At 35.3% G+C, this 70854-nt stretch overlaps 6 protein-coding genes and 2 pseudogenes across 9 annotated transcripts; 3 read left to right on the top strand and 5 right to left on the bottom strand.

The window, feature by feature from the left end:
- LOC114728528 (protein BIG GRAIN 1-like C) overlaps nt 1–213 on the bottom strand; it is a 1211-nt pseudogene extending 998 nt beyond the window's left edge.
- Nucleotides 214–3856: 3643 nt separating this feature from the next.
- Nucleotides 3857–10553, bottom strand: LOC114728529 (protein Brevis radix-like 4). Its single transcript, XM_028915440.1, has 6 exons — nt 10385–10553; nt 10133–10286; nt 9644–10023; nt 6030–6165; nt 4932–5332; nt 3857–4314 (listed from the first exon to the last, which is right to left on the bottom strand). Exons 2-6 carry the CDS (start codon nt 10235–10237, stop codon nt 4236–4238), a joined length of 1101 nt encoding a protein of 366 aa, XP_028771273.1. The 5' UTR covers nt 10238–10286; nt 10385–10553; the 3' UTR covers nt 3857–4235.
- A 9865-nt stretch (nt 10554–20418) lies between these two features.
- On the top strand, nt 20419–25872 carry LOC114728527 (phospholipid:diacylglycerol acyltransferase 1-like). The gene is made up of 7 exons (XM_028915438.1): nt 20419–20950; nt 22033–22255; nt 22390–22673; nt 23221–23545; nt 24389–24648; nt 24742–25227; nt 25543–25872. Exons 1-6 carry the CDS (start codon nt 20511–20513, stop codon nt 25217–25219), a joined length of 2010 nt encoding a protein of 669 aa, XP_028771271.1. The 5' UTR covers nt 20419–20510; the 3' UTR covers nt 25220–25227; nt 25543–25872.
- Nucleotides 25873–28444: 2572 nt separating this feature from the next.
- On the top strand, nt 28445–34166 carry LOC114728526 (mitogen-activated protein kinase kinase 2). The gene is made up of 9 exons (XM_028915437.1): nt 28445–28616; nt 28715–28799; nt 30250–30384; nt 31679–31903; nt 32016–32198; nt 32292–32521; nt 32922–32967; nt 33057–33157; nt 33834–34166. Coding segments are annotated over exons 1-9 (1083 nt in total). The 5' UTR covers nt 28445–28539; the 3' UTR covers nt 33835–34166.
- An 896-nt stretch (nt 34167–35062) lies between these two features.
- Nucleotides 35063–38213, bottom strand: LOC114728530 (protein phosphatase 2C 53-like). 2 transcript variants are annotated; one of them, XM_028915441.1, is made up of 5 exons: nt 38116–38213; nt 36981–37979; nt 36548–36892; nt 36343–36448; nt 35063–35734 (listed from the first exon to the last, which is right to left on the bottom strand). In XM_028915441.1, the coding sequence occupies exons 2-5, from the start codon at nt 37833–37835 to the stop codon at nt 35400–35402; spliced, it is 1641 nt and encodes a 546-aa protein (XP_028771274.1). In that variant the 5' UTR covers nt 37836–37979; nt 38116–38213; the 3' UTR covers nt 35063–35399. The 2 variants fall into 2 exon arrangements, with proteins under 2 accessions (XP_028771274.1, XP_028771275.1); XM_028915442.1 differs by having other exon boundaries at nt 36981–38213.
- A 6342-nt stretch (nt 38214–44555) lies between these two features.
- On the bottom strand, nt 44556–51372 carry LOC114728535 (lycopene epsilon cyclase, chloroplastic-like). Its single transcript, XM_028915446.1, has 11 exons — nt 51067–51372; nt 50253–50424; nt 49680–49815; nt 49447–49557; nt 49249–49351; nt 48678–48821; nt 48481–48588; nt 46250–46346; nt 46050–46178; nt 45548–45680; nt 44556–44726 (listed from the first exon to the last, which is right to left on the bottom strand). The coding sequence occupies exons 1-11, from the start codon at nt 51358–51360 to the stop codon at nt 44561–44563; spliced, it is 1593 nt and encodes a 530-aa protein (XP_028771279.1). The 5' UTR covers nt 51361–51372; the 3' UTR covers nt 44556–44560.
- A 7953-nt stretch (nt 51373–59325) lies between these two features.
- On the top strand, nt 59326–62924 carry LOC114728533 (MOB kinase activator-like 1A). 3 transcript variants are annotated; one of them, XM_028915445.1, is made up of 8 exons: nt 59326–59421; nt 59549–59602; nt 60929–60977; nt 61103–61211; nt 61325–61418; nt 62232–62365; nt 62460–62623; nt 62700–62924. In XM_028915445.1, the coding sequence occupies exons 2-8, from the start codon at nt 59577–59579 to the stop codon at nt 62769–62771; spliced, it is 648 nt and encodes a 215-aa protein (XP_028771278.1). In that variant the 5' UTR covers nt 59326–59421; nt 59549–59576; the 3' UTR covers nt 62772–62924. The 3 variants fall into 3 exon arrangements, with proteins under 3 accessions (XP_028771278.1, XP_028771277.1, XP_028771276.1); XM_028915444.1 differs by having other exon boundaries at nt 59326–59602; XM_028915443.1 differs by lacking the exons at nt 59326–59421; nt 59549–59602 and adding an exon at nt 60617–60697.
- An 851-nt stretch (nt 62925–63775) lies between these two features.
- LOC114728532 (O-fucosyltransferase 35-like) lies at nt 63776–69692 on the bottom strand (annotated as a pseudogene).
- Nucleotides 69693–70854: the final 1162 nt, after the last annotated feature.

The raw sequence follows: 70854 nt of genomic DNA, 5'->3' as shown, positions 1-70854 counted from the left end.
TTGATTGGTCGGTGGAACGGTAAATGGCGTCAAGGAGAGATGAAGAGAAGGAGGGGGTCCTTCTGCTTCGTGGGTACGAGCCATCTCGCATCGATCTCTCCCTTCTGTGCATCTTTGAGGCATGCAGATTCCGCAGGAAAAGACCAAATCTACAGAGAAAAAATGAAAGAAATATGCGCAGGACAATTTAGTTTAAGGAAGGAAAAGAGCGATGGTCAGTGAGGAGGCAGGCAGGGAATGTCAAACGCTGAGAGGAGCACCACTATACATGTGTGGATATATATATAGAAAGCAAGTAGAGATAGAACAAACGTGTGCAAAAGAAAAAGAAAAACAGAGGACATTGCGTGCGAGGTTGGAAAAAAGAGAGTATGGGGTTTTCGTTGAACGTGTGAGGAACGAGATAGCGTTATTAAGTGTTCTGAGTAGAAAAGCAAGCATGTTTGGGTGTTGCAGTAGTGCACTGTACAGCTTTAGGTGAACATAAATGAGAAATGTCATACCGCACACTTTGTGACTGAGCACTGAGTAGAGAGAGAGAGAGAGAGAGAGAGAGGGGGGGAATGTTAAAAAGAAAGAGTTGAAACTGATTAAAAGTGAACACCGCGCGTGCGGGCAATCTTTTTGAGGAGACCACACTCACACGACTTGAAGATTCATTATTCATTTGCTTGTGCATTGCTTCTTTCTTTCTTTCTTTTTAGTTTTTACCAGTTGAAATTGAGTTAAATTCAGTTGTATCATTTGATGACTTGGCTGTTTGCTTGTTTGGTTGGTTGTTTGTTTGTTTCTTTTCAAGTTTCCACATGCATTCACTTGAGTCCTTTGGTAGAGATAACACAGAGCATAGGATTCTGATCAAGGGCTAACCCAACTGCATTTATTTCAGTCCTATTCATCTATCAGATCCAAGCTCACAAGCCTATCTTGTTGCAATCACTAATGCAAGCCGAATCTCTGTGCTCTGTTTTCTCTTTTTTAGCCCTTTTATGAACACTCACATACGTTCCCTGCGAGTCTTGATTTTCCAAAGGGCACAATCTCTTCAGTCAGAAAAGCCACAGGCTTTGGTCCCTTCCAAGTCTCACTTCTTCAACCAGAAATGAAGAAGTGGTTGAACAAAATAAGAGAGTTCATTGTGAGGAATTGAACAATCACTTTTAGGGTGTGTTTGGGTGACACCCCAAACCATGGTTTAGGAATAATCTACCAAACACCCCCTCCAAAACCAAAACTATGGTTTTGGGTCAAAACCATGGTTTTGAAAAAAGAAAATTTTTTTGCTTTTAGAGAAAAAAGGGAGAGTGTGAGGGCCTATATGATATGTATCTTGTTATTTTTTTTATAAACATATTTTTTTATAATATATTTAATCTTATATTTTATAAATATATACACATTATTATTTTTAATTAATTATCTTTATGTATTATTAATTATGTTGGTAGAAACATATTATTAACAATTTTATTCTTCAATTAAAATATATCATAAAATCTATTTTTTCTGTAATTATCATATTAACTTATGTCTTTTTTTTAATAATTTGTATATATAAAAAGTGCTTCTGATAACAACTATCCAAACACTCTCATTTCTCAGAATCACTTTTTTACAAAATCTATTCTTCACAGAATCTATTTTTCCCAGAATCTATTCTCCAGAATCACTTTTTCAAACCACGGTTTGGTTTCATCCAAACACACCCTTAATCGTATTTCAAGAAAGTCAATTGACTCACTATACTCGTAATATAGATAGTTTGAGATAATGCGTTATTGAAACATTAATGCAAGCATGTTTGAAAATGAGCATGTTACTCATTGGGGTTAAACTTTAGCCTCACTCGAGGTGGAATCCCCTTTATTAAAAATGTGATTTTCACATTATGAGATTTTGGCAAATTTATGCAAAATTAAAGAAGAATGGATGAACTGATAGGGGTTAGGTAATAGGTCTGATAATTCCTCACAATGCAGTGAATCGAAGTTTAAATTTTTATTAAAAAAGTCATTTTTAACACTTAGTATAACCTTAAATATACTTTTAACAAGAAAATATATATGTTTAATCAAAAAGGAAAATGGGCGAAGACTGCAAGCACTCGCTGTCCAGGATTTTATGCTCTGCCCTTATTCCAGCTTGATGGCTTTCTGACATCTTTGGATATTTCTTAGGATGTTTTGCCTTGTTTTAGTTTTTGTCCGTTTCCTTTGTGTATCACAAGAAGATGATGATGATGAATGGATAATTAGTTAATGCCTAATGGGTTCTGATGTGTTCCTCCGTCCTCGCTGATGGGTCTTGACCCACTTTTGAAACTTGGGTTGCCACAGACTCACAGTGCTTCTTCAGGGTCTGTTTGCATGACACTGGGCTTTAAAAATTTCAACAAAATGATAAGTATCCAAATCCTTTTTAACGAAAAATAAGTATCCAACTCAATCTCTGTTTTTTTTTGTCAACATTGGATTCGAGACTCACAAGTGTTAGTGTATGTCTCTAAATTAAAAAAAAATGTTTATAAAAATATTTATAGATTACCTACTAACAAGGTTCTTACATTATCAGTAAGATTCAAATTCACAACTTTATGAATTATGAGTCGACTCCTAATTGATTTGATTAATTCTTGTTGGCTTCAACTCAATTTCTTCTAGACTTTATTGAACGATGCTTAATTTTTGCATGGTAATGAAATAATTAATAAGTTGGTTTTATTTTTTTTATGTGTTTTAATTAAGCAGAAATGACTCTTTTGGACCAAAATTTTAATTTAATTTAAAATAACAAATAAATCATCTTAGTGTAATTTTATCTTTTTTTTTCTTTTGTTTCTTATTTTTTTTGAATATTCCAGCTTTTGTTCCTCGTGCCATTTTTTATTTCTTTTCTTTTGTAATTTCACTAATTTCTCAACTTGCAAGAGATTATTCTTGCCCAAAAAAACCTTACAAAGATTTTACTGTTCCATTCTCATTTTATTTAGCTTGCAAAGATTCTACAGACCTATTCCCATCTCATTTATGGGAGTTCATATTTTCATGGGAGTTTATGTTTGTGTTTTTCTGTTTCACCTTTTTACCCAAAAAAAAAAAGTGAGCTTTGTGCACGCATATTTAGTATACTAGTAAATATCAGTGTGACCTTCCAATTTTTTTTTTTTTGCTAAAGTACAGGTATCCTCAATCATATTCGAGGCACTGTCAGGCATCTCTTTTAATAGGATTTAAACCTTAGTTTATCATATTGTGAGGGACTAACTTTTTCTGTTAGACTTAATCCCTATGAAACACACAGGATACTAAACTAGGTTTTGCTGCCCGTTCGTAAAAACATGGGGGATCAAGATAAGACATGAACAATGGACCTCCACGAAATTATATGTGATAAAAAATTTTAATAAAAATTCTTGTGTGTTGGCAAGAATAAGAAAAGGACGCCTATGTGGGATAAAAAGGTGAGCACATAAGAGAGAAGATAAAATCTCAATGTCGGGGAAAGAAGGATACAACGCAAAAGACGATACATAAATTAAAATATATTATCTCTAGTTTTAATTATAAAACCTCATTTGTAGACTGTAAGCGGGGTTTTATAATTAGAACTAGGATAGTATTTGAAAAGGCTGTAGGCAGTGAAAAATGGAGAAAATTCTTAAAGATTGCCATGAATTATCACGAAGGGAAAAAATGAAGAGAGGATTATCATAATTTGAAAGAGAGCATATATTCCCGCACGGACCTGGTGAAGCAGCTTCTGGAAACATCTTAGTTTATGTTATTTGGTTACTTGGTGAAAACAAAGAAGCATGCCGCAACTAGAAAATGGATATATGAAAGGGCACAAAAGAAAATGACAGTAGATTCATTCTTTGAATCCCAATTTGAATAGCTATATAGAATTTACACCCACCACACTTCTAAAGTATGCTCTTTTGATCCGCCAATATCTGAAAGAAGTAACTAATATAAGTTAACTTCCCCACCCTCATCCCACAGAATAACCTGACCCGATCACACAATTAAAAGCGTGATCCCATCGGATTAATATTTAGATAGATAGAGAGAGAGAAAGAGAGCCCAAAACGGAGAGGTGCCAGTGGCACCTCTTTCTGATATGTGATTCCCTATAGTGAGACTTAGTAGTATCGCAAAACAGATATGAAACAATTTGATATGCAGAGCCACCTCCACAATTTGGATAGCATCAGCAGCCACCAATTCCGTTCAATCTTACAAATATTGTTCATGTATTCTGGCGCGGTTCTCTTCCCACCATAATCTAGCATGCATCTCCCCAAATTTTTCTCGGCTGCACATCACATGGAAAAACAACCAGAATTATCAATTTCGATTCAATTCCATGTCAAAATGTAATCAAGACAATGAGCACAAATGTACATCTCAAATATGCCTCTGTTTAAGCGCATGCACACTTACCTTAATGGTTACCAAGAAAAAAAATTACAAACCTTGAGACTGGAATTAATTGGACACCATTACTGACTATTGACAGTGATAGATAAATCAGAATTTATGCAGAAACAGACCAGAGCAGCAATTGTAGAGTTTGTTTAAAATTTTGGAAATAGTTATAGGTTTGTCCGGTCAAATCTACGAAGCATTCATATTTCAACAACAGGGCTTCGTTATGTCTAATGAATATCCGGCTCATCAAAATATGTGACAAGATAATTCAAGATACATTTGAAAATTATATCTTGAGGTTTCTTGCCATTTGTATAATATCATGTTCTTGTTCTGTATCTCGTAAGTGCTTCTTAGTATCAAACTCAACCAACTGCAAGTGCAGTTGCTGCTAGCATGGATGTCATTATAATGACCTATCAAGTAGCAATTATATGTCTACCCACAACAGCATAGCCACGAAGGGAATACGTCTGGCCATACAATTGAGCGTAAGCTTACCTGAATCTTACTCTTCTGAGCTCCCTTTTACCGGCCGGTAATGCTCTAATGGTAATATAAACCCCAGGTTCATCCTGCTCAACCCATTCAGTCTCCAGATCGCTGGCATTGCTGATTGAAAGATCCCCGGAGCGATCAGCTTCTCTGGATGAGCTACTTCTCATGGAGGCGTCCATTGATGATATTTCTGTCTTGGCTGCGCTAATGGTGGAAACTTTAGGAGTTGAGTTCATACCATTAGAGTCATAGTGATGCCGGGATTGCATTGATTGATGATCAAAGGAATCAGAGGATGAGTATCCCATTCCCAGTCCTGGAGGACGGTACAAATTACGAGGTAAACGTTCCCTAGTTAGTGGAGGTGTCACTGGGCTGTCTTCCGCTGATTCAATCTTTGAGCTCTGTTTTTGACGCAGGGAAATAGACCATATTAAACAAGCATCATGGGGGATAGACAAATCCGTTACCCCCTTTCCTTTAAAGATCAGGTAATGAATAAACAACTGATGACAGTGGCAAACTATTGACAATTTCAAGATGATGGCTAAAACTAGCCTCGCTAAAATACATTAGAGCAAATGTAAATATTATATGTGTTATGCCCAAAAAAAGGGAACAAATACTACATCTAATCTCCAGAAAAAGTCAGTTAACTCTAATTAAAAATTAATATAAATAATTTATGTTGTTGATTTCTAAGTGAAATTTTCATTTCTGAAATGATTTTTGATTAAACAAAATATCTGTGAAGAATAAAAAGAGCCCAGTTGAATAAAATTTTTAGAATATAAATTTGACATGTCAATATTTCAATTTTTAATATTTAAATTAAATTACTTTATTTCATTATTTGTTAATTTTAGAATATAAATTTACAATCATATTTGTACATATATTATTGAACAATTAATCATTTTTATATAGTCATATAACTTTCCGTTTTCTTGCCCATTAAGCTACTCTGCTTTCACATGTCAAAAGGAGCCCCCCGGGGGGGGGGGGGAATAATTTGCTTTCAATCTTCCATACATGCATGCGCCTTCTTGTTACTAAGTTGGCCATGATAATGCCCAAGAGGTATTGAAATTCAGAGCTTACCTCATCTTCGGATCTTGGTGGCGTTGGAAGAGGGAAAGCTTGGCGGTTAAACCTTCGAACGTTGTAAAGTTCCATAACTTTGTCGTAGTTCTCTGCCCACCATCTTTGAGCTTGCCATTTGTTAAACATCTCGCGACTGTACATCGAAAATAAAGCTAAATTCAGTCCCAGTTCCTTAGTCCTGACGACTGTATAAATCATACATGAGAATACTTCGCCAATGCGCATAACAACTGTGGGACCGTTGGTGATCAATTCATCATGAGTAGAACTGCGCGTTTGATTATTGCTAATTTTTTTAAGGATTGAAACCAAAATTGAACAAAACTTTATGTAAAATAAATTCAAATTTAGATACACGAAGTGATTTTAGACGAAATGAGGGGATAAATAATCACATAATAATGGACCCCCTCTCTGACATATGGTTTCCATAAAAGAACCTTGCCTACTTAAAAAAAATCAGGATTTTTCCACACCCAAATTAAATAAATTCTGAAATAAGCAATCAAGTGTTTTGAGAATTGAGTGGTTTCCTACTCGTCCTTGCCATCCCTATTTATCTATGTTTGGTAGGGCGGTGGAACAATAATTGTTTCATGTTAAAGTTAATCAAGCATTTTAGCGTGACTAAAGCTTGAAACCTTCTACCCAAACCCAATTACCCTATTATTATTATTGTTATTGTTATTATTGTCATGTTTTTTAATTAGGCTTGACCAAACAGTTAGTTTCTAATGGTTTGTGACACTGTTTTCAATCATGCGAAGTCACTCAATCGATACTTTTTGACAAAGAATGCTCGAAATATAATTAAAGGCATACCCGGTCATTCGGTGGACGGAATAAAGCAGATCCCAGGCCAACATTGACCTTACACTGGGGTTTGTCTCCGCGATTGAAAACAAGTGGGTCCAGGTTTAATGTGTCAACGACATCTCTAGACGCACCTAAACATGAAATGATATGGCTGGTTGAAGTAGTTCTAGTTTTATCCTTATTATATCATTCCACACCTTAAATTTCCGAACTAAATTGAGGGAGAAAAATTAAATGATGAATACGAATGCACAGACTCCACTAACCCCATAGGTGTTGAGATTGCATCACAGGTCACTAAGTAGGGCCAGCACAACATGATGCACCCTATTTCTCTGTGCTTTTAATATTCTATACGATAACAAAAGAAAATTAAGAAGGGGCCAAAACCCTATAACCTATGTTATCTCTATCTTTTGTGGCTGGCCGTCTTGTAGAGTTTCATATTTTGTCCTGTATAAAGATCTTTGGAGAAAATGGGGGCTTTCCGCAGCATATTGCAGATTGAAAGACAAAATGCTAGCAGAGGAAAACAAAGTCACCAAGAATGAGGCACGGAAAAATTTTAAAAAAGGGAGGGGTTTCATCCGACCAAACGACATGCTCGGGTTAAAAGTTTGCCAACACAATCACCACTGACCCACCTCCACTAACAAAGCCTCAATAGGTTCTCCTTTTGGGACCTCTTTTGGATTGCTTTTGGCAATGGCGTGAAAATACTGGGGAATGTGGTCCCCGCAGCCAAACTCTTTCAATTTCATATTTCCGGAGAAGGAGTCATATCACTGATGAAGGGATTCGTATTTGGACTATGGATACTTCACCAGATTAGGCGTGGCGAGCAATGAGAATCATGGTCGTGATAAGATATTATAAATGAGCAAGCTCAAATGCACATAAAAAAACAAAAAATCATTAAGTTCTGCACTTGGTGCAATGCTCTAGCAGTCCCCTACTAGGGGGGTGTGGTTGGTTTGATCCCACAAAGCCTTTTGCGACCCTTCCAAACAATAATAACAACAATAAAAAAAGCTCAAGTTCTGAGAATTTTATTTTATTTTACCAGAGACAAGTTCTGAGAATTTGGAATATTTCAAACAAGAATTATAAGATTTATTTGGTGGATTATCACAACTTGCATTCATCAGATCAAAAAACATGCAAATGATTCATTTGCCCTAACTCTTCACAACCCAATTTAAATCACCTGTGTACTTTACTCTTTCTACATATAAGATCTACTTTATAGTTTAATTTATATCATAATGTGAATCTTATATTTAAAACCGGAAATAGTATTTAAATTTGACCTCTACAAAGACTATTAGATATATTAATAAAGGACTACTATAAATTAAGGAGTATTATTACTATAAAAGTCATGGCTTTATTATTATTATTTGATTTTGTGCATACATAAAGTGTACAATAAGTTGTTCACAAAAAAAAGTGTAAAATAACTTATATTATATTATACATTATTTTCTGGCCAAAAAAATAAATTATTTATGAATTAAAAACAATATGGCTTTTTAAGTGGGGGCAGAATTCCGTAAGAGGGCACTAACGTAAAGGACATCTAGATTATTGGGTTTTTAATTTTTTTGTCGTTAAATTAATCAACCCCTCACTTTTAAAACCATTAGACAGGGATAGCATTTCATTAGAGGGCACTAATGTGGGAAACACCTGGATTATTTTGCAAACATGGACTCCCACTCAGATTAGAAGTGCCACGTAAGAGAAAAACTGAAGACCCCTCCCCCTCGCATCACCCGCTGCCACCACTACCACGGCACTATCATTTTCATCTGCTCCCTCTACAACTCATGGATTCCGCAATCACAGTCCCACTCTCTTTTGTGGCTTCCCCTCTGCCTCAATCTCGCTCTTTGGTCCCTCTCTTTCTCTGCCCCTCCCTGAAACCCCTTCCTAATCTTCATATTTCAACTCCTTATATATGGAGGGCATCGCCGAACGTAATGGGCGGCAATAGTCCCTAAAATTTTCAGATTCATCGCTGCAACTGTGGCCATTGCAACTGGTCACTCGTTGCAACATGGTGTAACTGATGATGTTCAGTTAACCTTCTCAACGTCTCCATGAGCAGAAGACTCCACCTTGTTCCCCCTATGTGGCACTTTTAATCTGAGTTGATAGTTTTAAGACAAGTATCCGCCACATCAATGCCCTCCAACGAAATTCTTAATATCATTAACGGTTCAAAATTAAGAGACTCATGAATCTAATGACTCAATAAAAATAGCCCAAGAATCTGGTTAAAAATTTAGAAAAAGTATAAGTAATTAATTTCCCATATATACATATGGTATGATTTAAAAAGAATATCTAAACACACAATTTCTTAGTATCTATCATCATATGCCTTTGTTAAAAATTATATAAGCATCTGTTGTACATTTAATTATTATATAATTCATTTACAATTAAAAATTTACATTCCGCTTTTCATTAAAATATAATGATAAATACTCAGATAATTTTATCTCAATGTTAACCTAAAAATTTCCAATATGTAATATAAAAACCAAGAATGCAAAGCGCGCGAAAAATTGACGGGGGACAAATTGACAGTCCACCGTAGCAAAAAGCACACAATGTCATGATCACGATCCAGATGCTTTAGGGTCCCATCTTGACCAACACTGTAAACGCAGGGCACAGTCGCCGTCTGATCAGACCACGGCGACATAGAAAAGAACCACCACACGACGGTTCATGCCTGCCTGATTCTAAACAGGAACAGAGAAAAGAAGAATTGGAGGCCTACGTACCTGAACCGTATTCGCTTCAGATCATTCCCACCACGCGGAAGTGAAACAAATGTGATCAGAACGCCAGGCTCCACCTGCGCCACCCACTCTTTGGGTTCGTTCTCTTCCACGAACAACACCACCGGGTCCACCCGCCGTCCACTGGACGAATTCGGCGTCCCTTCTCCGCTCGAAATCCCTTTGAGCCTCGCTTCCATCTCCTTCCCCCATGTCCTCGTCGTCGTCGAGCTTGAGCTCCCTGTTCTCCGGTACGACCACCGGAAACGATCCGAATCCGTGTCTGACTCGATATTGCTCCGGAGTCCAGTCTGCGTGGGCGGCCCCGTGCAGGGACTACAATGCTTGTACGCTCCCGATGCTTTCAACGCCATATCCTTGATCTAAAAAATGTCCATTCAACAACAGTTAAATTGAAGCAGATATTTAACGAATAAGACAAATAGATTTGGACTTTAGCGTTCGCATACAGTTATGGTTACGGGTCCGTACCTGAGACGTAAGGGATTTGATGGCTTGGTTCTTAGAATCGGGATCATCGGGCTGACTCAGCGAGTCACTCCCGGGTTTCTTGGGACGAGCTATGCACGTAAGCATTTTCCGGTTTTGTACACCTGAGCCAATTCGCCAATCTTTGCAGAATAAACTACCAAAAGAGAGAAGAACTGAAAATCAATTCATATTCGATTCCGCAACTAAAAGAATCGATCAACATTGCAAAATTAGAGAGAACAAGCTAAGTACCTGGATTCGTGAAACCTGATGGAGATTGAAAGGCAGATGAAGGTGAAGCCGAAGGTGGTTCGATGTTAAAGCGCGAGAATCAAGGCAGTAACCAGACGTGATTGTGTAAATTTGGTAGGTGTGAGCGTGCTCTGCTTTGCTTGGTAAGGGCTATAATGGAATGGGGGAAGGAGGAGTGACACTTTCATTTCAGTGTCCGGGACAGTGCCTTCACGCTTTATTCTTCTCTTACCTGTTACCGGATGCTAACCGGCAAATTGGCCCTGCGCGCTCAATTTTTATTTCTTCAAGCTTCACATACTTGTTTTCCAAGGAGCGGATCGTCATGAACAATCATAAATCCAGCTAAAGTTAGCCTGTCTATTACGGCCTGATATCAAACAAGCCGGGCCTGCCCAAATCTTACACAGGCTTTTTCTCGGCCTCCCAATTATGACCTTTCAAGTCGATCCCAAAAAGATGGCTTCAAAACTTATCTATTACATTTTGAATTTTTTGTTTACCAAAAACCTTTTTTCCATTACACTACTTCCGATTCTTAATATAAAAACTAATTTGACTTTTAATTTAGTTCTAAATATAATATTTTAATCTATTTTATTTCTCATATTTATCTATTTTTTTTAAAGTGATCCTTGTAAAAGTTGCAAATATTAAAGGTTTCATTAAATGGTAATTCAAACTAATACACATAATTAGCAAGAGTATTTTAGGAAAAACAATACCTATTATTATAAATAACTAACTTAATAAAATTTTTAATATATTCAAATTAGTCAACTAGTTTTTATAATAAGAATCAGAGGTAATATATGAAAGAGGCGTCACATTTAGTGTCCCGACAAGGTTGTTTTCCATTAAAAAGATACATGTGCATAGGAAAAAAAAATCAGGGGAACACTCATGTACGCACAGATTTTAAATTATCATTGATATGGATTTTAAGATAAAATTTATTCATTGACCAAGAATAGCAAAACAGATAATCTTTTTTACATGGCTAGAGAAACAGAAACACATGCCACTGCAGAAACAGCAAGGCAGAACTAAGATGCAACATAAAACTTGGGTTTATCAACCCATGCCACTCCAGTCTTGTAAATAATTCACTGGAATATCCTAAGTTAAGACACAAACTAGGGAGAGAAATGTGGAGGTGAGGACATCCAATGATCCAATTCAAAAGGCACAACCCTTTCACTATACTCCTCGCTACTCGACGTTCATCAGCATTTCATTGGCATCGGTAAAGCCTAGAGACGAGGAAGCATCACTTAAGGAAGATCCAAGGAAACATAGTCTAAGGATAGTCTTAGATTCATTGAAATATCAGTAACATGCTAAATCACACAGTAGGAAAACGATAGGGAAAAACCCATTTAAATCACTTGAAATAAGAATATGTATCGTAATTTAGATTAGTAACTAACTAAACTAAACAACAAGCCTTATCCCACTAGGTGGGATCGGCTACATGAATCACACGACGCCATCGTGCTCTGTCAACAACCCAGTCCTTAGATATGTTGTTGACTAGGAGATCTTATTCAATGACCTCATAAAGCGTTCTTCTTGGTCTTCCTCTGTTCCTTTTTATTGGACTCTATCTTGTCTGATCCACCCTCCTCACAGGGGCCTCCAATGGCCTTCTCTGCACATGCTCAAACCATCTTAAGCGATTTTCAACCATTTTCTCTTGGATAGGTGCCACACCGACTCTTGCTCTGATATTTTCATTTCAAATCCTATCTTTTCTTGTATGACCACACATCCATCTCAACATCCTCATTTCTGTTACCCCAACTTTGTGCTCTTGTTTTTCCTTTATTGTCTAACATTCACTACCATACAACATAGCCGGTCTTATAGCAGTCCGATAAAATTTTCCTTTAAGTTTCTCAGGTACCTTCTTATCGCAAATAACTCCGGTAGCTTTCCTCCACTTTAACCAACCAGTTTGTATTCTATGAGAAACGTCTCCATCAATTTCCCCATTCTCCTGTATAATGCATCCTAGGTATTTAAACTTTGATACTTGAGGAATGATTTGCTCCCCCATCTTCACCTCCAAATCCTCATTGCCTTGCCTCCCCCCAAAAGCACAATGCATATATTTTGTTTTGTTCCTGTTCAAGCGGAAACCGTTTGACTCCAATGTCCTTCTCCATAACTCCAATCTAGTGTTAATCTCTTCTTTTGATTCCACCATGAGAACTATATCATCCGCGAAAAGCATGGACTTAGGGATTCTTTCTTGAATAGGTTCAGTTAGAACATCCAGAACAATGTTGAACAAGTACGGACTCAAAGAGGATCCCTGATGTAGGCTAATCTGAAGAGGGAAGTCCTTTGTCTCACCTCCAGGCGTCCTTACACTGGTAGTTACCCCCTCATACATATCTTGTATGGCCCTGATATAAGCAACCCGTACACCTTTTTTTCCCAAAGCCTTCCACATTACTTCTCTTGGCACATGATCGTAAGCCTTTTCCAAGTCAATAAAGACCATATGTAAATTCCTTCTTTTACTTCTATATCTTTCCATTAACCCTCTTAATAAATAGATTGCTTCCGAAGTGGATCTCCCTGGCATAAATCCAAATTGGTTTTCTGAAATAGAAGTTTCCAGCCTCAACCTATATTCCATCACTTTTTCCCACAATGTAACATCCAAAAATATATATATATTTAGATTTTAGTTTATTAAAATGAGATTAATTAATTATCATTGAAGCTAATCTTAATTACGAGTTAGACTACTAATTACTAAATAATAGTTAAATAATAATTAATATATATTTAAAATATATATAGATAAATATAATATAAAAACATATATATATTTTAATAGTGGGTGGCACTCGGCCACCCACTGTTTGTTTTGGGGGACTGGAATTAAATCCCCGGTGGGCCGTGACCCACCTGTTAAAAAAAAAAAAAAACAAACAAACTAAGAGTTTGACTAAGGGGTCACGTGACCCCTTACATTTGAATCATTTTTTCCCCTTCTTCTTCCGCCTCCCGTCCTGTAGCCTCCCCTTTCTCCTTCGTGTCGTATTTCCTCTGGTCCGTGTCCTCCCTGCAGCCGCGACAGTGAGTGGGCATGAGAGGTAGTTTGAGTGTGTGAGAAAGGAAGGGCTCTACTTGGGTACATATAAGATATTTAGGTAAGCTATTTTCATCCTACTATTTTTATTTAACTTTTTCTTTTATTTTTGTAAGTTTATGGCTGAAAATAAAGCCTATTAGGGCTTGTTAGATTTTTAATTTTTAAGGTTTCTAACTTATTTTGATGATATTATTGGAGCTTATGGGGTCAGAATAAAAGCCTTATGACTTAGATTTTTAGTTGGATGATTGATTTGAGACAACATAAGTTAGGGTTTGATTGGGAAATTGTGATTTGTATTAATGATGATATTAATTTCGAAATTTATCTCTTAGTTGAGTTTATTTGAGGTTATATTGAGGATCCAATGCTTAAACTTTGAGGATTGTTGTTGAAATAGTAATGTTAATGATTCTTGGAGAGACTTTAAGTAGTGGAAGTTGGGTGTTTGGAGTAAATTGAGGAAAATATTATAAGTTATTGATTCTAATGAATGGGAAATGATTAATGGAAGAAGGGAACAGGATTGTAATAATGATTGGAGGCATATATGGTACATGATTATTTTTCTAAGAGTTAAAGTAAGCACTTTTTGGAGATTTTTAGATGATTTGAAGGGATTATTCTTATTAATAATGTGAATGAGAAAAATAGAGTTGGGAAGTACTAGAAATTGTCACTTGGAAGAATAGATGAATTATTATTTTTCCCAAAGATAATTTTTTTTAAAGTAAGCCAATTATGGGGATTTAGTTAATAAACTACTTTTATGCTATATTAATTAGTCTTTTTTTATTAATATATGTTTATAAACTTATTGTTGTAGAGTGAGCTTGGTTTGGGCTCTTGGGTCTTAAATCCTCCTACTTTTAGTTCTTGTGTCAAGAACTTGAGGTAACCACTTTTTAATTTACCTTGTATGCTTGTTGATGTGATTATAAGCATGTGTTGATATTATAAATGTTATCAATATATGTTATGGTGATTTTTGTATGAAAAGTAATTTATATATCTATATCAAGATTTATGTTTCGTTAAATTTATTAGTTAAGTAGGCATGAATTGTTTCATCTTATGAATATCTTGTTGATGTTGAACAAATTTGATTATTGAATCTGAGAATACTTTATGGATATGAAATTGTGTGGAATTGGATGGTTGGATTGGGCTGTGTTGGTTGTGCTGAAATGTAGTTGTGGGAGGTCTGATTATTTATACCACGTGGTATAGCCGCCACTTGGCGCCCAGTGGTTGGCATTAACATTCTTAGAGCCCTTGGTATTACGCTTCCTTTGGCCGGGTCAAGGATCAGCCCAAGGGACACGACACCTTTCCATATTCCAAGGAAAGGAAACCCATGGTCCGATATGAACTCTGTAACTTTTGGCTGAGTTACACCTCATTATTGGAGAGCTTGGTGCAGTCTTGTAAAAGAGACGAATCCTGTTATGTGTGAATAGCCCATGGGTTCTGTTAGAGGTTACAAGGAGGTTATAAGGATGGTTGATGAAGTTCTATGCATGCAAGTTACTTGTTGAATTATTATATATTGTTTTCTGTAAAGATGTTTAACTTATATGTTATTTGAAATTGTACTTTGCCCGCTTAGCTATCTTGTAATCACTCTCTGGATACTTGTTGAATTGGAATTGTGGTTACTGGGTCAATTTGACTAACCCCGTGGTTATTTAACATTTTTCAGGCGATGGTTCAGGTGTTGGTCGCAAGGGGAAGGTGTCCAAGGCTTGAGTTTTTCTTTCCACTCTGTATAGTCTCTATTTTGATATACATGATCTGACTGATGTATATTGCCAAACTTTAGGGCCTTTTTGTTTTAGTTAACATTATCATAGCCTTTCCGCTACATTCTAGACTTGTACTATTGGGCTTTTTGGATATATGTGATTGTTATTTTGATTGCACTTGATAATGGGTAGCAGTGGTAGTTGTTTTGGTGGACTTTAAATGCCCTAGCCCATTTACAATTGGTCTTAATTGTATTTGAGATTCCAGAGTATTGTTGATGGATTTGATATATACATGAAAAATCAAATGTTGATCATTTCTTATTTGATTAACTATCCTTACTATTTTAGAACAGTGGCTACTACTCTGTTAAAGATTTGGATTATTATTGACTATGGTAGATTTCTATTTGATTAGGTTTGTCCTTCCTACCATGGTTAGCCTTTTTAAAGTAATTATCGTTTTGAAATTGTTTATTTACCATGAATTACGGGGGTTGTTGCACACAACTTCATTGTATGACTCATAAGTTTTATCCCTCTATAGCTTGCACAGTTTTGAATGTCTCCTTTATTCTTGTAAATAGGAACTAAGATGCTTCTCCTCCACTCATCCAGCATATTCTTAGAGCGTAAAATTTCATTAAAAAGCTTGGTTAGCCACACCTCACCCTCATCTCCCAGACATTTCCAAACTTCAATAGGGATACCATCAGGCCTAACGGCTTTTCCATTGTCCCTTTCTTGAGAGCTGCCTTAACCTCTCTGATACGAATCCTGCGGTAGAAAGCCAAATTCTGATCATCTTCGTTAATTAACAAGTCTTGTAAGTCCTGAGTCGCATAATTGCTTCCCTCGTTAAACAACTTGTAAAAATAAGCCTCCCATCTGTCCTTAATATCACAATCAGTAACTAACACTTTACCATCTTCATCCTTCATACACTTTACTTGGTCCAAATCTCTCTTTTTCCTCTCCCTTTGTTTCGCAATCTTGTAAATATTTCTTTCTCCCGTCTTTGTTCCTAACTCCTGATAAAACCCTTCATAAGCTTTAGTATGTGCTTCGCTCACTGCTTTCTTCGTCTCTTTTTTAGCCAACTGATACTTTTCTCGATTTTCTACACTATTGCACGAGTGTATGGCCTTAAAACAATCTCTTTTCTGTTTGACTTTCTCTTGCACACTCTTATCCCACCACCAAGTCTCCTTATCTCTCTGACCAGGACCTTTGGATTCTCCCAAAATTTCTTTACCTACCAAACAAACCCTTGTAGCTATCTCTTCCCACATTATGTTTGCATTTCCCTGTGACTCCCAAATCCCTTCCTCCACAAGGGTCCTTTTGAATAACTCTCGTTTCTCACCCTTTAACTGCCACCACCTAACCCTGGGTTTTACCACTTGATGGTACTTTTGCCTGGTACTCTTAAAACGTACATCAAGAATAAGTACTTTATGTTGGGCAGTCACCCCATCTCCTGGAATCACCTTGCAATTAGTACACAATCTTCTGTCTAGATTCTTAACCAAAAAGAAATCAATCTGTGATTTTGAGACAGTATTTTTGTACGTGATTAAATGCTCCTCTCGCTTCTTAAAACAAGTGTTGACAATCTTAAGATTATATGCAAGAGAAAAGTCGAGAATAGATTGTCCTCCACTATTAAGCTCCCCAAAACCAAAACCACCATGGGCCCCGCTGAATTGTCCTGCTTCCTTACCGACATGTCCATTAAGGCCCCCACCAATAAAATTTTTTTCTTCGAGTGGTATGCTTTGAACCAACCCCTCCATATCTTCTCAGAACTTATCTTTAAGGTGTGTCTCTGTCCCAACCTGAGGTGCATAGGTACTAATGATATTGATAGTATCTTTTTCAACAATTACTCTTAACGATATTATTCTGTCATCAAACCTTTTAACCTCTACCACGTTTCTTTTCCATGTTCCATCAACGATGATACCAACCCCATTCCTTGCACTCACCTTTCCTGTATACCAAAGTTTATACTCTCCAAGTTCCTTGGCAGCTTCTCCAGTCCATTTGGTTTCTTGGAGGCACAAGATATTAATCCTTCTATCCCTCATAACTCATGCTACTTCCATAGATTTCTCATTCAGCGTCCCAATATTCCAAGTGCCAAATCTAATCTCAGTCTCATGAACTAACTTCTTTAGCCGCCTCTGTCCAAGAGAGTGCGGTAGCCCTCACTCATTTAACACTACATCCGGGCGACGATGCAGCAGCTCTAGCTCATTTCTCACTGTACTCGAGCCATACAGCGCGTCACTTCTGGGCAACGACCTAGCATTAGCGTAATTACTTCGTTGATCCATGCTCATGAGATTCGATAGGTTTTTACGTTGGCTGTCGAGGGCCTAACACAACTCTCCTCCTTTATCCGGACTTGGGACTGGCTATACAATATAGGCGGAGTTAGATTAGTAAATTTAACAAATTTCTAATTGGTTCATGGATCCGATTTGAGATTTGTGTATGTTGGGAATTTGAGAGGGGGGGGAAGCGAAGGATAATTCAGTAAAATCCTCAACATTAACAAATCCCAACTTATGTTAATGGGCCAATTAGATCATTTCTTGTTGGACTTAGCATGATCCACCTTTGATTGATTAGGCCCTGACCCATAAAGTTTGGGGTCTATAATATGATAAATTAAAAAGTAAGGACTGTTATCTGTAAAAAAACCCTTTTTATCTTTTTGGAGGCAACGGTTTTAAGGTTTATATTCAGTTTTTTTAAAAAAAAAACTGAATAAGAGAGTGAGGCATACATGGAGTGAAAACATCCAACTCAAAAGAACTGTCTACACTCTCTTCTCTCTCTGTTCTCTCATTTTTTCTTTAAAACGTACTTGCTGTATAACAAAATTTAACTCCGTCTATGTGATCGGACTCCGTGTCCACATTGGGAATACTGATCTACAGTCCAGGTGCCTCAGAAACTCACATTTATTAAATTTGCCGATATTGGTACGAACGCTTTGATTTTTTTTTCCTTTAAAGGGCACAGTGCCTCCAAGCCACGAACACATCAAGGCTGTTTGACAGCCACCCGCAGGATCAAACAAGCCATCGTCATCAATTTCAGAGTCTGGTGGCGCACTTACGTGGCCTTTTTATCCATACTCCGCAGAATTGTGCCCTTGCTTTTTTAATTTCACAGTGAATTTTTTTTTTTTTGCCACAATTTCATGGTGAATTGTTAGGGCATCGTATTCTTATTCGTTATCAATTGGTTGAGATCCATCTAGCCTGCATAAAAATAGTTGTTTAAGAACAAAAGCTGTTGGAAAACGAGTTATTTTTCTGCTGCTATTTCAGTGAGAATCATACTAGCATAAATTTGTATGGCTGAAATATTTGTTTTAATATTTTTCTTCTTCATATCATTTTTCATTAATTTGACAGTTTTTTCCCATTTATTTAATCCTTCACAATTAATATCTTCACTAAAAACAATATTCCGATAAAAGAAACACATTTCTTAATTTTTTATTATTCTATTTATAAAACATTTTTTTTTTCAGCTGAGTCTAGGATATCTACTCATCGTAGGCTTTTAAAATGGGTTTTAATGGTGGCCACGAAGCCTTTTTTATACACATTGCTGGAAATCGAACCTTCAAGTAAATGTTCAACAGTTCAAGTAACCCAGCTAAGGGGTAACTATGTTAAGCCTTGTGGTTTATAAAACATTATCTTAAATCAGACCTAATTTAATACATATTTCCAAAAAAAAAAAAAACAGTTCACAAAATAATAAATTAGAAATAAAATCGTATATTTATGTAAAAAATTTAATAAAATGATTTATAGTAAGTAAGACTGAGGATAAATACCTCATCAGCAAAATAATTGGTAAATGATCTCTAGCGAGAAAAGTTCAGCTATACAAAATCTTTACAAACTACTCCTCCGGTCCTTATTATAAGACCCAATTTGACTTTTCATTTGGTCCTAATTATAATACCCAATCCATTTTCTCTTTTATATTTATGCATTTTTTTCTAAGATAATCCTTCTAATAATGATAGTTTTAGCTAATATACTTAATTAGCAAGGATATTTTAGGAATAACAACACTTATTTATTATAAATAACCAACTTAACTTACTTCCTTAATCTCCTCAAATAAGTCAATTGGGTCTTATAATTAGGACCGGAGGAGTATTTGCCAATTAATGTCTATCCTCAGCTTTTCCTTTATATCAAGAATGAAAAAAAAAAAAACTGTCTTTGAATACAAGCAGAGGAGGATATTCATAACAGTTAATTAATTTTCATAAAATAAATAACTAGTTCTTGTATGATGCGTGAATAATCCAAGGGATGGTAATGTCAAAACTCAGGCGAGGCCGAGGCTTCTCAACCGTTGCAGGCCAAAAACGAAACAAAATGCGAGACACATGCCTCGTGTTTGTCCACATGGATTACGTCACCCCCCGTCCGATGGTCCCCATTCTTCCTCCTACGTCAATTCGCCTTTCGTCTTCCCGTTAACGTCCAGACCCTCCTCCTACAATCCTTTCCGCTGGTCACGGACGCCCAGATTCCTCTTGCTTTCGTTCTGTTCATTTCTCATTTGACCACTGTAAAATTTATATTTACTTTTTTTAACCGAATGATGAAATGCATGACGTATAATATTACTCCAATCTTTCTATATATTAAAGTCTTCCCATATGGTTTGGATTTTGTTTCTCTCAAGCAGCTCGCTGATTCTAAATTCCGCAGGTCAGTCAGGAACAATGTAGAAAGCCTGAACGTTCTGCCACGTGTCTAAATTGAAGTTCCTTACCTCTCTGTGGGACCCGCTGTAGCATCTGAGCGCGTTGGAGTCTCAACAAATATGGGACCGCCTCTGGCCTCTGTGCATGCTTTCTTTGCTGCTTCCGCCTCTCCTCGCCGGCGAACGATCCTCTCCGGTCAGTTTGACGGTTATTATTCCGACGAGGAGTGGTTCACGGCTCCCAGCTAAGGTGTCATAAATCATACTTTAGTTACCCCTGCAGCTCGTAGCCTGAGACTCCAAAAACGGCCAATTTCCAACTGCCAGAGACGCCAGGGCAATTCCAGCTTACTTTCACTCATTCCGCGTTTAACTGTTTGTTTATTTTCTGGTTTTAAGCCAGATCTTCATTGATGAGTACTATAAACTAGCGGAACATTTCAAGCTTCGTTCTTCAAATTCTCATTTTGTTTTCCTTTTGTACCTAAACACCTTCTGGTTACTTCTAGATTATTTTAGAATGTCATTCCTAAGACGCAGGAAAGCCGCCGTTGCTTACGCGCCTTCTGATTCAGAGCATAAGTTTGACAAACTTGATGGTAAGGTGAAGGAGGAGAATGTGAAGAGGAAGCGAAAAGACGAGAAGATAAGAAATTGGTCGTGTGTGGATAGCTGTTGTTGGGTAATAGGGTTTATATGTTCAACGTGGTGGTTTTTGCTGCTCTTGTACAATACAATGCCGGCGTCATTTCCTCAGTACGTGGCGGAGGCAATTGGAGGGCCATTGCCGGATCCACCGGGTGTGAAATTGATGAAGCAGGGTTTGACGGCGAAGCACCCCGTGGTGTTTGTGCCCGGCATTGTGACCAGTGGACTCGAACTCTGGGAGGGCCGTCAGTGTGCGGAAGGATTGTTCAGGAAGAGGATGTGGGGCGGCACTTTTGGAGGACTGTACAAGAGGTAATGCCCTTTTCTGATTTCCCATCTTACTTACAGGGGTGGCATCCATATGCGAAAAGCTAGGTATAGTTTGTATTTCTTGATCGGAAGGCAAAAGTAGCCGATTGCACTAGAGATTAATCATTATTGCGTGACGTTGTCTAAATTCTCAGTTATATTAAGGAACCGTTTACCAGAGTCAGAAGCAGAATTGCATTTATTGAAGTAAACTTCTTGTGACTTAAATACGCTAGCAGATTTTATCAGCTTACAAAGTTTTTCTCTCTGTGAGAAAGAGAAGTAACCCTGTAAAGTTCTGCGGAGAGCATATATGGAAAATTTTGACATCTGCTTTCAGAACTGAAAAATCACAAACAAAATTCAAGTGGCCAGAAGACTCAACCTTGTATTAGGTTGAAGCTCACCATCCATGAAATCATTGACGAATGAAACTTGCTCTAATATTTTTGGATGGCATGTTGCTTCAATCTGCCAATACTTTTGGTAATAAATGTTTGTAAGTTGTCAGTAAGCAAAGAAGAGACGGTAGGATATAGTCACTAATTTGTTTTCTGGGAAATGCTGAACTCTTGAGCTTCCCACCTAGTGGTCCAAAGTTTGCAACCGATTTATTTGAAATTTGCAGCCCACTTGACAAAAATTTTGGACCTAATGGCTTGAAAGCCCTTTCAAGAGCAATTTCCCTCTTTTCTTTTCCTTCCTAGAGGAATTTATTGTCACCTTATTGCTCATTCATTTTTTGAATTACAATACTAGGCACTTCCTTGGCTATACTTGTTAGGAATATAAAGTTATATCAATGAGCCTTCGTTTAGTAGTACTGAAGTCGTCTTCTTAGCATCTGACTTCCAATCTCAGTTTGACCAAGATCCCCTAAGAAAGAACTTTACAATTATATTTATGTACTTCATATATTTCTTCAGAACCCTGTTGTCCGAAACCCTTGGGGAGTATATTTAAATTTAAGCGTGCTGTATCACTGTAGTGAATAAAATTTCCACCAGCTTCCTTTGTTTCATCACTGTTTAATGAGACTCAAAATATATCAACAATGCTGTATTTTTTTTTTTTTTTTGTGGCAGACCATTATGCTGGGTGGAGCACATGACCCTAGATAATGAAACAGGACTAGACCGTCCTGGCATAAGAGTGAGGCCTGTATCTGGACTAGTAGCAGCTGATTATTTTGCACCTGGTTATTTTGTCTGGGCTGTTCTAATTGCCAATTTAGCCCACATTGGTTATGAGGAGAAAAACATGTATATGGCCTCGTATGATTGGAGAATCTCATTTCAAAATACAGAGGTAATTCTTTAGTTACACCAACCTTTTTTATGCGTATGGCTTTGAAGATCTTCTTCTTTCTCTGGTTTTCTTGCTGCATAAATGTGCAGTAAACCCTCAGATGAGCTTTTTAATTCCCTGCTTGATTTGAATAGGTAAGAGACCAAACTTTGAGCAGAATGAAAAGTAATATAGAACTCATGGTGGCTACGAATGGCGGTAATAAGGTGGTTGTTATTCCCCACTCAATGGGGGTTCTTTATTTTCTTCATTTTATGAAATGGGTTGAGTCACCTGCACCAATGGGTGGTGGGGGCGGTTCAAATTGGTGTGCAAAGCATATAAAAGCAGTCATGAACATTGGCGGACCCTTTCTTGGTGTTCCAAAATCAGTTGCCGGCCTTTTCTCTATAGAAGCCAGGGATATTGCTGTAGCCAGGTTCTCGTCTTACCTCTAGCCACTATATTGTTTTATCCTTTATATTTGAATTTAATTGATCGGAATTTTTATACTACATATCGAAATTAGATTGGCGTTTTAATTAATATGTAAGAACTGTTCAAGAAAACCTGTTAATGAGGAAAAACTAATCGCAATAAATTGGGTTTCTGTCCTCTTATCATGAAAAAAGACTGAAAAAAGTTAAGAACCTCAACCATTTCTAGACATGTATATTGGACTCTAGTCTATCCCTTTTGGTAAAACGAGTTGTTAAATACATTATTTGCCGGCTACATCCTTAATCAAGTGTCTCTTTGGAAGCCACTTAAATAGTTTCAAGTTTTCATCAGTATTATTTTAACAAGCATTAGTATCAGACACTGATATCAATTTTGAAAGTACTTTAAAAACCAATAAAATTCATGTCAAATGTCTCATTTGCCAGAATGCCTATAATAGATTCCTCGGTACTAAAATTCTAAAACAAGCCTTGCTATTTTCCATCATGTTTTGCACAATTAATGAGCTGCTATTCTATATACAGGACAATTGCACCTGGTATTTTAGACAAGGATGTTTTTGGTCTTCAAACTTTACAACATATAATGCAGATGACTCGAACATGGGATTCAACCATGTCAATGATACCAAAAGGTGGAGACACCATATGGGGGGGCCTTGATCGGTCACCTGAAGGACAATATAACTGCAATGCAAAGAAGCAGAAGAACAATGATACTCATCATGCATTTCACAATGGGAAGGAGAGTTTTAAGCTCATCAAAAACGTGAATTATGGAAGACTTATATCATTTGGGAAAGATGCAGCTGAGTTACATTCCTCTAGGCTTGAGAGGATGGATTTTAGGGTAATATTCCAAATTCCAAACATATAAAAAGTTAGAATTTGTTCAGAATCTCTGTAGCTCATGTTTTTTATTTTGTTTTTGTTTTTTTCCTGCTCATTGATTTTCATTATTTGAATAATATAGTGTTCAAAGTGAATTTGTGCATAAACCAACTTCTTCCCCGGTATCCATTTTCACAACAGCAGCTATTTTGACTTCAGATTATTAAACATGCTTAGATGGTATCATGAGGCTTTGTTTCAGGGCGATCACCATCATGTTGCTATTTGCTAATGCTTTTCGTAATTTCTGTCTCTCTCACATTTGTGCGAAATGATAGAGCTTCCTGTTTGTACATCTGCATTCGAACATATAAATGTAATAGCAAAACCTATCAAGGAACTATCCGCTCCACAAATCTACGAAGAATCAGATTTAGATTCAGAGAGATGACCATTGGATCATATTTGAAACACTCTGACGAATCAGCTACTTGATTTAAATTAATCACCATTTATTTACATTTCTTTACTGGCATACCAGCCCTTGTATATATCTTATGTAATATCAATATTGAAAATATAGAGACCTCGACACTGTCAACCATTTCCATTGCGCCTACTAACCTTCAACACCTACCATTTTCTAAGTTCATATCATCTTAGTCAGGCATGCAAAATGGTCAACAATCATTGACCCTGAAGTTTAACATGTTTTTAAGCAAAAAAACTTCAACCCTTCTCTCAAATTTCTTTTCTGCCTGTCTCCTGATATTTTAATAATGTGGGCACTTGCAGGCACTTGGCATTAATTGCTTTGAAAAATAACAGTTTCTCATTTTCTATCCTTGGTTTCAATTGACAGGTTAAACCTAAGGGTAGGAAGCCTGAAAATAAATCCAAGTGCGCCATCTGGTCGGAGTACCAGGAAATGGGAGTGGAGGGAATCAATGCGGTGGCAGATTACAAAGCTTACACGGCTAGTTCAATTTTAGATCTACTTCATTATGTTGCTCCCAAGATGATGAAGCGTGGAGATGCTCATTTTTCACATGGGATTGCCGACAACTTGGATGATCCTAAATACAAACATTACAAATATTGGTCTAATCCCTTAGAAACAACGTGAGCTTCTTTACGGCTATCTTTGAAGATTCATCATTTCAATTATTTCTATTAGTGGTGGGTATTCTTAGTCTTTCTTCTTTGCTTCTACAGATTACCAAATGCTCCAGATATGGAAATCTACTCGATATACGGTGTGGGGATACCTACAGAGAGAGCATATGTTTACAAGTTAACCCCTCCATCTGAGTGCTACATTCCTTTTCAGATTGACTCGTCAGCAAATGATGAGGACTCTTGTCTAGAAGGTGGAGTTTATTCGGCTGATGGAGATGAAACTGTTCCAGTTTTAAGTGCTGGCTTCATGTGTGCGAAAGGTTGGCGAGGAATAACCCGTTTCAATCCTTCAGGAAGCCCTACTTACATAAGGGAGTATAGGCATGCCCCTCCAGCCAATCTTTTAGAGGGCAGGGGAACCCAGAGTGGTGCACACGTTGATATTTTGGGGAATTTTGCGGTGATTGAAGATATTATTAGAGTAGCAGCAGGAGGTACTGGCAAGGACTTAAATGGAGATAGGGTGTACTCTGATATTTTCAAATGGTCTGAAAAGATAAACTTGAAGCTCTAGCTTACATGGTTAGTCTTCCTCCTTGTTAGATCAGAAGTCAGAACTTCCTTCAATTTCTATGCCCTATCTTAAGTGAGATGGTTTATAGAGCTTTTATATTTTAAGAAGAGGCTATGATATCAACGGTTCTAAACTACTAGTATTGCATGCTGCTTTATGGCTACTTTAAACTAAACAGACCTTCATTTGACTTTGAAACTTTGAACAAGATTTTTGGCATGATAGTTACATAAAAGGACATTGAATAATCTTCTGCATTTATGCGAAATGGTTGGATATGTGCGTCTATTCTGACTAAATTGCTGTCTCATGCTTAATTTCAGGATCAGCTTGAACCCTGCCTGGTTCTCCCATGTGCTGAGAGATGACGATTTTGTGGCCGCATGTGTCGGAGGGGGTTAAGGATGATGGTGATTATAAATGTAGCCTTAATCCTTAGCCTCGGGGAGTGCATATGCTGAGTCTGTTAAACGAAATTGTTCGTTTCTAATCAAATGTTGGGCGTCGCGTTCTTTTGGTCTTAAATTGATGTGGGTAATATTTTTTATGATGAAATGTATAACCTTAGTGATTAATTTCAATTACTTAGCATGATCACTTGTAAATATATATATATATATATATATATATCAATTCAACCGTATTGTTTAAAATTATTTGCACGAGCCTCTTGTTGAAATCACTAGACAACTTTTCGCGCATATTAAACGGAGTTTGATGATTGATTGTACCATTTACTGATAAGAGTGGCTTGTGCCATAAATGGTATACGGACAGATTAGGCCGTAAGTGCTAGGATCGAAATTGAAAGGAGAATGATAAATAATTGAGAGGAGAGAAATTAAACCTAATTCATGTTTAACAAAAGGGTACGTGTATGGTCGGACGCGCGAGGATTTTCAGTTTGCCTATTGCTTTGGCATTTGTCGGTAACAATGCCTTCTGAAACTAGATCCATCATAAAATCAAAACAAAGAGCATCTTACGATTATGGTTTGCCTTTACACGCGCGCGCGTGCGCACAATTTGGGTTGAACATTGCAACTTGGTTACTGTATGTGTGTGTACACACAATCACCAATTGGCTTGGCTGGTTTCGCTACATATTTTGCCAAAACTCTCACAATGTAAAGCTGCATAACTGACTTGAAATGGCCTATATGTGAGGTTCATTTTTTGAAAATAAATTACGACCCTCCAAAGCTATTATAATTAAATGAATGAGTTTAATTTTCAGTGTTAAATAATGAATGGATAATTATTATATAATTTTTTTAATCAGTTTGATGATTTATTAATTCTAATATATAATCGAGTATTTTAACATGCACACACAGTATCTTGGGAAAATTCCTTAAAAAGCCAATTGAATAACTCAAATTATCCATATTGATTGCATATGTTAAGAGAATTGTTCTAATGCATAATTGGAAAGGATTATTTTCCGATTCTAAATATAAGACTCATTTTATAATATAAATTACCCTATAAAATATGTCTTATATTTAGGACTGGAAGAGTATTTTAGAAAAATAATGCATCTTTTTAACAAATAATTAACTTAATTTTGTATCTTTGAAAATTAGTTATATGGATCTTATAATACAAATAAGAATGTGTAATTCGTTACTTTTAATCACTTTTTAAATTTTAATATGTAGGAAGCAATTAAAAGCATCATATGTATTAAGAATAAAATTATAGAGATTTTTTTTAATGAAGTAACATATTTAAAAATGTAAGGCATTTTGGGTTTATCTAATATTGATTAATACTCCATCTAGTGTTTATTATAATTTTCAAATAACTGACTTACATATAATAAAGAATCAGTTAAAATTAATTAAAAATAATAAATGAGTAAGAGATATATTTTTATTTTCAAATGGAGGAAGTAATGATTTTCTTAGCACAAGACTTGAACTAAGCCCTAATCACTTGGGAGCAACCACGGCTGACCCATTTTAATTACCGTAGCTGCGGGGTCAGTCCTCAATCCGGCTGTCTTATGTTTCAGGCTGTAAAGCATTGTTTGACTAATCCCGCTGGTCGGACGTTACTTTAATTTGGCCTACCTAGGTTGTGCATTAACCACCACCCACCTGTATGCCTCACCAGAATGTTGAATATTCTGACCTTCCCTTTTTTTCGTTTGAAAAAAAAAGATTCATATAATTTTTAATCTCTCAAATTTACTCTTCTTTTAATTTTGATCCCTCAAGTTTCAAATCATAGGTTTTTGATCCTTTAAGTTTTATTTCATTCAAAATATTATCTCTGTAATCCAATAAAAAATTGGACTATTTTGTCTCTTGAGAGACCAAAAACCTATGGTTTAAAACTTGAGGAACTAAAAACAAAATGAGGACAAACTTAAGGAATAAAAATTATATTAACCCTTAAAAAAAATCTTGATTCCCCCCAACTCCCATAAAATTGCTCAGAAATAAAAGTAAACCAAATATCTAATTATGTAATTATTTATTTTTTTAAGGGTTAAGGTGCATCCAGTATCCCGAAATATTTTTTCAAATACAAAAGTATTTCCAAAATATTTTGTAGCGTATTTCAATACTTCAAAATATTTATCTAAAAAAATATTTTGAGATGCTGGATATGTCAAAAAATATTTCACGATGCTAGAGAGATATAAACAAATACTTGGCTGCTCATCTAAATACTTTAAGGTGTTAGATGCAGGGAAAAAAAACTTTGGGAGTGTTGGATGTACTTAAAATTTTTTTAATATATTAATTTAATTATTTCATTAAAATATGAATTAAGTAAAATATTATATACTATAAGAAGCTTTTCTTTAAACAAGCTTTCAAGAAAAATTGATGTCAGAAAAAATCATCAGAAAATCATACTAACATTATTTTAGAGGACAAAATCGGTTTGTCGATAATATAATCTATTTTACTATCAAAAAAAGATAATATAATCTATTTTAAAAAAACGAAAAGAAAAATCCAAAAAATGATGTAAAAGGCGCGGGTAAATGGGCGAGAAGTCTGAAAAGTCAAAACATGCTTCCATCGTCGAAGCTGATCTATTTTGATCGTCAATCGTGACTGCTCTTCACTATCCAATCACAATTTTTGAATCTTACAACACTTAATGCAAGAATGATTTTCTTTTGTTTTGTTTTGCTTTTGAAAAAAAATCCCAAATACTGGTCAAGATATTACTATAATAGAATTATTATTTCGGTGTATAAATTCAGTGCCCGGTTTTTTGGCTTTCATTTCTCCTCCTGAAACATTCTGACTCCCTACAATTACTGAACACCTAACTCGTTCCACCAGAAATCCAAAATCATGAAGAAAGGAAACTTAGGCCTCAATCTCAAGCTCAATGTTCCTGCATCTGATCAGGTTTCCTTCGCCAAGTTTCTGTAAGTCTCCTTCTTCTTGGAAATCCATCCGTATGAGTGAATGCGGGTGTGTGTTTGGCTTTGGCTGATTCAAATCTGGGATTTTGAATGTATTGTAGGACGGAAAGCGGGACGTTTAAGGATGGGGATTTGCTTGTTAATCGGGATGGAGTTCGAATTGTGACTGAGACTGAAGTCGAAGCTGTAACATATGTCTTTCAATTCTGTTCTTTTTTCTTTCACTTTTCTTAGTGCATATCCAATCAAATTGCCCTGCGTTTCTTTGGGTGCATTTTTTCATCTTGATCATTGGATCTGATGAAATGTTCTGTGTGATAAAAAAGGATTTCTTAACTTTCTGTTTTTTCTTAATTTTAATCCCTCCCAAGCCCAAGCGGAGAAATTTTTTTGGTTGGAAAGCAGCATCAAAGCCTATGTTGTAGATTAATTATTTTTGCCTTTTACTTGACATCATCTTTGATTACAAAATCTGAATGAGTTTGGGAAGCTATTGAGCTTTGCCTCCCCAGCTGCTGCAACTGGTTGGACCAGAAATGTCAAGGAACTAATGCTTTATTGTATATCTTCGCTTATCTTCGTTTTTCTCTTAAATCAACCGGAGGATAAGCTGCAAGATGCAAGCTTATGGCACAAAGACTGCTCCGCAATCTGGTTTTTAACTTTTATGTCAATGCCATTTAAGAAAATGGACACTTTTGGGGAAGTTTTAATGTGACATTCGATGCATAAAATCAATTGTTTGTGTTCTTTTATCTCGACTCCATCTAAGGAAATGACCATTTTTGGATGAATTTTTGGTGCATAAAATTGTCTGAGTCTGTTTTATTGCTATCTCGGTACTCGGGCCATAGAAATTATGGACCATGACATGGGACACGTTATTGACATAAATATAGGCATATTAATTATCAATATGCAATTTAAATATCTACCTAAAAAACATATAATTTAAAGTGTAGAATCATGTTTAAAATGATTATCCAACTTGTGTGGGACATGGACGTCATTTCTTTAAGTGTCCATGCTTCATAGCTTTCAGACCCCTTCTTTCCTTCCCTTCCCTTCTGTATTTCTATGCTAAGAATGGCAGAGTACAAGTCTGGGGCCTTTCTTTTCTGCCACAACTCTTGTGCGAATGGTTTGAACTAATAGAAAATACTATCATTATTTTGACCATTTAAATTTGAATTAAGGTGCAAATTTGCTCTGAAAGTTTTTGCTCAATACCAGTGTTGCCTTGGAAGTTTTTTTGGGTTCAATGTCACCCCAGAAGTTTCAAAACATGGCAGTGTTACCCCACCTCGTTAAAAAACTAATGTTCTCTATTAAAGTATTGACATTGACCGTTAATATTTTTAAAGGTAAAAGGCAGCATTGCTTTATTTTAACACTTCGGAGGATAAACCAAAAAAAAGAAAAAACTCCTGGTCAAATTTGATCCTTAATTTTTTAAATTAGTTCCTGATAACATTATTCTTTCCATCATGGGAAATTTTTTTTGGTGGGGGGGGGGCTTTAATCTCTTAACCTGAATTTTCCTATATTTACTTTTATTTTGTAAAAAACTTAGAAATTGATATATATGCTGGCTGAACTCTGACAATTTGTTAATTATGGGTTTAATATCTGCCAGGCACCCCCTATCAGACCTCTGGACAACCAGTTGAGTTTGGCAGACATAGACATAATCAAAGTGGTTGGCAAGGGAAATGGCGGGGTAGTGCAACTGGTGCAACACAAATGGACTAATCAGTTTTTTGCACTAAAGGTATGCATAGTCCCTGCATATTGCTCACTTTGCCTTGAATTTGTATCTTCTGCTCTTTGGTTTTTATATATTTAGTTATCTCTTTCATACTTGTGTTGTCTAGCCGGATTTCATAATTTCAAAGGTTACTGCCCTTCTCTCCCATGAAATTCTTGCAATGAGCACTGAGATATTTCAGCTTGGTAATTATTGTGAACTTTAATACATGTTTTACCATACAATAGCAGTCAGTCAAGGACACATTCTCTAGAAAGTTTCAAGAAAATGGTATGGTCTCATCATTATCCTTTTTGTATAAAAAATAATTTTCAGATTTTAGTAGAGTTTGTTTGGAAGGTGAAGCATTGTTTTGTAAACAGAATACTTTTGGTGTTATTGTGTTCCAAGGGAGGATATTGGACGTCTTGGTATCTCTGAACACATTGACTAAGATGCGACTTCATATCTGGGAGTTTACGTTTTAATCTATCATTTGACGGGACAATTTAGATTACATTCAGAGGACATTTGCTGAGCCCAAGGCTTGAATATTTTAGCTTTTTCACAAGAAATTGAGAATCTCTTTTTTGCTCATCATTTTGTTTTTCTCCTCTTGTTATTCATTGCATGCATTAACTTGATTTTGGATGATAAGCATGCGTGGAATATGTGGTAGCTGGTAGGGATTTAGGTGGTATGGGATGCCTAAATAGTATGAGATGCTTAATTGAGCATTTAAGTTGATAGGTTCTCTCGTCTCAATAACTAGCTTTTGGGGGAGAGTTCCTCATCCTACTTAAATATCCATCTTTATCATATTTGTTCTTCCTTCTGATTTCTACATTTTTTAAATTTTGGTTGTACTCTTGTGTGTCTGTGTGGTCTGACAATCTAATTTATTAATTTGAAAGCTGCTTCCATATCATTTTACTGTTGAAAGTGTTTAAACTTGTGAAGCACTTTCCTATCATAATACGTTCATGATTGGATCCCCAACTGTGAAAAATTGGTTATGTTGTGAAGCATTGGATGACAGCTTAGGCAATATTCAGGTGGGAGAGGGACACTGGAGTCCTTTTGGGAGAGATTTGAGGAGTTTGTTTGAAGAATGGGATTAAAAATCAGCTGAGAGAAGAGCAGGGACAATTTGGGGAGAAGTATTGGGATGTTCTAGCTAATTGAAGAACCAGGGTTTACTTATTTTCGCTCCATCTATACTGCAAATTCGGATATTGAAGTCTATTTCCATCTGTTTACAATCTTGACATGTTTTACACATTCCGTTACTTATGGTACATGCTTCTCCACAATTTAGGTTATCCAAATGAATATTGAGGAGTCCATGCGAAGGCAGATAGCACAAGAGCTTAAGATCAATCAGTCAGCTCAATGCCCGTATGTTGTTATTTGCTATCAGTCATTCTATGATAATGGTGCCATATCAATCATCTTAGAGTACATGGATGGAGGTTCTTTAGCAGATCTTCTGAAGAAAGTTAAAACAATTCCAGAAAAATATCTTGCTGCTATCTGTAAGCAGGTGAGGAGTAAGTAGTTACCTTTCAATATTTCAGACTTAGGTTCTGGCAATCTGGCTGGAGGAGTTGGTTCCACCACTATACCTGATTTCTCTCATGTGTTTCGCAATGCAGGTGCTTAAGGGTTTGATATATCTTCACCATGAAAAACATATTATCCACAGGGACTTAAAACCTTCTAATCTGTTGATAAACCATCGAGGGGAGGTAAAGATTACTGACTTTGGTGTGAGTGTAATAATGCAAACAACATCTGGTCAAGCAAATACTTTCATCGGCACATACAACTATATGTCTGTGAGTACGTTGTGTACCTATGTATTATCAATCTGTCATGTTTCTGGGAACACCTATGTATGAGGCAACTTATCCGTTTTGTCTGAATTACAGCCAGAGAGAATAGATGGGAGCCAGAATGGCTATAACTACAAAAGTGATATATGGAGTTTGGGACTGATATTGCTTGAGTGTGCTACTGGGCGGTTTCCATATACACCACCTGATCAAGGTGAAAGATGGGAAAGTATTTTTGAGCTAATTGAAACTGTTGTTGATAAACCTCCTCCCTTTGCTCCATCTGATCAGTTTTCTCCGGAATTCTGCTCGTTTATCTCTGCATGGTAAGTATATTCAATTACTAAATTGTGTAAGGTCTTGAGAACCTTTGCCCACCACAAAATAGAAAAACAGATGAAAAAGGAAAAGACGAGAAGGATCTTTTAAAATGCCTGGCAGTTTCTTAGAATAAGTCTGTAAATAAATAGAACCTTAACATAAAATGTAAAAAACTGTGCCATACCTTGGAGTTGTATCTTCATAATTCACACCGTAAGATTTTTTTCATAATTACACAGAAGTGGTGTTTAACTGTCTTAAAATAATGTTGAAGGCCAGCAACTTTCACCCCCCCCCCCCCAAACATGGGGGAAAAAAAATCGACTAGCTGTCCTGTCATGAATTTTCTGCGACTTTTTCTCATGAGGTTTTTGATCCTCCTCTGTCAATCTTCTCTTTGTTTAGTTTACAGAAAGACCCAAAAGATAGACTGTCAGCTCAGGATCTTATGGTGAGTGACTGCGTAAAACTTATTTATATGGGCACACCTTGTACAATATCTTCTCTGATGTGATGAAATATATCTGATATGAAATCCAGGGACATCCTTTTATCAACATGTATGGGGACTCAGATGTAGATCTTTCGGCTTATTTCAAGAATGCAGGATCCCCGCTTGCAACTGTGCCTACTTCTACTTGGTAAGTTTCAACGTTGCCCCTTTCTCAAAATGGAAACATAGCCATCTTCCCTTTTGTTTTATGCGTCATTTCCCCTCATGTTGTTAAAGATAGGGGTATGTGTGTGTTAATTAAAGGGTCTACTAATCAATACCAGAACTTCTGCTTCAATATTGAGGAATTTGTTTGTTATTGTAAACTATTGAGCATTTAGGGAGAAAAAGAAAGAGTAGTACAAAATAGACATTTGTTCCGTAATTGATATATAAATATATCAAGTTTTGAAAGTGAGAAAGTGAAAGAGGACTCCTCCTTGAAGACAAGAGGCAATGATGGAGAAAATAACTGAAGAACCTTTGGATCTGCCTAACTCATCAAGAATAACGGACATAAAACTGGAAGCTAGCTGTTGGTGTAGGAAATCCTCGATATTTATTTACCAACTAGGAACCAATTTAGGTTTTATTTTGTCAGAATAAGTACTAATGTTGTTACATAAAGCGTGACAAAACATAGCAGTAACCTTTACTTACAGGCGTCCAATTCTTGTTGCTAACATACCGAGATTATCTGACCTTCTGTTTTGGGACAATTTAATAATCCTTAACAATGGAAATCGATTGCACTCTTTGGCTGGTGCTGTGACCTTTAATTTTACCTGATATGTAGCCGCAGTTTTTGATACCTCTCTATGCAGATCATAGAAATTATGAAGGACATTTTTTTTTGGATATCAAGTGGATTCGTCGATTATGAGACTTGCAAGTGCTGTGATCCACGAGGCTGCGATGATTAAGACTTCATGAAGAATTTTAGGGCTGAAGATGATCAGCGTCCACGGACCGCGAAAAGTTTGAATTTTTATGATGGGAACTAAGGATACATTACTAGTGTTATTTGCCCTATATGCGGATTGCATGGTTTGTTGTACAAATTATTGAGATCATAGTTTGTATGGATGTTGCAAAGGCACGTCTAAATCTATGCCAAAGGTTTTGAATTCATTATATCCAAGTCGTTTGCAAGTTCACCTCTGCCCTAATGTACTTTTAGGTTATGGCTGGTCAAATTGCTTCCTGGGGTTTCGATTACTTGATAAACTGTTGATAACCCAGGCCCTGTCAATTTTTGTTTTCCCCCAATTTTTGAGAAATGAGTTTTTCCTAAAATAAGTGTTTCAATAACGAAACTAGATAATTCACCCAAAAAAAAAAACTAGTAATGCTTAAAATATGGTTATTATTCTTATACTATAAGATCTCGTTTGTAGACATAAGGTCTTGTAATTAGAACCGGAAGTAGTATAAGAATAATAATCATATTTTACTGCAAACGATATCTTATAATTAGAATTGGAGGTAGTATACTGTTTTTCTTTTCAAAAAAAAAAATTTGTGGCTAGAGAATTTAACCGTGCTTTTTTAGTGTAAATATTTGGATGAATAAGTAAATATGACCATTCATCTTGGTTAATTTGACTAAAATTTTAATCGTCGAATTTTCTTGGTCATAAACATGAAAATATATCTTCGTAAAATGTAACATCAGGATTCACATGAGTCTCTCCCGCAAATGCAGATCTTATTGACGGCAATAATAACATTAAAATGGGATGAAGCAATAGAATGCCAATGTTGAAAAGTGAAAACACGCCCTATTGTAAGTTTTTGACAAGGCAATCAATACTGTCAAAATTAGTGACAAATAATATATTGTAAGTTTCTGTATGGGACCTATTATTATTTTATGGTTGACAAATAGTATGTTATAAATTTCATATTATTATTGATCTTATTACACACATGTTTAACTTAAGGACGTTAAAACTTAGATGATTATGCTGCCACAGGGTTGTCTTTGAGAACTACAAGTTCATTTCAATGGATTTGTCTGTGGCGTAGCACAACCACCCGATATAGCCATACGGGAATCAATTCAAACCATCTAATCATTCAGAGCAGAGCCATGTGGCTTTGATCAATTGTACGGTCCACACACGTAAACATGGACTAAAAAATATTTCCTCTCTAGAATCAAGTTAGCTTTCTAATGTGGAAAGCTATCACAGTGATAACAAGAACCAAACGAACCTAACCTCATCCCCTGCAGATTCTGGTATATACTTAAAAACAGGATAAGATGGCTAAGCCCAGACGTGATGGAAAAAACCGACGGGCTACATAACTGTGGTAAGAAAGAAATATATTTGCAAGATACTCCTATATCTATGAAATGAAAGTCCAGGTGACTGACGGTACTTATGTCATGCCTTGGTCTTAAATTTCCTTCTACCCTTCAAGTCTATCACTATAACAGAAATGTTATCTTTGCTTCCTCTTTGGAGAGCAACTCCAGATAAGTACTCTGCAGCAGACTGTGCTGCAGGATCAACTCCCTCTCCCGGCCCTGTCGATCCGCCATTGCCATGTTTCTTGTGCCAAAGAAGGATTCGTTTTCGTGCAATCTCGCAGGCTTCTTCATTTGTCATGACATCCCATAAACCATCACTTGCCAGAATTAGGCACTCATCCTTTTTCTCCCTACGGACGAACTTCACTTCTGGTGTAGGTATTATCCATGGCTTTAAGTACCTATCACCTGGCGGCCATCAAGGAAAATTAGGTCACAAGAAAAAGTAACAGAGTTATAAAAAATTAAAAAGTATAATAAATATTCGAACGACACCCTGCATCCTTCCATAAAATTGAATATTAAAGTATTTTATATGCCCACATGGCGAGAAATCTCAATTCTTTACTAGAACTAAATGTTCAACTACCAGGGGGAAAATTGTTGCTAAGTTTGTTATTTTCCCATTAATAGTTTTCATGAGACAATCATCCGGTACTGATTTCACATGGAAAGTTCATGAAGGTTCTTTCCTGTCCCCAGATCTTAGGTACTAAGGCACGGTCACTAGAATATTCAAGCTAAAAGAACACCATGCAACAGTGACAGCGCAGAACTTCATGAATAGAACAATAACACAAACAAGATAGCAGTAAATCTATGTAAGATAGACGTTAAAACATATAACTTGGATATCAAAATATTAAATACCTTAACAGAGTGCACAGTACTGGGCAACCATAATGTATAGATATATAACATGTCGTAGAGATGCCGAAGGCACACAAGGTCATGCTTGATGATAGTCAGTAAAAAAGAAAAGAAGCTTAAAAGAAAAAAAAGTCCTGAACACATACCTATGGATCTTGACACTGCCAAGACGCCGAGCACCCGGTATCCATTCCATTGTATGATCCTTCCTCCCGCAGCTTCTATCCTGGCCCACTCATCCTCTCTATTTGGCTGCACACGATACAAAGTGAAAGTAAATACAATGAATCATTCAATTTCTGCTTCAAGTGAACGGCGAAAACAAACTGTAATATGAATAAAATATCCCACTTTGTGATCAGAAGATAATGGCAGCGCTTCTTTTCCACGACACAAGACTGCTCTTGAATCCCCACAATTTGCAATTATTAAGTGGTTTTGGCATAAAATGACAACCACTGCAGTAGAACCAACAGTTTCAGGAGCAAGTGGTTCCATGCTAGATTCTGATCCATCATTATTGATTTCATTGTTCTCAGCATGAATTCCTCCAACTTCGTCATCAACTTTCCGGAAACAATTGGAAAATGCTTTCTTCCAATGGTCCGTCCAACTAATTCCATCCAAACTCGAGTCTGCATCTTGTAACTCCTCAACAAGCACTGAATGAAGACGCTCCCGGCAATAATTAGCAACCTGCAAAAACAAGTACTCAGTGAAATGAGTCAACTTCAACAACACTGCGACTTGCATCAAAATATTTGATTGAAACTTGAAAGCATACCTGACAGCCACCATGTCCATCATAGACAGCAAAAAAGTGGGCAACTGAGTTTTCAGTGTTTTCATTCCCAGTGTTGTCCATTAGCATATGGGAAGGAACTTGCAAAAGGTGAAGATTTGCAGCAATAGCATCCTCCATCTCGTGTCTCCTTCCACAAATAGATGAAAAGCCCCAAAGAGGTCCGCTATTCAAATCCAGAGTCTTCTGGAAGCTTGCTCTGCACACTTTTTCCTCCGTTGGCATCTCAAGAGGTGGGGCAATTAGTTTTGGATCAGACCCATCCGACCCACTGCCATCTTCACTCTCAGGATCTGTTGGAACAGAAACAATGTCTTGCACCGGCTCCTGCACAGTATATGAATCGTTCAAACTGTACATACCATGGGCATTATCTTCAACCTCCATGGCATTAGGTATATCAATCTCTGAAGTTGAAGATTTCTCCCCAAGGATACCGCAATTCTCACAGGCCATAGACTGAGACCTTGAATCATGCAGACATCGAAAATCAACCCCTAACCCGTGTTCATCTTCCCTCCCTCCCTGATTATGGGTTTCATTTGAGGTCCAATTACGGTTACATTTAATGAACATTTCTGGCACATGCGAAGCACCAGCCTGATTCTCCTTTTCCCCTGCAGATACTGTAATCTGATGTTGTGGACTAGCATCTGTCGAATTTTCATCACTTCCAACAGATCCAAAGCTCTCCATTGCAGGATTTAATATCAGTGTTGCTGTACTTGCCATAAATTTTAATCCAGCAATATCCATGTGTTTTGTCACTGATGAGTCCTTAGGGATCAAATTCCCAAGAGTGAATGGCACTGCAACCGCCGAAGATATTTCCTCCATATATTTACTTTGCCTTGTAGAAACAGCCTTATCCCCCTCGCCCACTAGAATATGGAAAACTGCCAGCCTCTAACTAATTTTATACCCTATTTCCTTAGGCCTCTGTTCCTCACGCGTTCAATCCGACATAAAACACCAAGACGCCTACGGCAAGAAATTAAAGGAGCTTAGAACCCACTTTTCCAAGAGACAGCGATTTACACTATTTATTTAGGCATCAAACATTGAAGCTGTGGAACTAGATACTAGAGTAGCTCTCTAGATTCTTTCTGAATTTTACCTGATTTTGGACCTGCTTGTTCAATCAATACCAGCCAAAAGGGGTACTATCTGATGTACTAAAATCTTCTATTTCTACCTTCTCACCAACCCTTCGGTCCCCTGGAAAATCAGGCAATCGATGATTCAGGAACCATATCAAAATAATGGAAAAGTCAGTGCCTCTCTCTCTCTCTCTCTCTCTCTCTCTCTCTCTGTGTGGCCTAAGCATAAAGACGAGGGAATGGGGTCGTTGAACAAGCAAACAACAACAAAAACATAATGATAACAACAACAACAATAAGCGAAACAGTTAAAAAACCGCCCAATCAGTACAAGAATGGGAACAGAAGTTCCCCAGATCTGAGGCAACCCACGCCATCCATTGAAATTCCATTAGGTTTTCCTCTCTTGTGTTACTTTCATATGTCAACCCACACCAAGCATCTCCATTCTCAATAATACAGAAAAAGATGTCCATATCGATCATTACAACTTCCACCCACTTCAACCAATTAAAGTGCACAGAGATTATTCTCCGAAGACAGTGAAAGCAAAGACAAATTCGTAATCCAGAGTCGCTTACCTTTCTCAAAACGAAAAATCCTGCGTGTGAAGGGACAGGGAAGGGTATGGTGCGAGGAAGAAGCCTGCACGAGGATATGCTGTTATTTATCGGTTACATTTCTCAGAGATCAGAGTTCAGACGACAAAAGATACCTGGTTTTTTTCAGGCCAAAAAAAAAAAGTTTATTAATTTATTTTTACTTTGACCATTTAACATCATTTTGTTCCAATTTTTTGAAAAATCAAAATTTGTATCCCAATCTCATCAATAAAATAAAAAACAGATGGTTGTTAATTAATATCATAAAAAATTAAATTTATACTTAAAATGTTAAATGATATAATAATTAAAACTAGTTAAAATCATAAAATTAAAACTAATTAAGAGCAGCCAAGATGACCAAAAAAAGTTAACACATGATGATAACACCCGGCAATTCATTCACTTATTTTTGTACTTAAAAAATTAAATCCGAAAATTAAAATTATTAAATTATAGTCTGATGAATGAATTTCTTAAGGAAGAATATCTCCAAATAAATGGAAGAAGTCATTCCATGAGGTTTCCTTTGTATTGGTTAATTAGATGCAATATGTCCTAATCCAGATTACCTTTAATTAATCCCAGATTTAAATGTCAAAGTCTTTGTAGTTTGCTGTACCAAACTGCTTCTCTCTCATCCATTATGGACTTTATTACTTGCTTTTACAATGGGACTCTTATATTAATGTCAAGTCCACATGTCCCCATTTCATTCATTCTTTCTTTAAAATATCAATCCCCGGCCACCATGTGAATACACCTAAGTTAGGCAAAAATTAAGCAAGACAAGACATTTAGCAATAATCACATCTAGGGACCCCACCTAATCTCCGAATTTCAATAAGTTAATTACTCCTCCGGTCCTTATTATAAGACCCAATTTGACTTTTTATTTGGTCCTAATTATAAGACCCAATCCATTTTGTCTCTTATATTTATGCATTTTTTTCCAAGATAACCCTTCTAATAATGATAGTTTTAGCCAATATACTTAATTAGCAAGGATATTTTAGGAATGACAACACTTATTTATTATAAATAACCAACTTAACTTACTTCCTTAATTTCTTCAAATAAGTCAATTGGGTCTTATAATTAGGACGGAGGAGTAATACCATACTTATAAGTTCTTAAATTTTCAGTGATAACTTCTTTGTTGGTTTTCTTTGTTGCAATATTTCTTGCTAGCTTGCTATTTAATTAATGAAGGGTAAGGCAATATGTTCAATATTAACACCTTTTAAGTAGGGTTAGGTGGCATCCATCACCAAGTATTTTTTTTCCCAATAGAATTTAGTATTATAAAATAATTTTTGGTGTAATTTTACTATTAAAAGTATTTTCTCAGTAGCAATAAACATCCTAAACTTTAAGATACTAAATCTCATCAGAAAAATATTTTAAGATATTAAATTTACAAATTTATTTTAAAATACTGAATGCTATTAAAAAAATCTAAAAAGACGGATCCATATAAAATTATTTTATGACACTAAACTGAAAAAAGTACTTTATGTGGTAAATGTAACTGAACTCTATTATTAAGCATCACAAATAGAAAGGAATATAATGTTAAAAGAACTATTACAGTTTCTTTTAATTTTTACATTTAAATTAAAATTGACATCATATAATGATAACTTTTAATAATTATTATTAATGAAATGAAAAAAAAACTAACTATATGAAACTATCAGAACAATGGAAAAAAAAAAAAAAAGATGATCGTCAGATTGGTGGTGAGGTCAAGATTGAACAAAAAGGATGCATGGACTGAAACGAATGACGTGGAAGAAGTAAGAAGGAACAAATCCCAAGTCGCAAGGGGAGATGCACGCAGCAATCCCCCAAAATTGGAAGGAAGCATTATTATTATTAAAATATATAGAAAAAATAAATGCATTGAACCGAAGGAGTATGATAATAATTGTTGATATTATTATTTTAATAATAAAAAATAAGAGCGAAGGGGACACGTATGAAAGATAGAGGTGGAGATTGTGTTGTGCTTCAGTTTTTGTTTCTGTGCCGAATCCTTATTCGACACGTCAGCTTCGATCTTCCCCCTCTTCGTTCGGTGCCACGTGTTCGCTTTCTTTTGGCTTCTGCCACCCACCGACCATATCGCTGTATACATTCAATTCACATCCTCTGTCTCTGTCGGTCTCCATCCCCACTCTCTTCATTTGGACCCTTCTCTCTCTTTCTTTCGCGACATTTGGACCTTTCCTATTTACTTTTTTTCTTTTCCGGCCCATCTACCTTTCCTATTTCATGGCGTCAATGCGTGCCTTCTTCTATTCGGATACTCCAAGTCTAGTCCCTCGATGGGATCAAAAATTAATCTAGTTGATAAGAAGTCTAACTTATTGTTTATAAAATTATAAAATTATAAAATTATAAGTTCAAATCTCAATATCAATATGAGGATAAGGATGGAAACATGTCAAGCGACCTGTCCGAAGTCTATGGCCTGACCTGCATTTGACTTGTCCTGGCCTAGCCTGTTTTCCAAAAGAAACAGGCTCAGACCTATTTAACTAAACAAACTAGGCTTAGGTTCTTTAAAAAGCCTGTTAGACCAATCTGGATCTGTTAGAAATTTATAATTATAATATATATAAAAAATTAGTTAATAGTATTATTTTTAATGTGCTCTTTTAATTTATTTTTTAATTTTAATATATAATTAATGGCTTAATCTTTTCTTAAATTTTGAAGTTTAGTTGAGAAGTGAAGATAAAAATGTAATTTAAAATAATAATAATATCAATAAATAATGTGATCTTTAAATCTTAAAAATATAAATAAAATAGGAAAGAAAAATTTTGTTCCAAGAATGATAAATTAATTAACTTATGTACTATGTTAATTAAAGTATAATACCCTCTTTATTCATTGTAAAATTAATAGTTTTTTCTCTTTATTTATTTGTCTTAATTTTAATTTTTTTTGTATACTTTAACATAATCTTGTTCCAAATTTTAACATACAATTATAATTAGTTTTCAATAATATCCTTATAAATTGTAATTAAAATTTAAAATCGTACTTATGATGTTAAAATTTAAATAAAAGATAACACTAAAAAATTAATTATTATGTATGCTTTTTTTAATCTTAGCCTTTTTTTTAAAACAATATAACTATAATTTGAATTTTTTAAAAATGCAGGCTTTTTAATAGGTTTCAGGCCAGGTCAGGCCTTTATACAGAGCAGGCTCAGACTGAAAAATAAGCTTGTAACAGGCCACAGGCCAGGTTTAGGCTAATAGGCTCCAAAACAGACCTAGCCTGTTAAGAGCAAGGCTTGACCTGTTTCCACCCTTATATAAAGACTTTGTTAGTAGGTGATCTGTAAGTAGCTTTATAAGCGTTTTCTGAGTTTAGAGACATGTTCTAGCCTCGGTGAGCCCCCAAGACTTAACTCACTTAATTTTTTTTGTACCAAAAAAATATTTCAATTCTAAATATAAAATTCACTTTATAGAGAACAAACAAGAGTTGGATCATAATATGATAAATAAAAGTTTGAATTGTCGTTGAAAAAAATACTTATATTTAGCGCTTGACAGTATTTTGAATAGAATTGCGTTCAGTACAAAAATACCTGTGTTTAGAAAATACTCCTCTTGTTCTATTTATAAAACATTTCTAGTTTATTTCACACAGACTAAGGAAAATTTTAACTTGCATTAACTGTCTATTAAAATATAATAACCTTCTAACTTTATTCCTATTTAATATATATATCTTTAAAAAAAATAACTATCATTACTATAATAAATGAAAGATAAAATAATACATTCATATTAAAAATTTAACGAAATGACTTATAAATAGAATTAAGAAAAATCTTCTCTCTCTATCTTATAAATAGGACTAGAAAAGTGGTAACAATAATAATAAAGAAACACATAAAACATGAGGCTTGGGTATGTATTTTGTATTTAAATATTTTTTTAAAACTATTCTCATTTTTAAACATAAGAGAACGAAAATACCTCAAAATTGTCTCCCTGTTTTTATCATTTAAAAAAAAAAAAACTCTATAATTGGCTATTGGAAGCTATCCACCACCCTGTATTCCGTCACCTACTAATCTCAACTTCCATCGCCAATCATTATTGGCGGCCGTCGTCTTATCCACAGTAAATTAGCGATATAGGATTAGGATAATAAAAGTCATGAATATGATCAGTAAGGAGATGAATTGCTGAGAACAATAAAATAGTACTAAAATAACTGGGAATTACTTGAGAGGAAATGAAGATATACAATTCCCTTCGGATTCGCAACATAAAAACATGTTCTTATGGATCATAAATATGGTACAGATTGCTTCAAAATGCATTTCAGATTTCTTCCTCATCAAACGACAACGGACAAGAGACGCATCAAATTTATTTATGTTTTGGTTGACACTATTCTTAAAGTTTATATTACATGCAGATAATATTAAAAATAATTTGAAAAACCAGAAGAGCTTGATATGACGAGAACCAATCAATTGGGAAAATGAAGAATAAACAAGCTAAAACCCCTGGACATCCCAATCAATTGGATCAAGGGACTGGTGGAGTAAACTAGTGCAATAGAACATAAATTCTAGTCCCAAAAATGGTGGCTCATTGGGGCATGAAGATAGTCAACTGTACTGATCAAATTATGACAGGGAAGTGATGATGATCATCAACCTAGTCGATTGATCAAGGCTTGGCATGCCAATGTTAATCGACCATCTCCAATCTAAGACTGAGACTGCCTAATTAGTCAAACTTGGCAGTCGGTTGATGCTTGCAAGAAATTGGCTTGTCGCCTCAACAGAAAAGCTCAAAGGTTTTATTAATTTAAACGACCAGATAATTGCGGGTCTCTTAAGAAATTTACTTGAAATGAATTTTGAAAAAAAAATCATAAAATGGTACACTGACTCAAAATTTAGAAATAACAATTGGTACGAATGTAAATAAAAAATTTATTAAAGGCTTGTTTGTTTAGATAGAGGGTGTTTATATTAATTTTTTAGAAATGATTTTACTATGTATAATAAGTATGTGTGAGGGATTTTGTTTCGAATCATATAAAAAACATTTTTTTAAGTGTTTTTAATGATTACCAAACATTCCTATAATTAAATAACTTTGTGCCTAGAAAGTAATAGTCGATATTCTTAAATCTGTGAAAAAATGTGAGGCTTTTCAATTTGTCCTCGTTAAAATTAAAAAAAGTACAGGATTAGAATAAAAGAAGTTTAACTACCTCATCTTTGCCCTGCCTTTAAGACCCAGTAAGGCTTTAAAGCTTTGCATATGACAGGAGGGGGTTTGTTTTTAAAACAGGGATATGCTGTTTTATCAAGGTAAACTGGAAGTATCGTTATCATCTCACAGTAGGGGCATTTTTGGCAGATCAATATGAAAACAGTGTTGGTGACAAGAAGTTACTAGTGATTATGCCATGACCCTCATCTGCAAAATACATATTAGCATCTTATGTTCCCATGGCATCGATTGAAAATTGAACATTTCCGTATTGAAAATTTTCCATTTAAATGTATAAAAATCCCAAATTTCTTAGCATCAGTTTACTTCTCTGCTGATTTTCTTGTAATAATAGTACTAAACGTTCCGTATTCTGTAGCGAGCTATTGAGAGGGTGCAGACAATCACCAAAATGGTTGCAACTAAAGTACCAGATGGATGCACACATGCCGCTCAATACAGAAAATATATTTAACTTAAAATTATAGGCATATCTACAGAAGTGCCTACTGATCCCTAATGGAGTTCCTGGTGTAATCTAATAACCAGACAACAGGAGCCAATAAAAGAGAAGGCGAAGGGATATATAAATCCTATAAGGTTAAGTAGGTCCTTATCATGGTTGCCCCAGTGGGATCTGAAAGTAGGTGTTTGACAAGTAACATTCTCAAGTTATTTGGTGCAATGATGAACATGTAGAATGCAAACAATATTATATCTGTCGAAGAGAGAGTCGAACCCAGAAATCCTTGCCACATCCTGCAAAGAAAGACATATTTACCAGTTAATTCATGCTTCAAGAAAAAGGCAAGGCAGCCGGGCTCAGCTCCTTTGCATACAATCTTTCATACTCAATCATTATATGTCATTAATCTTTCTACTGCAAACACAGCACAGAAGGGGATCAAGAAAACTACGAAAGATCACATTTAATATCAGATGCATCTAGAAGCCTTTTCTGGAACTAGAATCAACGTAATTGGAAAAGCTATTTCCATGGGAATGGTGACGAACTAACAGTTTTGATCAAAGGAACCAAGTCCATCTGAGGCAAGATGTTGCTTTTGCGGACAATCTTATGCACACAAGTCACCGATGAAAGATGCTCAGACAATTTTAAGGTCTATGCCAAAACTTTCAGAGTACATTAATCCTAGGCACAAATATAGTATTGAAACAAATTATCATCTCCGGCCAGGGAAGTTGCATGATAGTTCTAACCTAAGCGCTGGCGGCTTGAAAGACATGGTAGAATGTGAAGCTCGTAATGCGCAGTTATTTTAAATCATATCCATTATATGGGGAGCTACCCAAAATAACAGATTTGTGGCATTTGATGAAGCTTTCTTTTGGATTTCACGTAATGAAGTCAAGACAATTCTTGATGATTCTATCGGATGAGACCAAATTTGTATAGCTAAAACTATAGATATAGTCAAGGCTTTTGCTAAGCCCTTCGCACGTGTTTGATTTTCTACCCACAAAGTGATGCACCAGATCCTAGCCACATTATACACAGGGGAAACATCATAAATCAAATTTCGAGATATCAATCACAAATGAGAGAAAATAGATCATACCAATCAGGTAAGCGGAAGAAAGTGTGAAAGAATGTTCTAATGCCCTCAATGTCCAGCTCCAGAATTAGTGCCAATCCGAAGAGGAAGAATGACCTCTGCCGTTTCCTTTCTAGTGGCCAAAGAGCGTCCCAAGCTGAAAATAATACGAGGACATGAATGCATATCCTAGTGGAAAATCCCACTTCCACGCTTAAATGAACAAGTATGCTCTTAAACATTGGAATATGCCCTATCTCCTTCACATTTGTATTTCTGCATTAATGCAGAGATCAATATACGAAGAAATTAATATTTAAACGAGTTTCCAATACCTAAAACAAAAGCTAACAACTCCAAAAACAAAAAACTACCAAGATGAGCCTTGGAAAAAATTGAGATTCGTTTTCCAAATCAACAAATGTCATGCAGTCAGATCAAACTAAAGGAATGGGAAAAAAAAATGAGCTAAATACTTGGCTGTGGCAGATTTTAATGTTAAATTAAGAGAAAAATACTTGATTACCTTGTGCGGATAGATTATTGTTACTTCTTTCATGGGTAAGAATGTCCCGTGCATGACCCCCTCTCAAGATAGCAGCAATTACCGACGCATATTTTGGAGCCTCTGACAATGATCTGACTACTGAGTATCCTGTTGAATAAAATGATGAATATAAGATGGATAAAACATAATCGTGAAATGAACATATGACCATGACATGCCTGTAGCCGGATGAACCATGCTGGCAGCAGCACCAAATGCAAGGTTCTTTTGCTCTGTATTTGGCAAAGATCCACCAACTGGGATGTACGACCACTCCTGCATAGAAATATATAAATAGAAGTAATTTCTGGGCACTCATAATTGAGATTCGGATACAAATAGAGGTGATTTATAAATTTATAAACTTCTAATTGTCCCAAAAAAAAAAAGTTATAAGCTTCTAATTCTACTGGAGGAAGATAATTAAATTAAAGCAAGATATATCAATAAAACTTGTCTCTATCATATAATTGCTACAAAAACTCATGATCTAAGAACGGCTGGAAATTAAAGATGAAAGCAACATTGTTAGCAATGGAGCACATGATACGCTAGACTGGTTACAACAGTATCCGAGGCTGGGAGACTTTCACTTCCACTGCTGTTATCCAAGTCATGTCTATATGTTTAGCTTAATTAAACTCACTTTTTATTTTAAGCTTAAACAAACAAGCCGTTACTTTTAGATGCCACAGATACCATGAAATGGAAAGTAAGGAAATAGGAGAGAGAAAGAGAACAATGCAATAGAAACAGAGGAGAATTAGAGAAGAGTATAGGACCAAGAGAAACTGAATAATTTCTAATCTCATTGCCAAAACTGAGTTACAAAGGATGGTGGGTACCTATTTATAAGTAAAAGCCTAATAGATATCAATCTAAATAAATATCCTAATATTATCTAAATATCCTAATCTGTCCAAATCCTACTAATATAATTAAATACTATCTAAATCCTAATAATATTATTTAAATCCTATTTATCCTATTTATATCATATTTATCCTAATAATATTTTCTTATTAACATAACAACACCCCCTTCCCCAAAAGACCCTTGCCCTCAAGGGTCAAGTACACAAAAATTTGTCCCACGTCAGCACCAAAAAGCATCTTGATTAAGTCGCCTTTAAACCAAATTTGAACCAAGCTTTTTCTAGGAGAAAGATGAACAAGAGAAACCCAGTTAATCAATGGTAGCAATGACCTGTGGCTCTTTTCTTGAAACACAAGGCCCATAAACACGAAACCCGTTAAAGCATACTTTTTCCTGCATGTTGGGAGTTGTGTCTTTGACTTTTCCTTTATAAAGCTCATCAATTCTGTCATTGGTATGGTGGAGGGTGTTTTCATCATATCTTGAGCTGCCAAGTCTTTTGCTCGCTCATCAGAACCTTCTTCACTTCCATACTCGCATGGAAAATCTTTCTTGATGCTATCATTACGCTCAAGGGGTTCTTGCACCTTGACGAACACTTCTTGAGTTAGCGATGGCAATTGGTAGCATTATTCTTGGGTGAGATGACAAGACTCACCATTGTCTTGGGAGCTAGTGATATTAGCCTCTTTCGTAGCTTGCCTTTGAATGTAAATTTCTTGCATGCGGGCAAGGCTCTTAACTTCCTGAAGTGTGATCGGCCTAAAAAGACGCTCTTAGCTTCCTAAAAGTGTGATCGACCTAAAAAGATGTACCGTTGATGCTAGTTCTTCCTTAAGGCCAGCTATATACACCATAACATGATATCTTTTTAGCAGTTTTATTTTACTCATGACTCCATCAAGTCATTGAACTCCTTCACACTACCACGTTGCCTGAGTCACATTGTACTTCCATCTGAATTTGAGACTGAAGGGGTTCCATGGTTCTTGAACATGTGGGGTGCCAGGAATCGAGTGGCTCTAATGTCACTGTTATAGAAAGTAAGGAAATAGGAGAGAGAAAGGGGAAAATGTAATAGAAACAGAGGAGAATTAGAGAAGAATAGAGGAATAAGAGAAACTGAATAATTTCTAATCACATTGCCGAAACTGAGTTACAAAGGGTGGTGGGTACTTATTTATAAATAAAAGCCTAACAGATATCAATTTAAATAAATATCCTAATATTATCTAAATATTACCTAAATATCCTAGTCTATCCAAATCCTACTAAGATAATTAAATACTATCTAAATCCTAATAATATTATTTAAATCCTATTTATATCATATTTAAATATTTTCTTATTTATAATTATAATTACATAACATACCACCAATCAAATGCCACAGACACCACCAATCAAATGATATAAATGTGCCATCAGTAATCAATTACATGGGATAAAGCATAAAGCCTTATTTGACATCAAAGTACATAAAAACGAATTGACACTCATTAACTATCAATCTTACTATTGCTCCTGACATTACCTCTTCATAAATTTTTGTGATTCTGATCCCCATGGTATTTAATCTCAAAAAGAGCTTTTTCTTCAACAGCTCAAAAGGCATGGCATCTTTCGAGGCCAAGCAGGTTTCCTGTGTTTGACATTTTTACATAAATTGACATAGAATTGTAACAGTCAAGCAAATGGTAAACCGCCAATGCTGAAGAAGATCGAGCAGACCTCAAAGAACAGTCTTGTAGAAGACATTGGCATCACGTAAAGAAATGTTGGATAGTTTTCTTCTAGACATGGAACATTTTGCTTCATGTAATCTCTGTAATCCATGAAAACCATCAAGTTCGGATCATAAGGATTGTTTTCCACCTAAAAGCATAGCCAACAAGTGGTCATCACCATTAGTTATCATACTTTTCACTTCATTATTTCGGAAGAGGACAATTCAAAAAAATCATTCACCAAAAACAACAAATTACATTCTATTTTAAGACCAACTCCAGAGCAGCACAAAGAACTGGTAGGCTTTGAATATTTAGAACTCTTGTTTTTTAAAAATGTATAGCTCTTACTAGCCTGCTATCCTTATACAGTACAATGACTCAATTTTATAACCAGAGAAACCAAAAGAGTCAATCATACAAGTAACCTGATACAGAAGATGCAGGAGAGGGGATAGAGATAACAGAAACTAGAGGAAGTCCACACTTAAATTAATTTCAGAATGAGAGAACTTTTTAATAATAAAATCATCAGCCAAATTAGAAAGTCGTAAACCATAGACCTAGCCTCCTACCTCAACCTCTACGCCATAAGCTGTTTGGACAGACACTTTTGGACCCCCAACCTCATACTGTAACAATTTCCCTGAAGCTGCTCCTGATGCAACAGTAACAAGCCTATAACAACGTGTCAGAAGCTTCAATATATAACAATGGGCCAATTTCATCACTGAATGGATACAAAATTTAAAAGTAAAAAAAATGCATTATACCTGCAAGGCACTATAGTATCATCTTCACAGACGACATTACTGCAACCATTGCTAGCTTCAACAATCCTTTCCACTCTTGAGCTAAGATATGAGACACCTGACTCGACACACCTAGGGAAAATTAATATGAATCATAATCTTAAATATAACAAAACTACATTGAAGAAATGTTTATAGGAAGTTATATCATCCTATAAAATAAAAGCCATGTAGTTAAACAGTCTTGCTCTTACCTTTTCAACAACTCTTCATGAAGTAGATGTCGACTGACACGTCCATAAGCACGTCCAATCAAAATGGGATCCCTATCATCAAGATATACAATAGTATCCCTCCAAACATGCTCTATACAGCCTTCAAGTCCAAGACCTAATATCATAAGAAGCATGTTAATTTATACGAGAGTGGAAGTGAATTCATTTTCTTGTAAAAAAGATGGGTATACATGTTATTTTTCAGGGCATAATGCCCAAACTGAAAATTAACAAGAAAACTCAGAATTCCCTAGCTCATCAGACAACAGCATACAGAAATGCTTCCGAATAAACTTTGATAGGCTGTTCAACAACAACAACAAAGATGAGATCAACAAGCCTCATCCCACTACATCAATAATGAAAATTTTCAGAATTACAATTTGCTTTCAAAAACAGGAGGGTAACAAACACCATGACAAGAATTTATGAGCACATAAGCATCCACCACATTCTTTTGGTTGATTTATAGTTTTATTACCCGATGCTCAGAAGACATTAGAACCCAACCAAAAAAGCAAAATCAGAAGAATGAAGGAACAAGAATAATACCTTTGAATTCATCTTCCCACACGCCATAATTATTTGTAAAAGGAAGATCTGGACCAATAAGTCCAACTTTTATCCCTAGCTTGGCAGACTCTGCAGCCAATGCAAGACCAGCTGGACCACAACCAATAACTACCAGATCCAGTATATCATCTCCAATAGAGATTGGTTTTAACTGCAAAATACGAGATTTTATCGAGTGATAAAAGGTCCTAAAAACAATTATGTTCGTAAACCATGTCAGAACCCAAAAAAATGGAGTAGGAAAGCTATCTTTCCCTTCAAAATAATGCCACTTATCAGCAAAAAAGAAAAATGTCCGTGCTTGGCAACTTTGAAAATAAAGGCAACAGGAGTCTCACGTCATTTTTTTAATATTTATAGTAAGCAGGGGCCTCCATGCCATCCATGAAACCAAAAAGAAATAAGACTAATCACAATACCAACATATCCTAAAAAGAATAGTAACCCCTTGTGAAACAGAACAAAAATAGTGGAATGACAGAGATCACTGAAGAGCAAAAGATAACGATGGCGGAATCTCGTTGGAAACCTGAGACTAATAATCCCACAAAAAGAAAACCGTACATCGTTACAAGGAGCTTCTGTAGATGTCAGCTCAAACGACAGAGCGCAGAACCCTATGTCAAAAACTTCATGATGACTATCTACCGTTACAATCTCATCCTTTTATGCTTGACATTAATAGAGCGCAAATGCACAAAACAGGAAACTCCTATCCTACGTACAAGATTAAGCATTCCAATCAAATAACGATCAAAACTCATGAAACAGAGCTTTAAAAGGTCAGTCTAACCTCATCGACAAGCTTGGACTGTTTATCCATAGATTTGTTCTGCTGCATTTGGACGAAAACAAGTTCAGACCCACCAGCCTTGATATAATCTTGCTCATCAGCGAAATTCTCATCAACGGCCACCAAACTCTCACTCCCAGCACGGGCTTCCACACGCAGACAACGTGAACGGCACCAATAGCCATCCGCAGAGAACGACGATGGTCTTCGCCAAAGCCGCTTTCTCCTCGCCCTTGAGGATGAGCCAAAAGAAACCGTCATTGCCGCGAAGTTCCGAGCAGCAACACACTCCATTGTTCCAGGAAAAGGAAATTCTCTCGGGGTTTAAGGCACTAATATCACTCCTGAGCATGGCATTGGAGTCACCATTACTGTTTACACTTTAGCGAAATTGAAAAGGACGACGCCGTTAAAATAGGAGCTGTGTGTGCGCGCGACTGGGAACGCAGCGAGGAACTGCGCGGGGTTTGGGGATAGACCAGTGGAAGGAGGTAGGGAAGGGGTACAGACTGCAGAGTGTGCTATGGTTAGAACCAGCGTCAGCAGGATGCCACGTGGAGAGCGATGATTGGTTGAGTGTCGACGAAAAGCTACCTTATCGGAAACGAATCGTGGTTAATAGCACGAGACGATAGAGGGAAGACGTATGAGATGAGAAAGGAACATCAACCGTCAAATCTGGAGGACCAATATTTTGAACGGCTTATATTGGAATACTCGTGGGGAATTAGGACCCATTACCCAAGATAATCACAACCGTCTTACACGTAAGAGTCGGGTGAGGCACTGGGTTTGGTCCTATAATAACTCAATTTTATTTTATTCTTTTAAATTTATATTTTTTATATTATTATTATTCATTACATATATTAAGAAGTTTGTATCAAATGATGATAATCTTCAATACATATTACTACGGATTTCCTTATATTTGTCATTTGGTATCACGGCTAAATAAAAACTTCTATTATTATTTGTGCAAATAGCTAAATGGAGTGTATTAGCTCAATATGCATTTTTTTTCTAACAAATAACTGATTTATATACTTTTTTGAATTTCTGCAAATTAATTATTTAAAATCAGAAAGAATATTATGAGCGGCAAGTGGTCCCACTCCTCCATCACGAGGTATTCCATTTTCTTCTTCGGCGAGGATGAGCTACTGCTTTCAAATATAAAGCATGTTTGTTTTCTAAGTTGTGACATCACATGTTTCAATATGAAAATAAGGTCTCTATGAAGTTCTTAATTCTAAAAACAATCAATAACCGTTTACTTGAAATACCATTGAAAGCATATTAAAGCTTCTCACCTAGTCCTCGTTCTTCCCTCCATTTTTTCTGGTCAAAAGAATCAAAGACCTAAAGACCTTGTGATAATCACAGTCACAACTTCAAGCTAACAACACAGTTCCAAGAAATTAGCCTATTAAGAGGAAAAAAAATTTAAACTTATAAATTCCACAACATTTATGAGATTTTTTAATGTGAGATTCATAATAATGTACCCTCCTTGAGAGCCAACATCTCTAGTATCTCTACATCATAACATTTCACTTAGCTTCCTACCGGTCAGTACCCTCTATGGATAGCCCTTTCTATGACATCTGTCTTTCAATAAAAGCACAAATATAATGAGTATAAGTTTAAAAGAAAAACATAATCTCAAAAGACTAATCTTTTAGTAGAGAAAACTCTTTAAATTTATAAACCCTATAATTCTTATGAGATGAGATAATACCGTACTTGTGAAGGAGTCGTTAAGGATGAATGTAAAAATTGGATCGATATTGGCTTTTACAGCAATAATAAGTTGAGGGTATATTTCCAAAAGTATAAGCATTATTTAATTAACTTAAATAAATTTTAAAAAACACGAAATAAATTATTTTTTGGTCAAAATAAATTGCTTAATTCTAACAAATATAATATAATATAATATAATTTTTTAAAATACTCCTATATAATGTTACATTATATTATATATATTAGTTTATAAGTTAAATAAATTAATTTAAAAAATAAAATGAATTGAGTTATTGTGAATAAAATGAAAATCAACTTTCAAGGTGTAGATGAAAGGAATATGTTAGTGTTATGGTTTTACATATTAATCAAGGTTTTTTTGACCAAAATGCTATGCGCAATAAATAATATTATCCAAATGCTACATAATAAAAATTATTTATTCTAATGCTACATTTAAACTCACTCTTTAAGAGATGAATTTTGCAAGAGTTTTCTTGGGAAAAAAAAGAAGAAAAGAAGAATGAGTTCTTTATGGCTGTTTTTTGCTTTTTAACCTTTTCCACAATAATGGTGACAGGAGTTAAATAGGTTACCATCTCTCTCTCTTCAATCTTCTTTAAACCCACCCCACTTCCTGCATTTCCCTTCCCAATCCGTGGAGACGCAAACATAGTATCATATTAATATTTTCAAGCAATATAATTTATGCAAAAATTAAAATTAAATAAAATAATTAATAATTTAAAAATATGTTAACTATCATCCACTGCTGTGAATTATTTATTCCCTAAGCATTCAATACTCTTAAGTTAATTTTTAATGCTATTTTATTTTATGATGTTAGATACACAAAAAATTATTTTAAAATATTAAGTGCTGCTTAAAAGTATTTCAATATGTTGAAAACTAGTTAACCAATTCTTATTATAAAATGTATTTTTAAATTAAATTATCTATTTTTTATTAAAATATATTTTATGGTGTTGAATACATTAAAAAATAGTTTAGGACATTAAGTGATGTAATTTTGTGCTGTAATTTTACTCTTAAAATGTTAATTTTCTTCAGAAACAGTTGTGCTTTCAAAGTATTATTTTATGAACAGTTTTAATTTCATCATTAACTCTTCAAAAGGTCCGTTAAATGAATGTATATTAAGCACCAAAATGTATTTTTTAAGGTGATGGATGCACCTAAAAAAAGTACTTCAAAGTACTAAATGCATCCCAAAATACTTCAAGGTACTGAATATACTTGAAAAAATACCTCAAAATATTGAGTGCACTAGAAAACACTTTAAAATATTTGATATATTTAAAAAAATATTTTAAGATGTTGGATGCACTTTAATCTAAAATATTTTATAGTGTTGAGTGCATCAAAGATTAGTTTAGAGTATTAAATGTTTATGAGAAAATAATCAGAGTAGAGGATGATAGTTAACCTATTTTTAAATTATTAATTATTTTAGTTAATTTTAGTTTTTCCATAAATTATAGTGTGCATAAGTATTAAAAATATTAATATGATGCTGTGTATATGTGTCCCCACGGACTGGGAAGAGGAAATGCAGGGAGTGGGAGTAGGCTTTTAGGGAAGAATGAAGAGAGATGGCAGCCTATTTAAATAGGTCGCAGGAGTTTGAATGTAGCATTTTGATAAAGAATTTTTATTCTATCACATTTCGGTAATATTATTTACTGTGAGTAGCATTTTGGTCAAAAAGCCTAGTAATCATCTATCATGACATCATTCATGAAACCTCTCACCTGATTGATACAAATATGACATCATTATTATACTGTTCTATTAAAAAACTTTTAATTCAAAATGCTATAAATAAAATTTAAAAATAATTTGTTGGGAAAAAAATTTAGATAAATTGAGTCTTAGAAACTCATTTGAACTAGACTCAGGAAAGATGTACAAATCACTTATTAACAAAATCTCACTTACAAAGGTACTTGTAGGTCAACTATCAATAATATTTTGAGAAAATTACTAACAAGTCCCACAGAAGGCAATTTATTACTCTGAGGTCCCACGAAATGTCAAAATCACTGACAGGTCCCAAGGGACCTCAGAGTAATATTTTTGTTTTGTAAAATGACATTACTGCCCCTCATATTCCAGATTCACATTTGTTCTGTCATTACGATTTACAACCTCAGCAGCGACTATTAACAACCTAATGAGAGGGCGTTAACAACCCTAGCAGTATCCGTTAACAACTTACTTTATAGAATTATATAACCTCTACATAAGAGTAAATTATAACCAAATAATATAATACAACAACTTTAACACTAAAATAGGAAGCTTTTTGATATCATTAAGAATTTTAACTAGATCCAATAGGATTATAGTAATATTTTAATGCGAATATCCATTTACAATCTCAACAGCGATTATTAACAACCGAATGAGAAGGCATTAACAACCTAAGCAGTAGCCGTTAACAACTTACTTTATAGAATTATATAACCTCTGCATAAGAGTAAATTATAACCAAATAGTATAATAAAACAACTTTAACACTAAAATGGGAAGCTTTTTGATATCATTAAGAATTTTAACTAAATCCAATAGGATTATAGTAATATTTTAATGCGAAGATCCATTTACAACCTCAATAGCGACTATTAACAACCGAATGAGAAGGCATTAACAACCTAAGCAGTATCCGTTAACAACTTACTTTATAGAATTATATAACCTCCGCGTAAGAGTAAATTATAACCAAATAGTATAATACAACAACTTTAACACTAAAATGGGAAGCTTTTTGATATCATTAAGAATTTTAACCAAACCCAATAAGATTATAGCAACATTTTAATGCGAAAATCCATTTACAACCTCAACAGTAAGTATTTATAACCTAAGGAGAATTGTTAACAACTTTAGTAGTATTTGTTAACAACTAACTTTATCGGATAATATAACTTCTAACTATAACTAACTAAACTATAACTAAATAGTCTTAAAGTTAATCTTATATAGTTGTTAGATGTTATATTATCCTATAAAGTCAATTGTTAATAGATACTGCCTAGATTGTCAACAGCTCTCTTTGGGTTATTAATGCTCACCATTGAGGTTGTAAATGGATCTTCGCATTAAAATGTTGCTATAATCCTATTGGGTGTAATTAAAATTCTTAATGATATCAAAAAGCTTCCAATTTTAGTATTAAAGTTGTTGTATTATACTATTTGGTTATAATTTACTCTTATGCAGAGGTTATATATTCTATAAAGTAAGTTGTTAACTGATACTGCTTAAGTTGTTAATGCCTTCTCATTCAGTTGTTAATAGTCACTGTTGAGGTTATAAATGGATATTCGCATTAAAATATTACTATAATCCTATTGGATCTAGTTAAAATTTTTAATGATATCAAAAAGCTTCCCATTTTAGTGTTAAAGTTGTTGTATTATATTATTTGGTTATAATTTACTCTTATGTAGAGGTTATATAATTCTATAAAGTAAGTTGTTAACGGATACTGCTAGGGTTGTTAACGCCCTCTCATTAGGTTGTTAATAGTCGATGCTGAGGTTGTAAATCGTAATGACAGAGCAAATGTGAATCTGGAATATGAGGGGCAGTAATGTCATTTTACAAAACAAAAATATTACTCTGAGGTCCCTTGGGACCTGTCAGTGATTTTGACATTTCGTGGGACCTCAGAGTAATAAATTGCCTTCTGTGGGACCTGTTAGTGATTTTCCCTAATATTTTACTTAGAGATCGTCTATTAATAAAGTCTTTATATCATTAGTAATAAGATTCGAACTCACGACATTATAAGTTATGAATTGATCCCTTACTAACTGTGCAACCTTTTATTGGTAATTTAAAAAATAATTTTCATTATTTAAGATCCTTACAATTGTCAGCAAAAATGATAGGCGAGGGCACCCAAATAGGTAATTAAAAACATGAAATCAAGGTCATTCAGAGAAGAAGACGACAATAAATTAATACCTTAAAAACACTTTTAAAATTAAAAAAAAAAAACTGCATACCCTCCTTCTAACCAAAAACTGCATGTGTATCTGTATATACACATATATGCATATAAAAAATATTTAGATAACTTTTTTACATTTGTTATATTAAATTTTTCAATGACATTTATATGTGGGCATGAGTCCTTTGTTTTCTAGTGTGGATTTATAGTTTAATAATAATTATTTTAAAAATAAAACATATCACAATATGTGATTGAAAAATTGAAATAAGGAATATAAAAAAAAATGTAGCATATTTCTTTGGCCCTATTTATAAGTCACTTTTAACCTGTTTCACACAGACTAAATAAAATCTTAAATTTTATTAACTCTAATTTAAAATTCAATAATTTTTTAATTTTATCCCTATTTGATATGTATTATACCTCATATAAACAAAATAAATACAATAATAAATAAAGGGTAAAAGTATACATTTATACAATAAATTTCTTTTAATACCTTATAAATAGGATTAAAAATATTTTTTCTCTCTACTTTATAGAAAAAAAAATAATAGGAGTAAGCATTAAGATGGAGACAGACATCCAATGATGAGCGTTCAATGAAGCAAACAGAACACAACGTTAGCTATACTATGCCCGTATCAGAATCTTGTCTGCTCATTCTAGATTTGGAGAACATATTGCAAATCTTTGCAAAGAAATATTCCGATCCAATTACTTGGTTTTTTTAAAACAAAAATGTGGAACAAGATTGTGATTTAAATAACAAAAAAGTCATTCATCTTCGTTTTTTTTCCTTCTTAATTCAAATATATACACATGACTTTAACTTTATTACGACCCAATAATTTTATTAATATTAATTATTCTGATCCGAAATTCTGGACGTTTGGCACTTGGCATCCGGGTGTCACCGATTTGAGCGGCAAAGAATCATGCACATATCTCATGATTATTCCTGGGCACCATACTCTGTAACTCACAAAAAAAAAAAAGTTTCGTTTCTCATATTTATTTTTTAAAAAATAAATTTACCTTGGCTTTCCATTGTTGTCCCAGAAGAAGCTACCCAATATCATATTCATTTCCTCAAAATATTTTCCTTACAGTTCAATACAAAATAGGGGATAATTTAAAATAAAAGTTATTACTATGCGGTTCTATTTATAAGAGTTAATTGACTAATTTGAGCATATTAAAGAAAGAAGTTAAGTTGGTTATTTGTAATAACTATGTGTTATCTTTCTTAAAATACCCTTACTAATCAAGTGTATTTGTTAGAACTATTATTGTTAGAAGGACTATTTTAGAAAAAATGTATAAATATCATAGATAAAGTGGACTGAAGTCTTATATTTAGGACTAAAATAAAAATCAAACAAGGCCTTATATTAAGGACGAGAGATAGTATTACTCTGGCTTAAGTAAGACTTATCAGAATTTTGCAGCCCAAATAACATAAAATAATTTTAAAGACTTCTGACCAAAAAAAAAAATTTTTAAAGACTTTTCCTAATTATGAGATTATGAGTTCAGATTCTCTAACAAAAAATATAATAAATACGCAAGTTACAGGGAAAAAAAAAATGAAAGCATCTCTTTCTTACGATAGTAACACATTGGCTTTTTGTCTGCATTCAATATGGCTTATAGACAAGCCAGACAATTATGGAATGTGGATTTTCCCACTAAAGGAAAGACTACCAAATTTAAAAAATTTGTCTCATGCACGAAAAAATATACTCCTCCAGTCCTTAATATAGGATCTAATTATTGAGTTGGTTTTGGTCCTAAATATAAGACCCATTTCTCATATTTATCAATTTTCTCTAAATTACCCCTATGAATATTCCCTCAATCATAATCAAGTAGAAGAGGGAGAGGGATATTAAGAAAGATGATTATGGTGTTTTAGAAAAAATGTGTTACATTTCTTATAATTAACTAACTTACCTAACTTCCTTAATCTAATCAAATTAGTTAAATGGGTTTTATATTAATGACCGGAGGAGTATATCAGCTTTATCTCTTCTTTGGACCAGCATAATTATTTTATCTTAAAAAGGTACGAAAATACTATGTTTTCACCATGTTTCCAAACTTAGTTTTAAAGAATAATTTGAAACATTCTATTTTTTCAGGTACAAAGAAAGAAACCGTTTTTTCAAAAGATGTGTCCACTCCCATACAACTGTTTTTTTTGGCCACATAATAATGTACAGTGTTACTTCAGTAGTCAATAAATAATAAATAGCTAGTTATCGATGATTTTGGATTTACATAATATCTATGGTCTGATATATTATTAAAAAATTTATTTTTTTAAATTTTTTTGAGAAATTATATCTTTGTATGAACTTATTACTATTAATACTAAATTTAGTTTTATTTTATTTTGGTCAAAGAGTTCGATTATGATTTGAACATTAAAAAAAAAAAGGAATAAATAAAGAGGAAGCAGAAACAGAATGGTGCAAATACGGAGAATCATCCAGGTAAGCAACATGCAGGTTGGCAAATTACGAAGGCCTTGCCTTTCTCTCGCGAGCTCTCCCTCACAGGGCAGAGAGAGAAGAGAAGAGAGAGAGTGACGGAGGGAGATGACAGTCTGGCAATATTGGGAGGTCAAGCAAAGATGCCCTTCTGTTCTATGTCTCTGTCTTACGTCTATATATATATATATATATATATAGAGCACTCATTTCTTTCCTCCGAATTTTGGCTTTTGTTTTGAGCCTTTCCGTCTTCCAGAGAGACAGAGACTTAGGATTTGGGCGCCATGAGTCTCTTCGGTCTTGGAAGCAGGTCAGCCTTCAATTATAACAGTCAATTTTCTCGAAGATTATCTGCATTCTGATTGCGTAACTGTTGTCGATCCTTTTGCATTCATAATCGTTTTGTTTCACGTTGTGTTCTCTTTTTGTTCCGCTGCATTCAATTATTTTCCATTCTCTCAAATAGAATGGTTTGATATTTGGCTGTCAAATTTATCGCTTCAGTTTGATGATTCTTTTTGTGAAAGAGCAATGTGAATCTGTCTCCCTGAGAGCCGGCTATTCGAAATTCATTGGAGCAGAAAACCAATTTTGAAATTTGACAATTCGATTTCTAATGGGATGTTTACTGATATTGAGAGACGATATTTTTCGCTTTCTTTCAGATGATTCTTTTTTTAGGTTAGTTTTAGAAGGGGCGTGCAAGGCCCATCAATCCGTTCAAGCCCAACCCATGAAATTATGACTTCCACCTATTTGTCCAAAAGCCGAGTTTAAAAAAAGTTCCACTATAAAGAGCTTACAACAGAAGCATCATTAATTTGTCATGTAACTTTTCTTTGGATAAATGGAATGTAAAGTATTTTTTGTTTAATTTTTATATTCTATGAAATTGTGATGTACCTTGCCCTTCAATTGTGTTAATTGTATATTGAACGCATTACTGTTGTATTGATTCAACTACAAAACGATGTAATGATTTCTGGACATCATGCTTATTGTCTTTATTTTAACATGTTAAAATGATTTATCACTTAAATCATGCCGAAGTTAAAAAAAAATAAAATCAGAATATACTTTAAAAAGTGCTTATAATATTGTTATCGTATTTGGGTATTTTGATCTAACTTGTTCCAAGCTGATTGGCGTCGAATAAGCCAATTCTCTCTCCTATCTTTTAAACATGATTTTAGTTTTACCTTTTTGTTACATATAACTGTTGGTGGGAAGTGCTGTGATGACAAAAATTCTGCAAGTTTTTCATTGCTGATCATTCTGTGTATGCTATTTTTGATAATTTTTTCTGCTTCTGCAAGTACTTCTTTTTTCATTGTTTGTCCATGTTAAGTTGTCAACATGATAAGTACAAGGAGGATTCTGTCAAACCACCTGAAGTTTACAGCAGGTAAAAGACGCCAATGTTTGGCTATTGTCTATGCACGTCGATAGAATGCTAACATAACAGGCGTTTCATATGTGTGCTGAATGTGGGAGTGACACATGATTGACGTGCAGGGGTCTTACTGTAATTAGCTTAAAACATATCAGTAATGTCTGTCTTACGGGTTTATGTCACAATCTTGGTCCACATATTTGTTTTCACTGTTAGTGACTACTACTGCTTTGATCTCTGCAGAAATTCAAAAACTTTTCGTCCGAAAAAGAGTGCTCCATCTGGAAGCAAGGTCAGTTTTCCTTGATTTTCATTCTTTTCTATGGTTGCTGGATTCTTTTCTGCTACTGTCTTGGGGTTATGCATATTCAATTTGTTTGTCGTTTTGTCTCATGCATTTTATTTCTTAAAGTGCAGGGTGCTCAACTACAAAAGCATATTGATGCCACATTGGGTAGTGGAAACTTGAGAGAAGCTGTAAAGCTGCCGCCTGGTGAAGATATTAATGAATGGTTAGCTGTAAACAGTAAGAACCTCTAGTTCATTGAGTTTCAGGCAAATCACGCTGGAAGGTTTAAAATTTAAATTATTCATAAATTGCTTGTAAAATGTTAACTTTAGTGTCCCTTCTTTGTGCAGCTGTGGATTTCTTTAATCAAGTGAATATCCTTTATGGCACTCTTACGGAATTCTGCACACCAAACAACTGTCCAACAATGACTGCAGGACCAAAGTATTTGATCCGTCAGCCAAACTCTCCTTATTTTTCTTGCATCAACTAAGTGCCTATTCTACTTGCATCTCCTTATCTTCTGTCTACTATTTTTGGCATGTTGGCAAGCTATTAACAACAATTACTCTAGGTATATGTAGCCTTTTATAATAGGTAATACTAATACATGGTTTTAGTACATGCACCACAAAAATCAATGAAACCTGCCTAAACTAGTTTTTTTTTTTTTTTTTTAAACCAGTGGCTTCAACCATTTTGACGAGGGCTCATATCAAAAAGAGCTTGCCATATTAAAGTTCTGGTTGTTTTGTCAATTAGTAGTATCATTTCATAGTGCTTGAGAGTACATGGCGTCTAAAATACTGCACCTAAATATTTGCTGGATATGCGTATAAATTAAAAACTACCCTTTACCTTTTCTGAGTGATGGAGGAATGGGTTCTGTGAGAAATTTCATTCTTCCAAATATGAAGCAGGATGGGTGCTGAGCTATGTTGGAGACTGTTGGTAGTGAATATTAAATAGTACTCTCCGAATTACAAGTTAACAGAGATTTTCCTAATTAACCTAAGCGTAGGGATTTGACAAAAGGAAGAACTCTTTCAAATGCAAGAATGGGAGAACCAATCTCCTTTAGTTTAGACCGCCCTGTTTCACCTGTCCTGTATCATTTTTTTCTTTGTTTTGTAGCCTTTGTTTGGTTGTCTTCTAGACTTTTCTTGACTTAAATGGACAAGTTGAATCATTAGTTCATAATGATCAACGTTAACATCATCCAGGGGGCAAGTACTTAATATCAGTTAAATTCTACAGATATGAGTATAGATGGGCTGATGGCGTCACAATTAAGAAACCTATAGAGGTATCTGCTCCAAAGTATGTTGAGTATCTGATGGATTGGATTGAATCTCAACTAGATGATGAAACAATTTTTCCTCAAAAACTAGGTACGTTTTCATCAAAGAAGCCGAAGCAACTTGACTGATTTTTTTGCCGGTTATTATAATTATTAATGACACCTGCGCTGCTGCGTTGGTCCAGGGGCTCCCTTTCCGAGCAATTTTGGAGATGTTGTTAAGACAATTTTTAAGAGATTGTTCCGTGTATATGCTCACATATATCACTCACATTTCCAAAAGATAGTGAGTTTGAAGGAAGAAGCTCATCTGAATACATGCTTCAAGCATTTTGTTTTGTTTACATGGGTAAGTGAAAGACCATAATGTTCAAACATGCACTGTTTATTTCTCTTTTGGTTCTCATGTCAATCTGACTCTGCAGGAATTCCGTCTGATTGATAAAGCAGAGCTCGCCCCTCTCCAGGACCTTGTTGAATCTATTATACAATTATAATGCTGTTTTTGCATCCCTTCTCCATTTTAGGGAGGTTAAACTTCGAAATGTTGGGTGCAGATCTGTTTTTTGCGTTTATCTTGCCCATGTAAAATACTTGATCAATGAAAGGTTTCTATTTGTTCAGTGGTGATTGTTCAAATGTTACCCACATCACATATTTGAAAAGTTTTTTTTTTTTTTTTTGCCTTCATTCCTATCAAGTAAATTGACATCTTTGAAATGCCAATGAGGGCTAACCCTGAAAATTATTGCAGAAGCGTGAATAACAAGTATTTTCTCTCGGTCATTGCTACTCAGCTAGTCTTTTGTAAAGCTTGAAGAACTAGCCAAAGTAGCTTGAGGATACTGTAAGTTATACTTTTGGGGGGGGGGGGGGGAAGCTAGTCCTCAGATGGCTTCATAGAAACTAGGAAGTCAAATTCATTAGTGAGGCAAGAGTTCACTTCTCAATCGTTTGAGCAAATTCACATGAGCGTTCACTTTTGTTAGCTCTCATTTGCATCATATGCTTTGTTTCATTCTTTCTTGTTTTTTTACAATGTTTTTGCAAAACATGTTGTGGAAGAAGCAGAATGCTTCTAATTTAAACGTGTAGAATATTCCATGCATTGAAATATTAGAAATCTTTCTTTTGCCACCAATATTATATTTTGAAAAGATCACCTTGGCTCAGAATTGTTCCTCACCCACGAACCACGATGCAGGACATTATTCGAGAGATGAAGTTCCGGATAGATCCTTAAATTGCAAGCTTCATTTCGTAGTCACAACAGAAATGTTGAAATTTCTTTTTGTGACATCAATTATTTAATATTGCTGACTAATTCGTAATCAAGTTTGGTCAACTTTCAATTGAGAGAAAGTCTCTTGATATGATTCCCCCCCCCCCCCCAATTCAGAGTTCAAATTCAAGACCTTACTCAAAGGGTGTTAAATTTTTTACCACAGAGTCCCAACGCCATCACAAGATGAAGCTAAATAATGGATAAGGCATCAGAAGGTAACCAGCTTGTCTTCAGAAGCTAAATAAATCACAATATTTTCTTATTTATATTTTATACTATAACATATGCCTCTTAACATCAATTGCTATGATTTAAATTATAATCAGAAAAAATAAGCTAAAAGGAAAAATAAAGCCCCGATTCAAGCGTGGTTAGGGGTAAAAAAAAAAAAAAAAGTTTGATTCAGTGTGTGTGGTGTGTTAAGAACAGTGGTATACTTGGCCAGCCAGACCACTAGTATCAACTCCCTTGGTCCCTTGTATTAATCTCATCTCCAACAGATGGGACGGTCCATGGCAACTTATCAGATAACTCCCAGCTTTTGAACATTCATGTTCCATCAGGTTATCAACGCGATTGTCTTGTCTGGTTCGTTTCGAATAACCAAGATCGCTGTTCTAGTCTTTCCACACCTATCTTGTTTCACAAATACAATCTGGCTGAGGATTTGCATAAAAACTTTCCTCCAACTTTGGAAATTCTCCAGACTCTCTAGGATATGGAGCCCCAGTTCGGTCTTCATGAAGCTTTTTCACCTTAGAGCTGAACTTCTTCCAAGAAATTTTCCCTTCATCAAGCTGATCAACAAGTTTAACCAAATTCATCCTGCAATAGGCAATAAAATATCAGCTATAGTGCCAATAATAGTGTCAATTTCCCACAGAATGCCAGTCAGTTGTGCTAAAAGTTAAATAGGCAATGGAGTCACAATCTATTACTTGTCAGGATTGATGGTCTTCTTGAAGTTCTCAAAGCGCCTATGACCTTGAACCGCCTTCGCCATATTTCCATCGTAAGTATAGAGAAACACATCACTCTGAAGGGCAACAACATAGTCTATGCCAGCCAACATGTTTTGGTGATTCTTGAAAGGTTCCAACTCTTGCTCAGTAGACAGAGAGGAATGTGAGAAAATATTGGGGAAATCATCCTCAAGATATTTCATACTTCCTCTTCCGTATGCTTCACCGGCCACAAGATAAATCCTAGTGCTGGATGGAAAACCCAGTGCTTTAAGCAACAGTGAAGTTTCCCTTGGTGTTAATGGACATCCTCCAAGAATTCGCCTCTCGGTCCCATTAATCTCCTTCTCCTTCCAGTGACTGACTTCATATCGCATCTGTTTCAGTTCTTCATCTTCTTCCGCAGTCAAATTGTGGCTGCAGCCCGTAAATGCAAGCATATCCTTCTCATATCTAGAACAGGAAAAGGGTAACGTGATCCTTCAGATTCTTGGCAGGAACACAAATAATTGTTTCATGAAACCTACGTATCAATTGACACTCTTAATTCTGTCAATGAATTATTTTAATGGAACATGATTTAAATCTAATCTGTCAAACTATCGTTCTGTGTATGCAATGAAAAGCGAGAATACTTTGAGAAGCCAAGATATCAAGGGAGGCCTGAGATTCAATCAATGTGTAACATGTATAGTCAAGCTAAACAAAAAAAGACACTCATGCTAAATTCCGAACCCCCTCTAGTTCCCCTATAAACTAAATGCACTAAGCTTGTTGCATATATTTACAGGAGAGAAAAGACTGCATCGCTTGAGATACAACCTGTCTAGGACTTTATTCTAAAAATTCAAAACAGAATTCTAGAAAATACTGGAGAACACCCTTTTGCTCTTAAAGATTCAAACTCAGGATGCAGTAATGAGAAAATCAGAACGCAAAATGCAGGAAACTAGTATCCTACCATGAAAGGAGTTAGGTAAACTCCGGAAAAACACTGGAACCCCTCCAAACACCAAACCCCCCCCCCCCCGGGGGAGGAGAAAGAAAGAAAGACGATCCTATGTATTAGCAACTCACATTGATCTCAAACAGAAATTCAAAACCACAAGCGCTTCCATCCACACCATGCCAGGCCCTCACAATAGGGCTTTTAGTCAAAAAGTACAGAAATATAGAGACTTTTACGTGCACTTGAATTGGTGACTTCATTGACCGGCCAAAAGCAGGATTATGGGAGCAGTTCAACATCATTTTACCTTGTCAAAAGTAATTTATTATTCAAGTAGGCCAACAATTCAAGCCATGAGCACGGACCATCGCCACTCCATATGATCAGAAGTCAAAATCTAGCTTTTCCAAGAATTAAATAATCTCTACTCAATATATATATATATTTTATCAGGATAATAATGCTAATAGGTTGAAGCCTTAAAATGTGGGCGGGATGAAAAATTTTAAGAAAACGAACAGGAGAAACACTTTTTTGACAATGACGCCTTTTGATTTTATTGTAAATCACGTAGATTCAAGGGAAATATCACTATCCGTGAAACGAAAACATTCAGATTTTTGTATTAATTGATGGTAAAACGCAATTCCCAGAATATAGATGCACTCAGTCTCAGGCTCATCCACATATATGGAAATTGCAAGAGGACAGGGAAGGAAAGCTGAGGGAGAAAAAAGGGTAGAAGAGTAAGTGAAGAAAGAAAGAGATCCAATGTGTAAAATTGCGTAATTTGTGGGAGTATTAGATTCCCTACTTGCCTCAAATGAAGTGCAAGATAATGATTTCCCTCCTGTCGCATTCTAGATACCAACTTGTTGCCATGTTCTTCAATTGGTGCTGAATATTTTAATGCTTTGTAATTGGCTCGGCATCTCAATTTTTGTATGGACTTTGAAATACCATTGTTAGCAAGCCTGGAATCAGTATGAGTAAAATAGACCACTTTGTGCTGCTTCAGGAGGGGAAGAACTTCACTTCTGTAATATGGTACCTGTGGATGAGCAATCAAATTCATCGACTGTATTAACATTATAGAAAAGGGAAGCAATAAAAACAAATTTTAATAACATTGATTATATTAAAATAAATATGAGTATGTGAGACACATAACTCTATCATATTGTGATCTCTTTTACTGCAAACTTATAATGGATAAATGACCAGACTCTTGGCTGACTTCAACATTAAGATAATATATTAATGTAATCAAACATATCTTGCCAGACTCAAAAAAAGTAAATGGAGATGGATAATTTATCTTGACCTTAGACCAAGATATTGGAGTTTTTACAAAAGGCTCAATTCCAGCAAAGTCTGCTGGTAACGTCTCAACTATGTGAATATCATCCTTCAGCATCTCAATAAAATATCTCCAGTCAAACAAATCCTTGAAGCCACTGCAAATAAATTGAAATAAAGTAGCTTAGGAACCACTAAAATATATGTTGAGCATATTAGTACCTCTGACATTTTGCAAGACGATTATCAATCTGGAAATAGGTTGTAGATAGTGAGATTGGAAAAACGGCATTATTGAAGATCTCTCACAAAAATGCCATCTTTCCATTAGGAGAAAAGCAGTGAAAGTTGTCTAATTGAAGATGTCAATAATAGGACTACAAGTGATGATATGCTTAAAAAAAGGCAGCATAAGCTGCCATGAGACAAAGCTATTATCCCTAAGTTTCTTGCACCAATCGAAAAGTTCTGTGAAATATCTTGATTTGGACAAGTAGTCTAACACTCGTAATTTCCAATCAACTAAGATAGGTGGTAAGAGTCCATTTAAATCTGAATACAGTAGCTTGCAAGAAAGCAAGAAGCAAGGGTATTATGCATAAGCAATTGGCCTTTATTTTCTAATGAGCAGTGGGAACAAATAAACCAACCTCTCATCAGCCCAGTAGGAAGTATGATCAAGGGAAGGAAGGACTAGTGTTGCCTTCAAAATCTTAGCAACAGCCACCATATCACATATCTGCATTCCAGAAGTTTTGAAGCATTAATTATGCCAGCTAGATAATTTTCTGTGATAAACCATAAGCAACCAAGGTAACCATACCCCAAACCTCATCTGATTCAGGCCACCATTAGCATTTATGAGAATGCAACCATTTGTCTTCGCATCTAGCTCTATAAGAAGAAGCAGCCAGTCAGAGAGAAGAAAACGAAACATAACAACAAAATACACTGTGTAGGTAGGTAAAAGAAGTATACATTACACGAAACGTTCATACTTTTATGATTTCTTGGCAGGTCAATGCATTGACTGTAATTCTCATAGTTGGGTATAGACCAGATGCCAGCTTCCTGAATAAAAACCAAAATTTTGATGCATCCAAAAGCAAATAAACCTTTCGGTAGACCTCAAAGGAAAAAAAATTTCTTTTCATTCATTTAAGTTGTTTTGTTTCAGAACCAAACGACTGAGTGAATATTAGCAATACACCATGCAACTCAGAGTAAGACTTAGAGCAAGACTTACTTTAGCCATAGCAGTCTGGCTGCCAGTTACTCCTGTTTCTAACATCTTTAGAGTTCGTTCAGCATCAACTCCTTCCTCCCGATATCCATGATCATAGGTCCTTTGTTCCATCAGATTTGGATTAGTGATGGAACCGGATAGATCCTGATAAAATGCAGAAATGACTTCCGAATTCAGAAAGATAAATGGATTAAAAATGCAAGCAACTTTCTGCTCTTCAAATGAAAAAGTGACGCAAACTGCATGTAATATAATCATCAGTCAAACCATGACCTACATCTATTTCTTGATTTACTCCATCACCTAACAAATATTGAGCTGTTTACAAATGTAGGTGCAATATATCTATTACCAGTAAAAAGCACCAGATCAAAGTGAAAAAGAAATAAAATTCTCGATAACAATTCATGAGTTCTCCATATAAAGTCTCGTTTCAAGGCCTCGTTTACTCAAAACCAACACAAAAATTTACAAGCAACACGTTAATAGAATTCCACCTCTATTGACAAAATATGATCATGATCACTCCCAAGCCAAAAACTGAATAAGAAGTCCATGACTTTGCATCTATCTGTAAATTAGCTGATATTCACTGACATGGCAACAGTCCAAGCTACTGTAACAGACAACAAATCGTCTCCCCTCTGCCCTCTGTCATCGCGGATAGAGAACGAGGAGCAGAGGAAGCAATACCAGCAAAACCAACAAAAGATGAAGAGACGAATCCACAGAGATCAGAAGAAACCAAATGAAAAAAAATAAAATTCATTATCTTTTGAAATATTCTATGATTAAAAAATAAGCCGGCGCCGCCTCCTAGAACTGAAACTTTCGCATTTGTCTTTACAGAAAACGCCGTTAAGCATCATATCCAGAAAGGATGACGCTTGCCAGAGTTTTTTGGTGCAACTGAATTAGAATAATTTTCGTTCGCATTAAGCAGAAAAATTAACCGAAACAGCGGAACAAGCTAGCATAACTGATGACATATGCATACTCGAGGAAAAAAGAAACTGGCACGAGTTTTATTGCTAACCTGTCTCGACTCAGCTCTTTCTATCGCAGATCCGAGCCACCCAGTGGCGCATATCTTCAAAACACCCAGAAATAAGCACACACCCCGCAGAACACAATAAACATCCAGTGCCCAATCTTTTTCTTCTCCCTCAAGCCCAAATCAAAGACTAAGGATTCAATCGGTTTCTTCAGAAAGCTCTTCACGACCCTTGCTTGAATCCTCTGGGTCAGATGATGGGCGTGTTTCCTTTCCAAAACAGGCTCCAACGCTTCAGCTGCAATCAAGCTTGCAGCAATCTCCGATCTGGGCGAGTTCATTTGCAGCTCCATCTCACAGTGGGGACCGAGACTGTTGCTAGCGCTATTGGCGATGGAGGTGCGGGGAGCTGCCATTGTTGCTGTTGTTATTGCGCTTGAATGAGTGAGCTCGACGAGTCATTGAGCCAGAGAAGCGTGGACTGTTGACTCGCTGAGAGTGCGAGACGCCATCGCTGGTGTTGAGATGGTGATCGTGACCCATGTCCTGCGTTTGCGTAGTGTATATGTGTGAGCAAGCGGGGTTTTATTGCGAGTAATTGGGTTCAGAAGAGATCGCCATTAAAGAAGGAAAGCTTGCAGCTCATTGTCTCTCTCTTCCTCTTTTGCGCGTCCGAAAGCAAGTCCAAGAGATATGCAAATGCCAACGCCAATGCGTCGCAATCTGTGACGTTTTCTTTGAAAATAAATAATTATATCCAAGGATCTCACAGGACTTCATATTTTCTATTTTAATATTTCACGTAAAATAATATATTTCTGTGTTTAATTATAAAATTTTTATTTATAAAATTATAAAGAGGTAGTAATAATCTTAAAATTTTTCAAAAATGATAATACTCCTCTGAATTATTTAACTAATTTGATTGGATTAGAAAAAGAAGTTAGATAAGTAGTTAATTATAAAAAATATGACATTTTTTTCTAAAATATTAAATTATCTTTCTTAACATCCCCTTCCTCTTCTACTTGATTATGTTGAGGAATATTTATAGGGAATAATTTAAAAAAATTAATAAATATAAAAAATAAAGTTTTATATTTAAAATAAAACTAATTTAATAATTAAATCTTATATTAAGAAACCCACGAGTAATATTTAGATGCTTGCATTTATTATATATATTATACCACATAAAGGCGCGTGATGCCAGCCAAAGCTGACCTATGACATAAAGCCAAATGGGAACACGGTATGTGATATTATAAATATTTTAAGAATATAATTCACATGCGGAAACTTATCATTGCAAAAGTGCCTGGAGTCTGGGTGGGAAGGGATGGGAACGAGTGGCTGCTTTTGATCCCTCACCCTAACGCATCACTCTCTGACTCCTTTCGAGTCATCTCTCTGCGATGTGTGGGTTTTCGGGCCAACCGTATTGGTGTCACTGTGTGTCGTGTTCCGTTTTGGGTTTTGATTAGAATGCTGTGGGAGAAATTAAAGATGGAGCTTTTGACTGTGTTAACGGAGAGTGGATGGCGTCCTCATCATTTAACCCAACACAGATTGCCTTTGGACTTATCCATAGTTGTTTTGTTCCACTCTCATTATTTTACCTACAACTTGGAATATCTGTATTTTAAAACTTGTAAACTAGTTTGAATTGCTTTCTTGGTTTAATTAGCTAGTGTCACTGGTTTATATTTGTATATATAAGGGTCTTGGTTTTTCTTGTATTGTGTAGAGAAAATCATTGATTTGTTTCCTCTCACACTTATCATCTGCACTGTTTTTAGCCCGCACAGCAGTGGATTGGTCCGTATTCGCACTGTCAACCCGTTT

The sequence above is a fragment of the Neltuma alba genome, unplaced genomic scaffold (genome assembly GCF_004799145.2).
Source record: "Neltuma alba isolate B1F8T4 unplaced genomic scaffold, ASM479914v2 tig00012543_pilon, whole genome shotgun sequence".
NCBI lineage: Eukaryota > Viridiplantae > Streptophyta > Magnoliopsida > Fabales > Fabaceae > Neltuma > Neltuma alba.
Note: the sequence above shows the minus strand (reverse complement) of the source record. Positions and strands in the feature narration are given on the sequence as shown.

Excerpts from the sequence above, each read along its gene's own strand:
- LOC114728529 (XM_028915440.1), bottom strand. The coding sequence starts at position 10,237 with ATGCTTACGTGCATAGCTCGTCCCAAGAAACCCGGGAGTGACTCGCTG. Across the intron at positions 10,024-10,132 it reads TCAAATCCCTTACGTCTCAG|ATCAAGGATATGGCGTTGAA; the intron begins GTACGGACCCGT and ends GACATTTTTTAG. Across the intron at positions 6,166-9,643 it reads CTGAAGCGAATACGGTTCAG|TCGCGAGATGTTTAACAAAT; the intron begins GTACGTAGGCCT and ends TTCGATGTACAG.
- LOC114728527 (XM_028915438.1), top strand. The coding sequence starts at position 20,511 with ATGTCATTCCTAAGACGCAGGAAAGCCGCCGTTGCTTACGCGCCTTCT. Across the intron at positions 20,951-22,032 it reads TTTGGAGGACTGTACAAGAG|ACCATTATGCTGGGTGGAGC; the intron begins GTAATGCCCTTT and ends TTTTTGTGGCAG. Across the intron at positions 24,649-24,741 it reads TCTAATCCCTTAGAAACAAC|ATTACCAAATGCTCCAGATA; the intron begins GTGAGCTTCTTT and ends TTGCTTCTACAG.
- LOC114728526 (XM_028915437.1), top strand. The coding sequence starts at position 28,540 with ATGAAGAAAGGAAACTTAGGCCTCAATCTCAAGCTCAATGTTCCTGCA. Across the intron at positions 28,617-28,714 it reads GTTTCCTTCGCCAAGTTTCT|GACGGAAAGCGGGACGTTTA; the intron begins GTAAGTCTCCTT and ends AATGTATTGTAG. Across the intron at positions 32,199-32,291 it reads GCACATACAACTATATGTCT|CCAGAGAGAATAGATGGGAG; the intron begins GTGAGTACGTTG and ends TCTGAATTACAG.
- LOC114728530 (XM_028915442.1), bottom strand. The coding sequence starts at position 37,835 with ATGGAGGAAATATCTTCGGCGGTTGCAGTGCCATTCACTCTTGGGAAT. Across the intron at positions 36,449-36,547 it reads CATTATCTTCTGATCACAAA|CCAAATAGAGAGGATGAGTG; the intron begins GTGGGATATTTT and ends TATCGTGTGCAG. Across the intron at positions 35,735-36,342 it reads GGCAGTGTCAAGATCCATAG|GTGATAGGTACTTAAAGCCA; the intron begins GTATGTGTTCAG and ends GATGGCCGCCAG.
- LOC114728535 (XM_028915446.1), bottom strand. The coding sequence starts at position 51,360 with ATGGAGTGTGTTGCTGCTCGGAACTTCGCGGCAATGACGGTTTCTTTT. Across the intron at positions 50,425-51,066 it reads AGTCCAAGCTTGTCGATGAG|TTAAAACCAATCTCTATTGG; the intron begins GTTAGACTGACC and ends CGTATTTTGCAG. Across the intron at positions 45,681-46,049 it reads CAATAATCTATCCGCACAAG|CTTGGGACGCTCTTTGGCCA; the intron begins GTAATCAAGTAT and ends TATTATTTTCAG.
- LOC114728533 (XM_028915443.1), top strand. The coding sequence starts at position 60,633 with ATGTTAAGTTGTCAACATGATAAGTACAAGGAGGATTCTGTCAAACCA. Across the intron at positions 62,366-62,459 it reads AATTTTTCCTCAAAAACTAG|GGGCTCCCTTTCCGAGCAAT; the intron begins GTACGTTTTCAT and ends GCGTTGGTCCAG. Across the intron at positions 62,624-62,699 it reads ATTTTGTTTTGTTTACATGG|GAATTCCGTCTGATTGATAA; the intron begins GTAAGTGAAAGA and ends CTGACTCTGCAG.